The 72,089-nt window shown below is 35.8% G+C and overlaps 4 protein-coding genes and 1 long non-coding RNA gene across 10 annotated transcripts; 2 read left to right on the top strand and 3 right to left on the bottom strand.

The window, feature by feature from the left end:
• Positions 1-7,669: 7,669 nt before the first annotated feature.
• Positions 7,670-10,086, top strand: LOC111890713 (CBL-interacting protein kinase 18). Its single transcript, XM_023886794.3, has 2 exons — positions 7,670-7,854; positions 8,288-10,086. Exon 2 carries the CDS (start codon positions 8,484-8,486, stop codon positions 9,801-9,803), a length of 1,320 nt encoding a protein of 439 aa, XP_023742562.1. The 5' UTR covers positions 7,670-7,854; positions 8,288-8,483; the 3' UTR covers positions 9,804-10,086.
• A 15,665-nt stretch (positions 10,087-25,751) lies between these two features.
• Positions 25,752-27,983, top strand: LOC111890769 (CBL-interacting protein kinase 2). Of its 2 annotated transcripts, none has more exons than XM_023886855.3 (2): positions 25,752-25,985; positions 26,352-27,983. In XM_023886855.3, the coding sequence occupies exon 2, from the start codon at positions 26,551-26,553 to the stop codon at positions 27,868-27,870; it is 1,320 nt and encodes a 439-aa protein (XP_023742623.1). In that variant the 5' UTR covers positions 25,752-25,985; positions 26,352-26,550; the 3' UTR covers positions 27,871-27,983. The 2 variants fall into 2 exon arrangements, with proteins under 2 accessions (XP_023742623.1, XP_023742624.1); XM_023886856.3 differs by having other exon boundaries at positions 25,752-26,004.
• A 19,782-nt stretch (positions 27,984-47,765) lies between these two features.
• On the bottom strand, positions 47,766-49,905 carry LOC111890795 (CBL-interacting protein kinase 18). 2 transcript variants are annotated; one of them, XM_023886881.3, is made up of 2 exons: positions 49,750-49,905; positions 47,766-49,423 (listed from the first exon to the last, which is right to left on the bottom strand). In XM_023886881.3, exon 2 carries the CDS (start codon positions 49,123-49,125, stop codon positions 47,914-47,916), a length of 1,212 nt encoding a protein of 403 aa, XP_023742649.1. In that variant the 5' UTR covers positions 49,126-49,423; positions 49,750-49,905; the 3' UTR covers positions 47,766-47,913. The 2 variants fall into 2 exon arrangements, with proteins under 2 accessions (XP_023742649.1, XP_023742650.1); XM_023886882.3 differs by having other exon boundaries at positions 49,638-49,763.
• Positions 49,906-51,915: 2,010 nt separating this feature from the next.
• On the bottom strand, positions 51,916-54,646 carry LOC111890789 (uncharacterized). Of its 3 annotated transcripts, none has more exons than XR_006183309.2 (4): positions 54,139-54,646; positions 53,964-54,015; positions 53,600-53,644; positions 51,916-52,296 (listed from the first exon to the last, which is right to left on the bottom strand). It is a non-coding gene; the product is annotated as an uncharacterized LOC111890789 (long non-coding RNA). The 3 variants fall into 3 exon arrangements; XR_006183310.2 differs by lacking the exon at positions 51,916-52,296 and adding an exon at positions 52,305-53,166; XR_002849997.2 differs by lacking the exon at positions 51,916-52,296 and having other exon boundaries at positions 53,242-53,644; positions 54,139-54,643.
• Positions 54,647-61,358: 6,712 nt separating this feature from the next.
• Positions 61,359-63,729, bottom strand: LOC111890717 (WEB family protein At2g38370). Of its 2 annotated transcripts, none has more exons than XM_023886798.3 (2): positions 63,295-63,729; positions 61,359-62,955 (listed from the first exon to the last, which is right to left on the bottom strand). In XM_023886798.3, exons 1-2 carry the CDS (start codon positions 63,520-63,522, stop codon positions 61,537-61,539), a joined length of 1,647 nt encoding a protein of 548 aa, XP_023742566.1. In that variant the 5' UTR covers positions 63,523-63,729; the 3' UTR covers positions 61,359-61,536. The 2 variants fall into 2 exon arrangements, with proteins under 2 accessions (XP_023742566.1, XP_023742567.1); XM_023886799.3 differs by lacking the exon at positions 63,295-63,729 and adding an exon at positions 63,048-63,217.
• Between the last annotated feature and the right edge of the window lie 8,360 nt (positions 63,730-72,089).

Genomic DNA, 72,089 nt, shown 5'->3' with positions numbered 1-72,089 from the left:
GACTCGACGAGTTCCTTCAGTTCCTTTTGTGTTCAGCCCTTTTTAGTGGGATCTAAGGTCCCAAACTCCAGATCCACCCTTCCCTAGTGTAGTTACCACGTAAAGTTGCAAACTTTACATGCATTGAAGGCCTCGCAAGGCTAAAACGTCAAAACTAAGCTTCCTACAAGGTTTTTTGTGCATGGAAAGGGCCTAAGATGGATAAAGTGAGCAACTTTATGTCATTGGGCACCTAGAGACGTCTAGATCTGGAACTATATCCTTGTGATAAGTCCAGATCCGAGTATGACTCCATTTTGCACCAAAAAATGGTCATTTACTTCCAAGAAAAGGAATCTAAGCAACTAGAGCTCGAGGTAACGACTTTATACCTCAAGATGGTGGCCAATAAATACCGTGTAGATATTGGATATATTGTTTCTATCCTTGCTCCTTCTTCTTCAAGCTCTAAAATCCTTCATAAAGACACCAAAATTGCTCACAATAGCTCTTTGTCTCACTCAAGAAGGTGCAAGGTCCAACTAGGGTTTTCTATGGATAATAGGATGGTAAGGGAGGCCACAAGAGGCGGATCAAGCTCTTTAAATAAGGTGAAAACCCTAAAAATTAGGGTTTTTGTTTACAGCGCCTACTCTTCAAGTCGGGGCCTTCTGACTCATCGAGTAGGATTGAAAATTTGCGTCCTCATAATAACTTCTACTCGCCGAGTTGGAGCTCCCCAGCTCACTGAGTCCATGCACAAAACCCTAAGAAAATTAGATAAATTAAATAATACTCGGAACAGGTGTTACAAATCTCCCCCACTTGAACTAGACTTTGTCCCCGAAATTTGTTGGCCCAAATAAGTCTGGGTAGTGGTCCTACATCTCGTCCTCCAGTTTCCATGTCAATTCGGAGCCCCTTCGATGCTGCCATTGCATCTTTATTAACTTCACTTCATTGTTCTGAAGGACCTTGGTCTTCGTGTCTAAAATCGCAACAGGCCTCTGAATGTAGTTTAGGCTCTCGTCTACCTGAATGTCGTCCAAAGATACGTCTGTGGCCCCGTCAGTGACACACTTTCGAAGTTGTGAGACATGGAAGGTGTTGTGAATCTGGCTAAGCTCCTCCGGCAGATCCAAGCGATAGGCCACCTTGCCCACCCGGGCCATAATCCTGAACGGTCCAATATATAAGGGCCCTAGCTTGCCCCTCTTCCGAAATCAGATGACTCCCTTCCATGACGACACCTTTAGTAACACAAAGTCCCCCACCTGGAACTCGAGATCCGATCGCTACCGGTCAGCATAGCTTTTTTGACAGCTATGTGCGACCTGCAGCCAGTCGCGCACCTGCTGAATCAGCCCGGTAGTCTTGAGTACTACCTTAGTGCTCCCCATGACCCGGTGTCCAACCTCACCCCAACAAACTAGGGTCCTACATCTCCTACCATACAACATCTCAAACATGGGTCGTTCGATATTGGCATGGTAACTGTTGTTGCATGAAAATTCTGCCAAAGGGAGGTATGTGTCCCAACTCCCTCCAAAATCCAACACTCATGCCCAAAGCATATCCTCAAGTGTCTGGATCATCCTCTCAGTCTGGCCATTTGTCTAAGGGTGGTACGCCATGCTAAAATGCAATTGAGTGCCTAGTTCCTCGTGGAGCTTCTTCTAGAATCTAGATGTAAATTGAATATCTCTGTCAGAGACTATCGACACTGGCACCCTGTGTCTAGCCACCACCTCTCATATATAAATATCTACCAACTTCTCGACATATATACTCTCAAAGATCAAAATAAAGTGGGAACTCTTTGTCAATCTATCCACAATCACCCATATGGCGTCCACACCCCTCGTTGTCTTCGGTAACTTCATGATGAAGTCCATAGTGATCTCCTCCCATTTCCACATGGGATTGGGTAGCGGCTGAACCTTGTCATGAGGCCGCTGATACTCGTTGTAACGACCATAAAAATCTCAAATGATTTAAACTTTTCAAAAACAACCATATTCATTAAGTTATTACAAAAAGGTTTTCAATTCATTTATTATCAGAGTATCCCAGAACATCAACATAAACTGAGGAGCGGTACAATCACGCCTTCACCTTGTCACGATCTCCTGAAGTACCTGAAACAATACACTGAAACTGTAAGCCTGAAAGCTTAGTGAGTTACCCCCAAAATACTACATACAACACATACGCCCTTCCAGGCCATAACTCCATGGGATCCTCCGATCCGAATGTCTCAAGGGATTTCCATCCCATAACTCTGTTGACCTTCCGGTCCATACTCTATTGACCTTCCGGTCCATATCATCTTGACCTTCCGGTCCTTACCATACATAGCATACATAGCACATACATATCATATAACTGCACATAACATGATGACCTCCCGGTCCCTAACCTACTGCTCATACCGTAACATAACACATACATCTCTCATAACATCTCACGACATACATCTCATACTCTTCATAGCACATAAGACCTTCTATAACATGATGACCTTCCGGTCCATAACATACTGCTCATAACATAACATAACACATACAGCTCTCATAACATCTAACGACATATATCTCATACTCTTCATAGCACCTAAGACCTTCCGGTCACACATATACCATCCTAACTATCAGGATACCGACCTTAACCAGGTCCCTAACGTATACCATCCTAACTACCAGGATGCAAACAAAGCAAGGCAATATCATAACAACAATACCCGTATTTCCATCCGATAGAGGGCCGGCCTTGGTGTCGTAGACCCTGTCAGTATAGTGAGGATAACTCACCTGTAACTGCCGCCTTGAAGGATTAAGACCACGCTGCTCCAACCACCAGCATGAAATCTACCACTGATCATTACCAAATAACCAAACCAATAAATATCAAAATACCCCTGGAAGTCAACTGGTCAACCCTTGGTCAAAGTCCAAGTCCTCAGTCAAAGTCAACCTTCTTGGTTGATCCTACTCACCGAGTCAACCCGTTGACTCGTCGAGTTCCCATATCACGACTCAACTCGCCGAGTCGCCCCAAGACTCGCCGAGTCCAACAACTCTAAGTCCTTCCACACTCGACTCACCGAGTCATCCCTTGACTCACCGATTCACAGCTCAACTCAGAAAAGGTTAGGACTCCTCGACCAGACTCGCCGAGTCTAAGAACAGACTCGCCGAGTCCAAGGCTATCTTCAACAAGCTCGCCGAGTTGTTCTTCCAACTCGTCGAGTTCCTTCCTATCTTCATGCAACTCGCCGAGTACACCCATGTGACTCGCCGAGTACCACTAATTCTCAATCCATACAGAGGCTTTCCAAGCCATGCAGGGGCTCCAATCCATAGATCTACTCTTCTACAAGCCATCCATCACATAAAGTGGAAAACTTTACGCGAATCCAAAGAGATCTAAGCCATACACACTCTAGGCTAGGGTTTGGGACAAGAAGGCTTCACCAACAACTCAAGAAAAGGAACTTTATGATCTTCTGGACCATCTCAAGTCCAGATCTGAGGTAGCAACCTCAGATCCAACCTCCAAACCCGAAATAACTCTAGAAATGCCCCAAAAATCAAGCAACAAAGGATCAAGGAGCTTAAGCAATAGATTATTACCTCAAAAAGAAGCTCCAACTGAAGAATGAACCAAATCTCTGCAAAGCCCCTTGCTCTAACCTTCTTAATCTTCAAAGATCTCTTCACCAAGCATTTATCAAGGCTCCAAATACTCTCCAATGCTCTCACAAACGGATTTAGGGTTTCTGGACTTCAAAAGGGGCTAAGGGGACTGAGGGGAGGACATTAAGTCCTTTAAATAGGGTGAAATCCCGAAGATTAGGGTTTTTCTCTCTTCAGCACCAACTCGCCGAGTCCAGCTGCCGACTCGCCGAGTTGGCCACATAACACGCGACCAAAATCGCTAATCAACTCACCAAGTCTACCCATGGACTCGCTGAGTTGACCATCCTTATTTACACTTTGAACCCTGAACTTTCACTTCTGAACTTGGGATGTTACACTCGTCCTTGACCTTCCTGTAGGTCAAGTACCACTCAATGAACCAAGTGATCTCCGGCTTCATGTAGGGCCACCAGTAGCTCAGTCTCAGATCTCTATACATTTTTGTAGCTCCCGGATGTATAGAGAGCTTGGACTTGTGTGCCTCCTACAGTATCTTCTGTCTCACTCCTCCAGTTAACGGTACCCACGCCCGACCACACTGCATCGGGAGACCATGACTATCCTTAACAAACAAGGAAAACTGACCCCAAATACGCTCTATCTTCCAATCTCTTTCTTCACACCCTCGATCTGAGCCTCCTTGATCATATCCAATAATGGGGAGATCACCGTCGTCCTCAAACATACATTGCCGATCGAGGAACCGACCGCCTTGCGTCTCAAAGCATCGACCACGATGTTGGCCTTTCTTGGGTGGTACAAGATCTCACAATCATAGTCTTTCAGTACGTCCAACCACCTCCTCTACAACATGTTGAGGTTCTATTGATCCATCAAATACTTCAAACTCTTGTGATCAGTATAAATCGTGCAACGTACTCCACACAAGTAGTGCCTCCAAATCTTGAGGGCAAACACCACTACCCCCAATTCCAGATCGTGAGTGGGATAGTTCGCCTCATGAGGCTTCAACTGCCTCGAGGCGTAGGCTATCACATGCTCCCTTTGCATTAGTACCGCACCTAACCCTAAGATCGACGCATCACAGTATACCACCAAATCATCTAACCCCACAGGTAGTACTAGAATCGGAGCCTCGCATAACCTCCGTCTCAGGGTCTCAAAAGCCAACTGTTGATCCGTGTTCCATCGAAATGTCACATTCTTCTTGGTCAAGCGGGTCATTGGAACAACAATCTTGGAGAAATCCTAGATAAATCTTCGATAATAGCCCCCTAAACCCAAAAAGCTACAGATCTCGGATGCGGTCTTCGGTACTTCCCACCGCATCACTGCCTCCACCTTGGCTGGATCAATCGAAATACCCTCCTAATTGATGATGTGCCCCAAAAACTGTACCTATTGCAGCCAAACATCACATTTGGAGAACTTTGCATAAAGCTTCTCCGCCCTTAGAGTCTCCAATACCTCCCTCAGATGCTGCTCTTGCTGCTCCTTGGTCTTAAAATAGTCCAGGATATCATCAATAAAAACAATCATCGACTGATCTAGCATCGGTTTGCACACTCTGTTCATGAGATCCATGAATGTTGCTGGGGCACTGGTGAGCCCAAGTGGCATCACCACAAACTCATAGTGCCTATACTAAGTCCTGAAAGCTGTCTTCGGTATATCCTCCTCCTGAATCCTAATCTGGTGATACTCTGACCGAAGATCAATCTTGGAAAACCATGACGCACCCTGTAGTTGATCGAACAAATCATCAATCCTCGGTAACGGATAACGGTTTTTCACCATTAGCTTGTTCAACTCACGATACTCAATTCACATCCTGCATGATTCATCCTTCTTTTTCACGAATAGGATAGGAGCTCCCCACGGGGAGCTACTCGGACGAATAAACCCTCGGTTTAGCAGCTCCTGAAGTTGCGTAGATAGCTGCTGCATCTCGGGCGGTGCTAGCTGGTACGGTGCCTTCGCTATCGGAGCGGCACTCGACACCAAATCAATGTGAAACTCCACTTACCACTCTACTGCTTCTCTCCTTGCTTCTTCTTCTTCAAGCTCTAAAATAATTCACAAACACACCAAAATTGCTCACAAAAGCTCTTTCTCTCACTCAAGAAGGTGCAAGGTCCAACTAGGGTTTTCTCTGGCTAATAGGGTGGTAAGGGAGGCCACAAGAGGCGGCTTATGTTCTTTAAATAGGGTGCAAACCCTAAAAATTAGAGTTTTCCTTTACAACACCTACTCGTCGCGTCGAGTCAGGGCCTTCTGACTCGTCGAGTAGGATTGAAAATCTGCGTCCTCATAATAACTTCTACTCGCCAAGTTGGAGCTCCCCAACTCGCCGAGTCCATGCATAAAACCCTAAGAAAATTAGATAATTTAAATAATACCTGGACAAGGTGTTACAATGTTTTAGTTTCCTTTATTTAATTCTAAGTTCTTTTTATGTCGCTATATTTTTCCATTTCAGTTATAATGTTTAATCGTTTTATCACTTGATGACATGTACAATTCAAGCTTGTGAAGATTTGATAGATGTCATTTTATGCATTTTTTAGGGTATTTTTATTAACAGTTAGCATCATATTTTACACATTTGCATATCATTAGTTTAAATAATGTTCAACTGATGGTATTCGTTAGGATTCTCGTACTACTAGCGTTTTATGTCATTTTCAGATAATTCGAGTGGATATCTCAGAGACACACATAGAAACCCTTCTTAAAGTCATCACATGAGGATAAATACAAAACACACTAACAATGTTTTGTGCATCTCAAGATTTTTGAAACTTTTTATTTTTTTTTTACAAAATTTGCATCTCCGTCAATAGATTCTAGGACAAGAAAGTTACATATTATATATTATTTAGTCATCTAATACCATTGTTAAGGGGATGGAAATTGCTAACCAACGAAAGTCTAGGGACCAAATCTGCCAACATAAGAAAGTTTTGTGGCAAAAATGAGAAATAAGGAAGTTTTGTGGTTAAAATATTAAACAACAAAAGATACTATTCCTAAGGCAATTGGTTTTAATATAAACTAGATATGTTGCCCATGCTCCGCATGGGTTGTGTGCATCTGATTTAAATGTTGTTTTTGTTAAAAGATGCAGGTGGGATAATTCGACCCCTAATTTTCACAGACGGAGACGGATAGATAGAGGCAGGAAGAAAACAAAAAAATAAATATGCGGACCAATATATAAAAAATATACCAAAAGAAGTAAATGAGAGTCGGCAGAAAGTGCAACGGACAGGAAAAAACAATAAAAGTTAAATATGAGGACAAACCCGGATTTTGTCCCGGGCCGTTTTTTTGTGTTTTTTTATGAAAAAATATAAAAATTTAGACTGTAAGGACCAAAAATGTCAAAATGAATAAAAAATTAAAGGGTTGAAATTAGAAAGTTTTTAGAAAAGTGGTCAAAGTTATCAATTCCTTAAAGTTTTGTGGCAAAACTTTGAATGTTAAAAAGTTTTTAAAAAATGTAAAAATTTTGATTGGATGAACAAAAAGTGTTAAAATGACTAAAGAATAAGAGCAAAATTGACAAAAAAACATGTATATATAAAGGAATAACCATTTTTGCCAAATCTTTAGCAAAGTTAAAATGAAAGACAATTGAACATGTATATATAAAAAAAGAACCATTTTTGTCAAATCCTTAGCAAAGTTATAGTAGCTAAGGTAGGAGAATTTTAATATATATATATATATATATATATATATATATATATATATATATATATATATATATTATTAAATATATAAATGAAAGTTGAAAAACCTTAAGATCTGTGAAAAAAAAATAACGAAGAAATCATTACCTTTTTGTTTTGTTAAGGTGGCAGATAAAAAGGTTTACAAATGTAAATGCTCTAATATACTAATTTATTTAGTTTTCTATTTATATAACAGACAAGAGTCCAACACCCACCTAGAAACCTACCATTCCCCCAACACGTTTTAATGAAGGAATATAATTAAAGCAGTTGTAGAAAACGAGTGAAGGAAACATGCCATATCTCAACGACTCAGCCTATATATATTTTTATTATTTTAAATAAGTTTCCTGTTTAATTCAATCTCCTAGATTTTTTATATATGGCAATCAGGTTATTGTGTATGTATTAGTTTTAGCATCTTTTCCTCTCTTCCCTTCTGTGCACCATATACAGCTCCCAAGTTCGAATCGCAGAAGGTAATATATGATTCTTGGGTACTCATTGATTTCAATTCCTATTTATCTCTGTTGAGTAGTTGGTAATATATGTATCTTCAATGATGCATGTTTCCATGAATTTTTAAGCTTCTTGTATTCTTGTGCGAATTCATAGCTAGAGTTTCTTTTGCGGTAAATCTACTTTCAGTTGTACGATAATGTGATAATTGTCTGCCGTTTGAACTCTTCATTTTCTAGGACTCCTTAAAACATGATGTTGAATCTGCGCTAATTAACTAGATCTTTTGAATGTTGTATTATGAATATATGTTACTGTCGACTAGCGAGCTTTCTTGACTTTTAATGTATGACAGATTGACAGCTCATATCGAGTTGGAAGCAAGAATACCGTCTTCACTTTATATTTTGATGATTAAAAATATGTATCTGACAGTTCATTCTTCTATTTCAGGTCTACTCATAGATTTGCTGGTATATCTGTCTTTCCCATCCAACAGTTCATCTTCATTCTCTCCATCATCATATATAGTCCAGATCTAGTCCATTAAAATAAAACTGAGAATCCCAGTAAGAGCACGAAAACGTGTTTTGACCATATCTCTTCAATTCGTTGAAAGTGTTAGAGCTTTTTCGGTTAATTGTAGTAAATGGATAACAAAGAGGGTGTTTTGATGCAACGTTACGAGTTAGGGAAGATGATTGGACATGGGAATTTTGCAAAAGTCTACCATGGAAGGAACATTGAAACCGGGACAAGTGTTGCAATTAAGATCATAGACAAATCAAAGGTAATGAAAGCCGGAATGATGAAGCAAATAAAGAGAGAGATCTCGGTGATGAAATTAGTCAAACACCCGCATATAGTACAGCTCCACGAAGTCATGGCTAGCAAAACCAAGATTTACTTCGTTTTAGAATACGCTAAAGGAGGTGAGCTCTTCGATAAGCTGATTAAAGGGAAGCTGAAAGAAGATGCTGCAAGAAAATACTTTCAACAGCTCATCGGTGCCATCGGTTTCTGCCATAGCCGGGGAGTTTACCACCGGGATTTGAAACCTGAGAATTTGTTATTAGATGATGAAGGGAATTTGAAGGTTTCAGATTTTGGTTTGAGTGCTTTGGATGAAACAAGGAGGCAAGATGGTTTGCTTCATACAAGTTGTGGTACCCCTTCGTATGTTGCTCCTGAAGTGATTGACCAGAAAGGGTATGATGGGGAAAAATCGGATATTTGGTCTTGTGGGGTGGTTTTGTTTGTGCTTTTGGCTGGTTTTCTTCCATTTCATGATTCTAACCTCATGGAGATGTATAGAAAGATCACAATGGGAAAATTCAAGTTTCCAAATTCGTTCCCCAACGAAGCAAAAAGTTTAGTGTCAAAGATCTTGGATCCAAACCCTGAAACAAGGGTTTCAATTGCTGAAATAATGGAAACCCCGTGGTTTAAAATGGGTTTGGTGTCTGAACCACAAAGAACCGACAAAATGGTTTCTAACAGTTTAGAAAACCGTTCCGATTCACTTAAGGACTCTCATGTAGAGAAAACTAGTGACTCCATATATCTAACAAAAGCAACAACAGACAGTTTGGAAAAAGATGGTGAATTAAACGCATTTGATATCATTGCGTTGTCTCGAGGAGTCAACTTGTCGGGATTGTTCTACCACAATGCTGAAGATGAGAAAGAAGTGAGGTTCATGTCAAGACAGACGCGTGGGGTTATCATTTTGAAGCTGGAAGAAATAGCCAAAACTTGGAAGTTGAAAGTGATGAAAAACAATGGAGTGTTGCTAAAGATGGATGGTTTAGAAGAAGGCATAAATGGTGGTTTAGCCATTGATTGTGAAATACACGAGATTACGGCTAATCTTCACCTCATTGAGGTAAAGCGATCGGGAGACGATAGGTTCGGGTTTTGGGAGATTGTAAACCAGCATATAAAACCGGCCCTTTTTGGCGTTTTATAGCAACGGTAAAACTAATGGAGTTATAGTTGACGGTTGATAAAATGTAGAATTAACGAAGAGTACTTCATTTGTGTATCCATTTTTTCTGATTTATGGGCTACTAATGCAATGTCTAAGCCACACCATTTATTAAAAAGTTGTTCACATTGTAGAATGTAGATATATCATGTATGATATGATTATTTGAAAAACTAGCTCTCATTGTATAGAATCCATCACAAAAAGGTGTCGTTATGTATATTATTTCAATGGGCTTAAAAACCTCAATGTCACTTTACTATCTTTTTATTATTCTAATGTCTAACGTCTAATGTAAATGAAAAGTTGTTTGCATTGTTTTTATTTGAAGAAAGTTAGTTATTGATAGTTTATTTTTTTTATTGTTTTTATGTAGTTTATTTTACTATTTTTAGCCTTTTTGTTATTATTGCATTACATATTCTTTCCGTTCTTTATCTGGGATCGTATAGGGTGTTTTCTCTTTTGTGTAAGGTGTGTAGGTTTTTGGAGTCTCGTTGCGGTTGTGGATTAGTTTGGTGTCGCGTTGATGGGTTGTATTGGCTTTCGAGGAGTTACTGGGCTTTACTAGATCTATATAAGAGGTTTTGAGCTTGGTGTGTTGAAGACTTGGATGTACCACCACCAACACGAAAGACAACAAAGAACCTCAACACCAAAACAAAAAAAATTACCAAAATCAAAATCAACCAAATTACCAACTAGGGATGAGCAGAAGGACCGAACCGGCCGGAACCGGACCCGACCCGGGAACCGGCTTCGGCCAAAATCAAGAACCGAATTGGCCCGGCGGTTCTACCGGTTCCCGGTTCTTGTCGTGTCTTCAAATGTTGGAACCGTTCCTCAAAAAATAGCATCATACAGTTCCGGTTTTTTCCTGTTCTGGTTCCCGGTTCCAAAAATCCACAAAAATAACGTCCCGGTCCCGGCCCGACCAATTCCATCGGGTTCCGGTACCGGTTCCGGCTGGTTCCCCGGTCCACATGCTCATCCCTATTACCAATAACAAAACCAAAATCAAAGACAAACTCAACACCAAAATCAAAGAAAACCCGAACACCAAGAACCTCTCATAGATATGTCACCGCCTTAGAATTATGAGAATCCTAACTTACCCCCTCCTAAACAAAATCAACCAAATTACCAACAACCACAACCACAAAACCAAAACATCCACCAAAACAATCAACCTCAAAACAATGTTCTTCAAGTTCAACAACATCAAGTCCTTCAACCACAACAACATCCTATTTACCAACAACCTCAAACGTACCAATATCTTATGTACTCACAACAACAATCCATATACAACCAATACTCTAACTATCAACCTTATCCACCACAAATATACAATCACCAACAATATCCACACTCGCCATAAAAACAACCTCCCAATTACATGCAACAAAATCCTAATCAATCCAACCCTCCTCAAGAGTTGACACTTTTTGGTATGATATTACTCACACACCTTTTGGTATCCCAATCAATCCAACTCGCCGTAAATCCCAATTATAGAGTATGATGTTACCCACACACCTTTTGGTATCATTTATCTCGCAAACCATCGAATGATCGAATTGAAGTCGAGTTTCATACATCAACTCACCAAGTTCCATGGTTTAGATAGAGAGACCCTCAAAGGAACTTGAAGTCTTTTCATATGATTTGTATTAGTATGTTACCCGAACATGTGACATTAGATGATTTCAAGTTAACTACATTTTCACTTACCTTGGAAGATAACGCTAGAGAGTGGTTGTTCAACTTACCACCGAGATCTATCCATACATGAGAAGAGTTGCTCAAAGCTTTCAATAGCAAGTTCTATTCCATCCCTCGAATATCAAGTCAAATGAGTGACAAGTTCTCCAAGTGCGAGTTCTGGTTGCGCGAGGTGCAGTTTCTGGGGAACCTTGTCAACCAGAACGGTATTTTTGTCGACCCGGCCAAAGTGGAGGCCATGATGAGATGGGAGGTTCTGAAGTCTCCATTTGAGATTCAGATTTTCCTCAGTTTAGCAGGCTATTAACAGAGATTCATACAGGATTTCTCCAAGATAGCAGTACCCTTGACTCGGTTGATGAAGAAGGTCATTGTATTTCGTTGGGGGCCTGAGCAACAGGTGGCGTTCGAGACATTGAGGCAGAGGTTGTGTGAGGCGCCGATCTTAGCCCTGCCAAAGGGCGTAGAGGATTTTGTAGTGTACTGTAATGCATCCATCTTGGGTTTGGCTGTAATATTGATGCAAAGGGGGCACGTCATCGCTTGCGCCTCGAGGCAGCTGAAGCCTCACGAGACAAACTACCCGACGCACGATATGGAGTTGGTGGCGGTTGTTTTGCCCTCAAGACTTGGCAACATTACCTCTACGGGGTCTGTTGTACCATTTACACGGACCACAAGAGCTTGAGGTATCTCATGGATAAGCCAAATCAAAACATGAGGCAATGTCATTGGTTAGGCGCTCTGACTCGCCGAGTGGGATCGCGCATTTTTGGTCTGATTTAATGAAGGACTCGGCGAGTTCATGAGTGGATTCGGTGAGTCCACGCTGTTTAATGAAACCCTAAATTCTCAGGTTTGGGACCTATTTAAGGACCCTTATAGCCACCATTTGCGGCTACCAGACCCTTGAGAGAAACCCTAATAGTGCCTGAGCGTTTGTGAGAGAGAAGAAGCCATTATTGGACCTTTGTGGGTTTGTTTTGCAAGAAGAAGTTGATTCCAGCTTAGAGGAGGCCAAGGAGGTTGCATATTTGTGGATTTCAAGCAGAGGGCATCATCTTTGAGGTAGCATATCGACCCTTTTTCTGTTTTGCTAAAGAATCCATGGATCTAGGGTTTCCTATACCCTTTATTGGGTTGATTTGTTGAGAATAAGGTCCCTTATCATGTTAGACTTCAGATCTGGACCCATAGTGGTCCAGAGGATGTTATTCATCTTGCTTTATGTTGGGTTATGGAAGAAATGGACTTAAAGTGTTGTATTTGGGACTAAATCATCAAGTAGTGTCATTTGGACGTTGCATGAGTATCAAGTTCCAACCTTTACGTGTTTATTGAGCTTGGGGAGGTTAGATCTATGGATTAGAGGAACAGATCTGACCTCAGAAGGTCATTTGAGTTTGAGCATGGCGGCAACTCGCCGAGTCCATAAGTGGACTCGACGAGTCAAGTCGGGGTTGCCCCGCGATTCGTGTTAGGTGTAACCCGTCGAGTGGAAGGATGACTCGACGAGTCAAGAGAGGCTGAAAGGATTCAGAGAACCCGCATGGACTCGCGGAGTCACCCATGTGCACTCGACGAGTCGGGTCAAAGTTTGACCAATGACTTTTGTTGACTTTAGGGTTTTGGTCAAGACTGATTCAGGAGAGTTAAGGGTAGGGTAGAATGGCCTTCTACCCAGTTGTAGAGATGAGATCAAGAGAGAAAATTCTAATCAGGATGTTATTTAAATAATAGGAGGAGGCTAAGTCAGGACATCGAGCACAAGAGTTTATCCGACTTCATTGAGGTGAGTCTTCTCACTATACTGTACCTGGAAGGGTACCTGTGTGTGACCGGAAGGTCTTATATGCTATGAGATGTATGAGCTGTATGTTGTTATGTGATATGTATGTGTTATGAATGTTATGTATGTTATGGACCTGACGGTCAAGAGGTTATGGACCGGAAGGTCAAGAGGTTACAGACCGGAAGGTCGATACGGGTATGACCGAAAGGTCTACCAGGATTCGGGACGGAAGTCCCCTGGGACATATGGATCGAAAGATCCTGCAGAGTTATGGCCTGGAAAGGCGTATTTGTGGTATGTGGTATTTTGGGGAACAAGCTAAGCATTTATGCTTACAACTGTTGTGTTATGTGTTTCAGGTACTAGCGAGGAACGTGGGAAGGCACCGACATGATCTGTACACACTCATAGAGATTATGTTTGAGATTCTGGGAATTATTTTGTGATGATAACATTGGATACATTATATTTTGATATTGTTTTGATGATTAAAAGTGTGATTTAAAAATGAAAAATTGTTTGGAAAATTTAAGTTGTTACAAGTTGGTATCAGAGCCTTGGTTTGAGGGATTCGGGTGCATCTTTGGATGAATCTGAACTCAAACTGAGGATTTGAGAAAGTTTTTCATAAAATAAACAATTTTTCTAAGGGGGTAAAAGATTTTGAAAGACATAAGGAAGCAGTGTGTACGATTAGCTAGCACCCGAACGGCGATTTCCCAAAATACCCATACATTATGTGTTATGAGATATGTTATGATATGATATGATATGCATGCTAGAGATGGGTAGGTATTCATATTAGGACTATAGTGGCCTGATTTTGTGATGCCTTAGCCTAGGAAGGATTTTGCTTCTATGTGATGCTTGAGAGCGAGTATGTTGCAGTGAGGAGCTGATGAGAGTCCTACCGAAGGGTAGCCTATGCAGTGAGATATAGAGCACTTGTGATCTGGGATCCAAGGAGGAGGACTTAGGGGGAATACTGATGCGGTGTAGACGGTAGTATAAGGGCCCGTACTACTGAAGACACCGGAGCAGTGCGCACTCTAAGTAAGAATCCTTTAGGTACTAGGGAACAGGTAGGGTCGAGTTATCGAGTGCGAGCGTGCTCGAGCGAGTCTCTGATATTGTTATGTTGTATTTCAGAGACATCATGGTTGGGACACGCCACAGAACTGAGGCGAGCGGTGTGAGTGACGAGGAGCTTCGTCAGATGATCCTCGATAAGGTGGCAGCGGCGATCCGGGCCGAGATTCCGAAGATGTTTGGGGTTATCAAGACCACTTTGATTGAGACCTTTGACGAGCATTATGCAGCGGTGACTGAGGTTGCATCTGCTGTAGCTACTGCAGTTGTGGCTGCTGCCAGGCCTCAGGGAGGTGACTCGTTGTTGTTTCGGGAGTTCAGCAACACGAGGCCACCTGAGTTTGATGGGATGCAGGATCCTATTGTTGTGATGAGATGGATTACTGATATTGAGGAATGCTTCTACACGTGTTCATGTCCGGAGCATCTGAAGGTACGGTTCGCGTTGAACCAGCTTCGCTTGGGAGAGAAGGACTGGTGGAAGTTCGTGACGACAAGCTTCACTGTTGCAGAAATTTTAGAGGTGACTGGGAAAGGTTCACCATCATGTTCAGAGATGAGTATGTTCCCCCGGTGGAGAGGGAACGGTTGGTTCAGGATTTCTTGACCCTCAAGCATGGTACTGATTATGTTACTGTGGTTACCAGGAAGTTTCATGAGAGGGCGATGTTCTGCCCTGAGTAGGTGTCTTTTGAGCAGGCACGTATGAGTCGGTATTTGGGCGTTTTGAGGAGAGACATTCGGGAGTTCGTGTCGAACTCGACTTACCGGACATTTTCTGAGCTCCAGGAAAATGCCCGGAAGAGGGAGATTGAGTTGGAGACTCAGGACAGGGAAGAGGCCGAGTCTCAAAGGATGGAACGACGGCCGACACAGTCTCAGCCGGCAGCCAAGCGGACCAAGTCTGCTGATACAAGATCTGGACGCTAGAAGGGCCACACTTGTGGGAAGTGCGGCAAGGGACATGATGGGGTCTGTCGATCGGGTGCTTGCTACAAATATGGCAAAGAGGGGCACATCGCCAAGGATTGCCCCAAGGGATTTATGGTTTGCTTCCATTGCAACCAGACTGGCCATTAGAAGGCCGAGTGCCCGCAGTTACATCAGGGTTCAAAGTGAAAATGTGAATGGGCAACTCGGCGAGTCCATGGGTGGACTTGGCGAGTAGGGTCGCGATTCTGGTCGTGTGTTAAGTGGCCAACTCGGCGAGTCGGCGGCTGGACTCGGCGAGTTGGTGCTGTGTGGAGAAAACCCTAATTTCAGAGGATGAGCCCTTTATAAAGGACATTATACCCTCTCCCCAACCTTTTTACCCTCTCTTGAAGTCCAGAAAACCCTAAGGCACGTTTGTGAGTGTTTTGAGAGCATTTGAACCTTGGAGAAGAGATTTTGGAAGAGATCTTGGAGAGTTAGAGGCTTGGAGCAAGGGGCTTTGCAAGGATTTGGATTTCTCTTCTATTGGAGCTCTCTTTTGAGGTATTATTTCGTTGCTTGGGCTGATATTCATCTAGATTCATCATTTTGGAGTATTTGGAAAGAATAGCTTATGATATTTTGAGTTTGGAGGTTAGATCTGAGGTTGCTACCTCAGATCTGGAATGGAGAAGGTCTAGAGTGCATTAAAGTCCCTGTTCTTGAGTGGTTGGTGAAGCCATCTTGTCCCAAACCCTAACCCTAGAGTGTTATATGCTTAGATCTCTTTGGATTCACATAAACTTTGCCACTTTACGTGATGGATGGGTTGTAGAAGGGTAGATCTATGGTTTAGATCATCTGCATGGCCTGGAAAGCTTTTGTATGGATTAAGATCTAGGGGTACTCGGCGAGTCACAAGGGTGTACTCGGCGAGTTGCTTGAAGATGGGCAGGAACTCGACGAGTTGGAAGAACAACTCTGCGAGTTGGTTGAAGATAGCCTTGGACTCGGCGAGTCTGGTCGTGAGGTCCTAACCTTATTCTGGTTGAGTCGTGAATCGTTGAGTCAAGGGAGGACTCGGTGAGTTGAGTGCGAGTGGACTCAGAGTTGTTGGACTCGGCGAGTCTCGGGACTCGGGGTGACTCGGCAAGTTGAGTCGTGGATTGGGGAAGTTCTGAGCATGGGGACTCGACGAGTCATCGGGATGACTCGGCGAGTAGAGTCAGTCAGGAGGTTGACTTTGACTTTAACTTTGACCAAGGATTGACCAGTTGACTTCCAGGGGCATTGTGGTAATTGTTGGCTTTTGGTTTGAGTTCAGTGTTGGTGTTGGCTAGTGGTGGAGATCGTGTCAGTGGTCGGAGCATCTCGGTGTTATCTTTTCAGTCGACAGTTGCGAGTTGAGTTATCCTCACTATATCGACAGGGCCTACGGCACCAAGGTCGGCCCTTTATCGGATTGTGATCCGGGTATTGTTGTTATGTTATTGCTTTGCTATGATTGCATCCTGGTAGTTAGGATGGTATATGCTAGTGACCGGTTAGGTCGGTATCGTGGTTAGGATGATGTTATGCTATGTGATCTGCTAGATCGGTTTGATTGGATGTGAATTGTTATATGATTGAATGTTTATGTGCACATGGTTGTTGGATTGGGGTTGGGTTGAGGCGGGTCCTGCTTTGTGCTATAGGCCAACATACCCAGGGCGGACCGGTTATCCCAAAGGCCCAGCGAGTGGTCCGGATAGGCTATAGGCCCCAAGAGGGCGGACCAGACGTGCCAAGGCTCGAAGAGTGGACCAGGCCGACTGAAGGCCCAGTGCGGGCGGACCAGTCATACTGTAGACTCAGAGAGTGGACCAGGTGGATTGAAGGCCCGGTGCGGGCAGACCAATCACACTGTAGACTCGATGTATATGGCTAGACTCGGAGGGTGGACCAGGTGGACTGAAGGCCGGTGCGGCGGACCAGTCACATAGTAGACCCGAAGTGCATGGTTGTTTTGTGTTCTATTATGATATGGCATGTTGTGCATGTATGGTATATGTGGTTGGTATTTTGGGGGTATCTCACTAAGCTTTTGGACTTACAGTTGTGGTTTAATGTTTTTCAGGTTCTTCAGGAGACCGTGGCAAGGAAAAGGTGTGATCGTACCGCTCCTCATGATTATGTTTTATGATGTGGTTCTGGGAAGACTCTGATAATAATTATATTGAAAACCTTTTTGTAATAACTTTATGAAACCAGGTTGTTTTTGAAAAGTTTAAATTGTTTGAAATTTTTAGAGTGTTACATTTTTTGTCAAGAAAAAGGATGGTTCACACCGGATGTGTATTGATTACCGGGAGTTGAACAAGTTGACGGTCAAGAACCGTTATCCGTTACCAAGGAACGACGATTTGTTGGATCAGTTGCAGGGAGCGTCTTGGTTTTCCAAGATTGATCTGAGGTCTGTATATCACCAGATGAGAGTGCGTGATGAGGATATCCAGAAGACAGAGTTCAGGACTCGTTATGGGCATTACGAGTTCATGGTGATGCCTTTCGGGCTCACCAATGCACCAACAGCATTCATGGATCTCATGAACAGGGTGTGCAGACCGATGTTGGATCGTTCGGTGATTGTGTTCATTGACGATATACTGGTGTATTCGAGATCTAGAGAGCAGCATGAGGAGCATTTGAGGGAGATCCTCGGAGTTCTGAGATCGGAGAGGCTTTATGCCAAATTCTCCAAGTGCGAGTTCTGGTTACGGGAGGTCCAGTTCTTGAGGCATCTCGTCAACCAGAATGGGATTTTGGTCGATCCGGCCAAGATTGAGGCAGTCATGAGGTAGGAGGTGCCAAGATGGCCCACCGAGATCAGGAGCTTTTTAGGATTGGTCGGCTATTATCGGAGATTTATCAGGGATTTCTCCAAGATCGTCGTGCCACTCACCAGGTTGACTCGGAAGGGTGTTGCTTTTTCATGGGGTCTGGAGCAACAGACCTCGTTTTAGACACTTCGCCAGAGATTATGCAAAGCCCCAGTGTTAACTCTCCCAGAAGGGATGGAGGATTTTGTGGTGTATTGTGACGCATCGATATCGGGGTTGGGTGCGATGCTTATGCAGAGGGGGCATGTGATAGCGTATGCATCGAGGCAGTTGAAGCCTCATGAGACGAGGTATCCTACCCACGACCTGGAATTGAGGGCGGTGGTGTTTGCCCTCAAGATTTGGCGTCATTATCTATATGGGGTTCGGTGTACCATATACACAGACCACAAGAGCCTGAAGTATTTGATGGATCAGCCCAACCTAAATAAGCATCAGAGGAGATGGTTGGATGTGGTGAAGGATTACGATTGTGAGATCCTGTACCACCGGGACAAAGCCAATGTTGTAGCTGATGCGCTGAGCCGAAGGGCGGAAAGTGCCCCGATTCGAGGCACTTGTATGAGATTGTCAGTGATGACTCTGGTGTTGGACACCATTCGGGAGTCCCAAGCTGAGGCCGTGAGACCGGAGAACCGCAAGAGGGAGCGGGTGATTGGTCAAGTACTTGAGTTTGTTACCGATAGTTGAGGGCTGATGACCTTTCAAGGTCGGATTTGGGTGCCATATGCAGGCGGGGCATGTACCATTCTGATGGAGGAGGCGCATAGATCGAGATTCTCGATCCATCTCGGGGCCACAAAGATGTATTTGGACCTGAAGAAAGATTATTGGTGGCCTATATGAATAGGGATGTCGCATGGTTTGTTGAGAGGTGCTTGACCTATCGCAAGTTTAAGGCCGAGCACCAGCGTCCGCATGGCAAGTTGCAGTCGCTTGAGGTTCCACAATGGAAGTGGGAACAGATTTCCATGGATTTCATCACCAAATTGCTGAGAACCGCAAGGGGTGTCGATGCAATTTGGGTGATCGTCGACCGACTGACAAAGAGCGCACATTTTCTTGCTATCAGTGAGAGCTCTTCTGCCGAGAGGTTGGCAGAATTGTATGCGAGGGAGGTGGTATCGCGCCATGGGGTACCAATATCGATCGTGTCTGATCGAGATGTGTGTTTCACTTCCAGGTTCTGGAAGAAGTTCCACGAGGAGTTGGGTACGAGGTTGCATTTCAGTACCGCCTACCACCCACAAATGGACGGGCAGAGTGAGCGGACGATTCAGACGCTAGAGGACATGCTCTGAGCATGTGTGTTGGACTTTGGAGGAAGTTGGGACACGTATCTGCCATTGGCTGAGGTTTCGTACAACAATAACCACCATTCTAGTATTGGTATGCCTCCTTTTGAGCTGTTGTATGGGAGAAAGTGTCGGACTCCCATTTGTTGGGGAGAGGTACGGCAGCGTGTGATGGGTAGCACTGAGATAGTGCTTCAGAAGACAGAGCCGATACAGCAGGTTAGACAGAGGTTACTAACGGCTCCAAGTCTTCAGAAGAGTTATGCGGATTGACGGCGATCCGAGCTGGAGTTCCAAGTGGGGGACCTTGTACTCATGAAAGTATGTCCTTGGAAAGGAGTGATCCGATTTAGGAAGAGGGGCAAGCTGGGGCCCCGGTACATCGGTCCATTCAGGGTGACCGCAAGGGTGGGCAGGGAAGCATATCGGTTAGAGCTACCTACGGAGTTGAGCCAGATTCATGATACCTTCCACGTGCCGCAGTTGAGGAAATGTATAGCTAACGAGTCGGCGGTGGTATCTTCGGAGGATATTCAGTTGGATGCAAGTCTGAATTATGCGGAAAGGCCAATCGCGATCCGGGATTGAAAGATCAAAGTTCTGAGGAACAAGGAGGTGTCACTGGTGCAGGTCCGGTGGCAACATCGGAAAGGGTCCGAGCTGACCTGGGAGCCGGAGCTAGAGATGTGAGAGCAGCATCCAGAGTTGTTTGTTGAGCAGGACTTCGAGGGCGAAGTCTGATTCTAGTGGGGGAGAATTGTAACATCCGGATTCCCAGGTATCTTATGCTAAGTTTTTATATTGAATTTATAAGGGGAACTCGGCGAGTAGGCGCTCTGACTCGCCGAGTGGGATCGCGCATTTTTGGTCTGATTTAATGAAGGACTCGGCGAGTTCATGAGTGGATTCGGTGAGTCCACGTTGTTTAATGAAACCCTAAATTCTCGGGTTTGGGACCTATTTAAGGACCCATATGGCCACCATTTGCGGCTACTAGACCCTTAAGAGAAGCCCTAATAGTGCCTGAGCGTTTGTGAGAGAGAAGAAGCCATTATTGGACCTTTGTGGGTTTGTTTTGCAAGAAGAAGTTGATTCCAGCTTAGAAGAGGCCAAGGAGGTTGCATATTTGTCGATTTCAAGGAGAGGGCATCATCTTTGAGGTAGCATATCGACCCTCTTTCAATTTTGCTAAAGAATCCATGGATCTAGGGTTTCCTATACCCTTTATTGGGTTGATTTGTTGAGAATAAGGTCCCTTATCATGTTAGACTTCATCTCTGGACCCATAGTGGTCCAGAGGATGTTATTCATCTTGCTTTATGTTGGGTTATGGAAGAAATGGAGTTAGAGTGTTGTATTTGGGACTAAATCATCAAGTAGTGTCATTTGGATGTTGCATGAGTATCAAGTTCAAACCTTTACGTGTTTATTGAGCTTGGGGAGGTTAGATCTATGGAATAGAGGAACAGATCTGACCTCAGAAGGTCATTTGAGTTTGAGCATGGCGGCAACTCGCCGAGTCCATAAATGGACTCGACGAGTCGAGTCGGGGTTGCCCTACGATTCGTGTCAGGGGTAACCCGTCGAGTGGAAGGATGACTCGACGAGTCAAGAGAGGCTGAAAGGATTCAGAGATCCTGCATGGACTCGCCGAGTCACCCATGTGCACTCGATGAGTCGGGTCAAAGTTTCACCATTGACTTTCGTTGACTTTAGGGTTTTGGTCAAGACTGATTCAGGAGAGATCAGGGTAGGGTAGAATGGCCTTCTACCCAGTTGTAGAGATGAGATCAAGAGAGAGAGTTCTGATCAGGATGTTATTTGAATAATAGGAGGAGGCTAAGTCGGGACGTCGAGCACGAGAGTTTATCCGACTTCATTGAGGTGAGTCTTCTCACTATACTGTACCTGGAAGGGTACCTGTGTGTGACTGGAAGGTCTTATATGCTATGAGATGTATGAGCTGTATGTTGTTATGTGATATGCATGTGTTATGAATGTTATGTATGTTATGGACCTGACGGTCAAGAGGTTATGGACCGGAAGGTCAAGAGGTTACAGACCGGAAGGTCGATACGGGTATGACCGAAAGGTCTACCAGGATTCGGGACGGAAGTCCCCTGGGACATATGGATCGAAAGCTCCTGTAGAGTTATGGCCTGGAAAGGCGTATTTGTGGTATGTGGTATTTTGGGGAACAAGCTAAGCATTTATGCTTACAACTGTTGTGTTATGTGTTTCAGGTACTAGCGAGGACCGTGGGAAGGCACCGACATGATCCGTACACACTCATAGAGATTATGTTTGAGATTTTGGGAATTATTTTGTTATGATAACATTGGATACATTATATTTTGATATTGTTTTGATGATTAAAAGTGTGATTTAAAAATGAAAAATTGTTTGGAAAATTTACGTTGTTACAACCTGAGGAAAAAAAGGGTCGAGTTAGAGAAGGTGCAATGGCAGCACCGCAAGGGCTCAGAATGGACTTGGGAGCCGGAGGACGCGATGAAGGAACACTACCCCGAGCTAGTCCCAGACGCAAAAGTCTTCGAGGACGAAGTCTAAAATAAGTGGGGAGATTTGTAACGCCTGGATCCTGGTATGTAATTTAAATTAAATTATTCATTTTTGCAAGGGGACTCGATGAGTTGTAGGCCCAAACTCGTTGAGTAGGAATGGAATTTGGACGCGGGACTTGAAGTCTACTCGACGAGTTGAGAGCCTCAACTCGACGAGTAGGGCTACTAGAGTGAAACCCTGATTTTCAGGGTTTTACACCCTATTTAAGGACCTTAACACTTTATTGTGGCCTCCCTCATCGCCTCCCTCAGTCCTGCAAAACCCTAATTCGTGATCTTGAGCCTTTTGAGTGTGCATGAGTGATAAGAAGGTGATTCTTTGGTATTTCCTTGAATAAGTGGATGTTAGAAGTGCTTGGTTGATGGAAGAAGATTTGGATCCAGAGATTTCTTTGTCAAAGCAGCCTTATTAAGGTATAAAGTATATACCTTGACTATTAATTTACTAGATATCTTCATGGAGTAGTTTAGGCCTTAAGAAACCTATTTTGGAACCATTCGTGGATGTAAGCAAGTTTTAGAGTTATGACTTTAGATCTAGATGTCCATGGCCTTATGAGACTTAAAGTTGCCAGCTTTATTAAGTCGTGGCCCTTCTCCATGCCTTAAATCTCTTTAGGAGTTTAGTTTTGGTGTTATTAGCTTCATGAAACCATGCATGAACGTAAAGTTAGCAACTTTACGTGGTAACTTATTCCTAGGGGACCAGATCTATAGTTTGGAAGCATTGAACCCGACCAGGATTGACTGAATGGGTTTAAACTATGGGGGGACTCGACGGGTTGTTCATACAACTCGGCAAATTGGGTCGTGGTCCCCCAACCTTTTATGTTACCGAGCAAACTCGTTGAGTCTAGGAGATGACTTAGCGAGTTGGCCATGGTTTTGGGTTATCAAGATTGAGGAACAAGACGAGTTCAAGGAGGGACTCGACGAGTTGTGAGCGAATTGTCCCAACTCTGTATGAGGAGGAGCTCGACGAGTTCATGAAAGAACTCGATGAGTAGGATCAGGATTCCAAGGTTTTATGGATCATGGAACTCTACAAGTTGACGGACCAACTCGACGAGTTGAGTCAACCAGGATGTTGACTTTGACGAGGTTGTTGACTTTGACTTTGACCGTTGACCAAAGTTGACCCTTAAAGTAGTTATGGGTGTGAAAGGGGAATTAAAGGAGATAATTATGTGTAGGAGTTTGAGAGGAGTTGATCCAGGAGCCGAGGACGATTCATCTACTACACGACACTCGAGGTGAGTTACCTTCCAGTAGGAGTGAGTCGAAGGCACCAATGTCGGCCCACTAGTATTGATTATAGTTGAGATGATTGTCATTGTGATAATTGTCTGGTATGTCACTATCTGTTGTGCTTTATGTGCTAGTATGCTATGTTATTATGTAGTAGTGGTAGGGGTGAAATTGTCTGCGTTTATCGGTTGAAAGAGAGCGAAGGACAGGTCGGCACCTAGATATGCTAGGCTGTATATGATTTATATGTTTATGCTAGGGTATTATGTGGTAGTGTTAGGGGTGAAATAGTCCCCAGTTACCGGTTGAAGGAGACCGAAGGGGAGACCAGCACCCAGATATGCTACGTAGTTACCGGTTGAAAGAGACCGAAGGGAGACCAACACCCATATATGCTAGGTAGTTACCGGTTGAAAGAGACCGAAGGGGAGGCCAGCACCCAGATATGTTAGGCGTTATGTGACTATATGGTATGCGGTATGATGGGGGAACTCACTAAGCTTTGTCCTTACGATTTTCAGTTTTTGTTTCAGATCCTTCTTCTTCGAAGGGAAAGGAGCCGACACGGTAGCAGCGCATCACACACACACATGATTTTCTGCATATGAGATTCTTGGGATTTGTACTCTGACATTGTTACTATCTTATGACATGCTTTTGAGACATATGATATATGGTTTTTATGAAATGAGATAACTTGATGATTTTTTCTATAATTTTTTTATGAATCTTGAACTCAAAAATAAAATTTTTGGTCTTAAATTTTGGGATGTTATAATTGGTGAAGTTAGCAACACCCAACATTTGTAATCAAAACTCTTGGATTTGACTAATATGTTGAGTCAAATGGTAGTGGGAAGTGGTCAACAATTTATGGCTTATGGTCTTTGTGCAATGACGGGGCATTATATGGATAAGTATCCCATGCTTGGAGGTGAACCAGAAGATGTTAATGCAATGGATGGATATCAAGGTCAACCAAGACCCACGAGATTTCAAAACACATACAGTTCAAATTGGAGGAATAACTCAAACAAGGTGGTATCGGGTGGCAGATTTAAGCATTGCTTGTATTTACTTAATATTTAGATTGCCCTTGAGGGCAATGGCCTTGTGAGGCGGTGTCAGGATGAGGTGGAGTTATCACCCTATGAAGTTAACTACGGTGGCTTAATCCCAGAAGAGGGTATGTAGGCAACCATGGTCAAATGGCGTAGCCAGATTGAGTTATTTACATATCAAGGTCTGCAATGTCCACTTTGTGTATCGTCCAAAATTTGAGGTCTATCAAATGATGTTCGAGGTGGAGAACTGTAAGTAGTCAACTCAAGTGGTCAGCCCAATAAGCTTGAATCGGCTTGAGTCAGTCCAATAACTTAAGTTAATTGACCCACAACCGTTTGGCCCAAGTTAAAAGGTCCATGTTCCTTTGTTATGTAATACTCGGTAAAGAGAGGTAGGGTTAAGAGAACATCACGTATTGTAGAGGGAATATAGAGGTCAATTTCTCAACCTAATACAAAAGGCTCTCTCTTCTAGTGTGGATGTAGGCAAGAATTGTTGAACCTCGTAAATCTCTTGTTTCTTTCTCTATTTACTTTCATTATTTGGTTGTTGTCATTGTTTGATTTTTGGGTCCAAGGGTAAAAGGGGGAATATTAAAAGCACAAGGTTAGTTGTTTTTTCTTTGATTTCTGCATTGAAGCAACAATATTTTATGCATATAAAGGTTCGAAATTTTATCTTTTTAATAAAAAATAGCATCTCAATCAATAGACTTGGGACAAGAAAATTGCTATATTGTTTAGTTATCCAAATTTATTGGTAATTATATTGATTTGTATCTTCCTATTCTAATAAAAGAATAGTTTTAATCTCCTTTTAACATGTGTCATCCTATTAGGCCTCCTAATTAATGCATATTTTATTCTTCTTTTGTCATATGTCACCCTATTAGGCCTCCTAATTAATGCATGTCACTGATCAACCTATTAATTCTGCATTTCAAAATTCAAAATTCAAAATTCAAATTTTAAATTTCTCACTCTACTTACATTAAATTAATAACTTTAGAATAAAATTAAAACAAAATTAATACAAATTATAATGTGATATAATTTCACGTATTTATTTAAATTAACGATTATACTTTTATATAATTGAAAAAAATATCTCTTAATTAATAATTTATTTAAAATAATTGATTAATAATTTTGAGTTCTTACCATAAAAATTTAATCAATTTTATAATTATGGTTTCCGGTAAAAAAAAAAATTAACGTAGAAATCATTACCTTTTTTGTTTTGTCAATGTGTCAGATGAAAAGGTTTACGATTGTAAATGCTCTAATATACTAATTAATTAGTTTCTATTTATATAATACACAAGAGTCCAACACCCACTTAGAAACCTATCATTCCACCAACACCTTTTAAAGAAGGAAGCAGTGAGGAAACACCAGCATATCTCAAGGACTCGGCCTATTTTTGTTATTTTAAAAACTTTCCATGTTTAATTCAATCTCCTAGATTTTTTTATATATGGCAATCAGGTTTTTGTGTATCATGTATTAGTTTTCGAATCTTTTCATATCTCTCCCTTCTGCACCATATGCAGCTCCCAGTTCGAATCGCAGAAGGTAATATTTGATTCTTGAGGTACTCAATGATTTCAATTCATATATATATCTCTGTTGATTAGTTAGTATAATATATTTGTATTCGATGATTCATGTTTCCATGAATTTAAGCTTCTTGTATTTTAACTTTGTGCAAATTCATCTAGAGTTTAAATTTCTTGGATTCCTTAAAATATGATGTTTAATCTGGGCTAATTGACTAGAACTTTTGAATATTATATTATGAATATATGTTATTGTGGAGTAGCTTGACTTTCAATGTATGACAGATTGACAGCTCAAATTGAGTTGGAAACAAGAATATGTCTTCACTTTTTATTTTCATGATTAAAAATATGTATCTGACAGTTCATCTTTCCATTTCAGGTCTACTCATAGATTTGCTCGAGTATCTGTCAACACTTCACCTTCATTCTCTCCATTATCATATATAGTCCATTAAAATAAAACTGGGAATCCCAGTAAGAGAACGAAAAACGTGTTTTGACCATATCTCTTCAAATCCTTGAAATTCACCTTAGGCTATATCGATTCGTGTTAGAACTTTTTAAGTTGATTTTAATAAATGGATACCAAAGAGGGTGTTTTGATGCAACGTTACGAGTTAGGGAAGATGATTGGACATGGGAATTTTGCAAAAGTCTACCATGGAAGGAACCTTGAAACCGGAATGAGTGTTGCAATTAAGATCATAGATAAATCAAAGGTAATGAAAGCCGGAATGATGACACAAATAAAGAGAGAGATCTCTGCGATGAAATTAGTCAAACACCCGCATATAGTACAGCTCCACGAAGTCATGGCTAGCAAAACCAAGATTTACTTCGTTTTAGAATACGCTAAAGGAGGTGAGCTCTTTGATAAGCTGATTAAAAGGAAGCTGAAAGAAGACGCTGCAAGAAAATACTTTCAGCAGCTCATCAGTGCCATTGGTTTCTGCCATAGCCGGGGAGTTTACCATCGGGATTTGAAACCTGAGAATTTGTTATTAGATGATGAAGGGAATTTGAAGGTTTCAGATTTCGGTTTGAGTGCTTTGGATGAAACAAGGAGGCAAGATGGTTTGCTTCATACAAGTTGTGGTACCCCTTCGTATGTTGCTCCTGAAGTGATTGACCAGAAAGGGTATGATGGGGAAAAATCGGATATTTGGTCTTGTGGGGTGGTCTTGTTTGTGCTTTTGGCTGGTTTTCTTCCATTTCATGATTCTAACCTCATGGAGATGTATAGAAAGATCACAATGGGAAAATTCAAGTTTCCAAATTCGTTCCCTAATGAAGCAAAAAGTTTAGTGACAAAGATCTTGGATCCAAACCCTGAAACCAGGGTTTCCATTGCCGAAATATTGGAAACCCCGTGGTTTAAAACTGGTTTGGTTTCTGAACCACAAAAAACCGACAAAATGGTTTCTGACAGTTTAGAAAACCGGTCTAGTTCATTTAAGGGCTCTCCTGTAGAGAAACCCAACGATTCCACATATCTAACAGAAGGAACATCAGACAGTTTGGAAAAAGATGATAACTTAAACGCGTTTGATATCATTTCATTGTCAAGAGGAGTCAACTTGTCGGGATTGTTCTACCGCAATGCTAAAGATGAGAAAGAAGTGAGGTTCATGTCAGGACAGACACGTGGGACTATAATTTTGAAGTTGGAAGACATAGCCAAGAGTTGGAAGTTAAAAGTGATGAAAAACAAGGGAGTGTTGTTAAAAATGGAAGCATTAGAAGAAGGCATAAATGGTGGTTTAGCCTTTGATTGTGAAATACACGAGATTACAGCTAATCTTCACATCATTGAGGTAAATCGATTGGGAGATGATAGGTTCGGGTTTTGGGAGATTGTAAACCGGCATATAAAACCGGCCCTTAATGGTGTTTTATAGCAAAGATAAAATTTATGGAGTTATAGTTGTTGGTTGATAAAAGGTTGAATTAACAAAGAGTACTTCATTTTTGTATCCATTTTTTCTGATTTATGGGATACTAATTAATTCAATTCACGCAATTTACTAAAAAGTTGTTCACATTGTAGAATGTAGATATATAATGTGACATGTATGATATGATTATTTGATTGTGTAATTGAAAATCTAGCCCTCTTGGTATAGAACTTTCAACGGGTTTAAAAACCTCGATGTCACTTTACTATTTTTTTTTATCATTCTAATAATGTCCAATGTAAAGGAAAAGTTATTTACAATATGTTTTTATTTGCTTAAGAAATTTAGCTATAGTCGTTTCCTTTCTAACTTTTATTCATATATTATTATCGATTTACGTATTGATTTAATTTATTGAAATATATAAAAATAAGAATGTTTTTAACAATTTCAATCACTAAAACATACTGTTAGTATCTTGAAAATTGAAATATTAATATATTTGTTTTTTTTTTTGTAACAACGGGTCACCCCGTTTGAATTCCTGAAACATATAAAATTCAAACTTGTGTCATGGTGCTTGATTTCCCACTGATTGTCGAATTAAGTTTGTATAAATCGTTACATTTTAGATACAAACTAAAAATTTGGACCTTAAAACACTAAAATCACTAATAGTTATATTTTATAAAAATACTAAAATCACAAACATTGATATTTAAGGTATTGTGTTAATAAATTAAAAATATATGTATATGACAATGTTAATCAATTTATAGAAATATATATTTAGAACAATAACAACAATATTAGTACTATCACATAAATTATAAATAATAATTATAGTATCAACATCACAAACTTTAAATATTAATAAATAACCTTTAGATAACAATTATAATATCAAATATCATATTACTAAACTATCTTTCCAAATTAAAGATTAGAATGAAACCAATTTAAGTAGGATGAAACCTAATTAAATATTTAGACGGTCGTATATGTAATTTTCTGCTAATAAACTATTGATAAATAACCAAACTTTTGCATGAAAAGGACAACTCACAATAAAAATAAGACCCAAACGTCCAAAACTAAAAGCATCGTTGCCACAAATAAAAAAACAAAACTAAAAAAAGTAACAGACCGAGTCTTCAGTGGCTCTTAAGAATGTCAACATTTTATGTCACCAGAAAAAGTTTAAACGTGCTTCACAACTTGAGCTTTAAATAAGTTTTTCAATATTAAATTGATTTAATCATCATTATCTAAATAAAGGTTTGGATATAGATTTCAATTTTATAGTTTTAAATAGATGTAGTTATAAAATTTACAAGGATATAAAAATAATATTTTAAAGTTTATAAGAATATATAAAATTTCTATTTTAGAACGTTACTATTAAGTTGCTTTCGCATTGTATTAGGCATGTTAGAATATTATTATTAGATTTATTATTAACATTACTATTATTAGGTAGATAACCTTTGATATGTTTTGGTATTCAAGCAACTCAAATATAAAACATTTTTACAATCTAATAAGAAAGACAAGCAACGAGTTTAATCTTGCTTATTAAATAAGTTTTTCAATATTAAATTGGTTTAATTTACTCTAATAAATAAAAGTTTTTTTTCGCTACATGTCACATTCTCATTTAATTTGTCAAATGCTATTTTTTAGTTATTTGAATTAAATTTTTTTCCACATATCATTTTATAAGTTTTATCTATTTTATTAAAATTGTATATAATATTTTAATGTAATAATTGCAATAAATGAATATCAATTTCATTAATGAACTTACATTTTAATTATTAGTTTTTTTTGCTTATTTATTAAAATTATTTGATTAAATTTAAAAGATAAAAACATTTCAATTATAATAATTCATTATTTTTTTTATTTTCTTATAAATTCAAAGTTCTCAAATATTTTGATCTTTATATTTAATTTTTTTTTATAAAATTAACTCATGTAATACATTGGTCTCACAACTAGTCATAACTAAAATAAGGATTTTGATATAGATGTTAATTTTATAGTTTTAAATAAATGTATATGTAGTTTTAAAATTTATAAGGATATAGAAGTAGCATTTAAAGTTTGTAAGGATATATATGAAATTCTATTTTAGAATGTTACTATTAGAATCTTACTATTAAGTTGCTTTCACATTGTATTAGGCATATTAGAATATCTGTAACATCCTATTTTGAGAAGTTTCTTATTTCAGGATTGTGGACAATAAATGGATCAAGTAAAGGCATTGTACTTCATGGAAATAGGGTTTAGACCCTATTGAATGTTGATAATATTGGTTATAGGATCAAATTCGTTGGTTTGTGTTTCAGAGTCGAATGGTAGAAAGGGAAAAGTTATAGATCGAACTTCTTACATAGATTATAGCTTTAGTTCAATCTACGTTAAGCCAAAAGTAATTGCATAGGATTGTGGGGCTCTTCGATACCTTTCCATGCATTTAAAGAACGTTGAAATGAAGTAGTTATAACGCTTAAAGTTGAAATGGGATTTTGGAGATTTTGATCTACGTTGGGCGTACATATTGTGTACGTAGGGTGTAAATATTGTGTACGCAAGGCATAGATAATTAAAGGTGGCCAGGGCCCCTACTAAGTACACTGAGCGTACATAAGGATTACACAGGGCATACTCATGCTGACCTAAAACCCTAAATTTTAGGGTTGAGACTCTATTTAAACTCCTTAAGTCTCTTGGGGCCTCTTCATGTTCAGTCTCCACTCTCCCCAAAGCATTCATTTCAAAACCCTAGCCCATTTTGAGAGTTTAAGGCCTTAATGTGGTTTTTGTGTGTTCTTGTGAAGAAGGAATTTGTTGGAGAAGCCTTGGTGAGCTTGAAGTTTGAAGATCAAGAACCTTCATCATCTTTATTAGCTTCAGGAGGTATAAATCTTGAACCTTTATGATTCTCTTACTTAGATCTTAGTTAGCTTAGAAAGTTTCATACTTTTGGTCCCATGACTTGGTTCTTGTGAGTAGAAGATACTCCAGGGCTTAGGTTTAGCATTTCTTGGTGTTTTTGAGGTTCTTATGGCATAAAAATTGGATATTAATGGTTACATTTCACCCATCCTGAATTGTTGGTTATTTTGTGATGTTATGAAACTAGGGTTTGGTTTTAGGCTCTACCTAGCCATGCAAAGTCATAAAGTCAGGAACTTTGTGACATTAGACGTCCTTTAGAGTCAGATCTGTAAGTTGGATATGAGATCATAAGGTATTAAGAACTTAAAAAGTCGATTTGGCACCAGTTGGATTACGTAGGTGTAACCCAGTCGTACGCCTGGCGTACTCCCAAGTTTAGAAATATGTCATTTTAGGTTTTAAGCCAAGTTGGGTGGGTTTAGCCTTGGAATGGTAAAATGGTCTTTTACCCTTAGTGAAAGAGAATAAGAAATGGACTTTGATGATGGGCTATTACTATAAATATTTAGTAGGGTTGGTTTTGATTGGTTCAGTGTGAGAGGCTTTCATAGAAGCAGCATGTGAATGAGTTTTGGCTATCTTCGGATTGGGGTGGTTCTCTTCACTCTACTTGTGTGTCGAAGGCACCAATGTCGACCCACTGGATTATGTTTGTAGGATGATAGTTGTCCTTGTGACACTTACTGACATGCATGCATGTATGTGATTGTTGTCTTTGTGACTCTTGCTAATATGGTTGTATGCTTAGATGTAGGGGTGAAATAGACTCCTACCGGTTGAAAAATACCAAGGGAGTCGAAAGGGACTCAGTGAATTAGAAGGGACTTAGGGAGTCAGAATGGACTAAAGGGTGAAATATACCCGTTACAGATTTAGGCTGATATGTATGTATGGTATGTGGTATTTTGGGGAACTCACTAAGCTTTGTGTTTATGGTTTATGTTTAAAATGTTTTAGGTACTTTTGGTCTCAAAAGGAAGGGCCCGACTTGATCGTACCGCATCCCCTGCAGATTTATTCTACATTGAATGTTTACGTATTACTTTGATATTTTGAGAATATTTATATTCTTATTGTCTTTCGGTTAATGGATGAATGGTTTGACTTATCTAAAAATGAAAATTTTACTAGGTATTTTTTGTATGTTACAAGTTGGTATCAGAGTCTTGGTTTGAGGGATTCAGGCACACCCTCAGGTGTGTCTGAACTCAAACTGAAGATTTCAAAAATCTTTTTAAAAGAAAATGATTTTCTAGAAAGGTGTTCTAAGAAAAGGGGTGCAATGTGTGCAATCAGCCGAGGTCAAGTAAGTATTTCCAAAAATAGTCATACATGTGTTATGTTTATTATTTTGGTAGGAGTATATGAGAATTGCATGCTATATTAGGGCTAAGGATTTGCTTAGGATTGAATGATAGAATGCTAGAGATGCCTTTATATGCCTATTGATGAAGTTTTTGGAACTGCATGTTAGTATGGATTTCATATGTTGGATAGAATGGCCTGTTTAGGCGATCTACCGGTTTAGATTACTCGATGCTCGAATATTGCTTGCTTTGTGCTTGTAGAGACCTCCAATAATATTAGCTATCTATAAAGAGAATACATTAAGTTACATGTTGCGTGGATTAGATAATTTTATAAGGTTAGGTTTAAATCTATCGTGCAGCTCTTGTTTGAGTCCAACCGTTGTATTGTTAGACCTTGCAGTCGAAAAATTATTTAGTGCATGTGGCATGTACCTGTATTCATGAGGTAGTTAGAAGGTATTAGAGGGAGTCTCTTTTACAGCTGATAGTGGAGAGTGGTGTGAAGGGAACCCTAGGGCGGCCTAGGAAGAATGTTAGAATGTGCTTGTGAGAGCATCTTCGGAAGAGGGATATGAGAATGAGAATCTACGAATTTAGCAGTGTGTGCTCATTTGAGAGCGGGTATATGTTGTTGGATCGGGTGATAGTGGACATGAGAAGATACTTAGAGGATCCGAAATGGTTCTTGAAGAAAGTACGTATAGGTGTGGAAGGTAGTATTGGGCACATATTACTAAAAGCACATGATCCATACTCGAATCAAGGAAATTTCAGGGATTTTAAGGATCTGGTTTGGGTAGATGGCATGGTTTGTCACCATGATTCACTACAGTATGTTTCTGTCCTTATTGGATTATTGGTAATGATTGTTTAGATTGGCGATGGGTCTGGTGATTGCTTAGGCCTTAGTGGCCATATCAGTATGGATTTTGAATGGTGCAGACCTAGGTGAGTTAGTTGATTTTGAGGTCACAAGGTCCTTGCTCGAGTTAGTGCCAATTGAGTCGCGGTACTCAAGAAGGTAGCGATTATGATGATCAGCTCGAGGATTGCAGACAGAAGCTGAGTGATTGGTAGATAGATTGGGATGTCACTATCTTATTTGGGGGTTATGCACTTCCAACTTTCCACGTTCGGTGGAAAGAGAAAGCAGACATGTAATTTTCAGAGTTGGGAGGTTGACCCAACATGGGGCTAGATAATTGCGGTTCTTGGCGACAAGTATGGCAATGTAGGAATACACAAGAGGATTCTTGTGGTATGATTGCCTATAGATGAGATCAAGGGTCTCTTTTCTTTGTATTTATTTAGGTTAGATGTTGATTGATTGTTTCAGGTGAGCATGGAAACTAAAGATTTTGTTGTCCTAAATGTATTTTGACTACGAGAATGATGCCTCTGGAATTTGAGAATGATTCTCGTAATGAATTGATGGATGGGGATTTATAGGCAAGGTGTGTGGTGGTCTTTTTGTTCTTGATAAAGAGTTGGTGTTATGAATAGACTGTCAGAGGTATTGCTTGTGTATCTGCATAGGATTCTTGATGTTAAGAGCAGTCATGATTGGGGATATTTCGAGGTCTCCATCATTGATTCCAAAATCTCTTCGAGTTTATTTGGTTTTTATCTGGAAGAGTATCTTGTGTTGTGATATACAATCCAAGGGTCGGGGATGTTGTGTATCTGGTTGAGTCGATTTGAGTTTGATCTGTTTACAATGCTAGTTAGTGGTAGTTCGAACCCTAAGTGGGAGAGAACTGGGCATTCTGCTTAGTGGATTATCAATATGTTTGAGTTTATGGTTTCATAAGAAGGGGTTAGGTATCTACAGGTTCAGGGCAAGTTTCCATTAGATGTACGTGTTTAACTTGTTTTGTTGTCACCCAACAATTTTTTATTTCCAAAGTAAAGAATTCATTTATAGTGCCAATCAACTTTATGAGTCATATAGTTATCAAGAGGTCATTACTCTTCCTTAATATAGAGATACTATCAATAAAGAGTTTGAAGCAACCATGGTTAATAATATGTGGATTGCCTTTAGAAAATCCTAATATTTTGTTATTGGTTAAAAATATGGTAATATTTAGAAAATTCATAAAATTTTGACCAAATTAATATAAAAAGACATGATACCAGCTAAGGTGTTGTTTGATTTTTATGATGAAAAAATTTTACGGACCACATTTGCAGACTTTTGCAGTAGAAGAGATAGATCAAACGTCTGCAATTTGAAAAAAGAAGATTGTTTGGTTTTTTAACATCTACAAACTGCTGGAATTAATTAAAATCTAATTAAACTTGTTTTTCTAGAAAGAAAATTAAAAAAAAAAAATTAAAAGAGTTTTTCAATAATTTTATGACTTTATTATAGATAATTAACAAATATAGATAAACTTTTATGTATTATTGTATAAAAAGTGAAAATAAAATGGTACAGTTAACATATATATTTGATAAAATCAACAAACTTTGGCCATAAACTTATACTCAAACATTGTAATTAGGGATAGAAGAATTTAACATATAAAATAGATGAAGATAAACTTTGATTATAAATGAAAATTTTCATGTTACTTTTTCAATTAAATCAATTAAAAACTAGGTATAAATATTTTTCCCAAGAAATGAATGATACTGCATTAAATATTGTTTTATAAATATTAGCACAAAAAATATAAGATAATATTAAGATTTTTTTCATATCTATATAAACAGCTCCAATGATCATTATTTATTTATAAATTTGTCACAAAAGTCATGATTGCCGAACCTTTTTTCTTCAAGTATTGTAATTGTTTTATTAAAATTATTTATCATAGATAAAGTTGGAATAAATGTAAGTTTAAAAAAAATACATATGTTTTTTTAAGTTAAAAGATGTTTGAAGGCTTTGGTCCACATCTGCGCAAAGAAGATGACATGCAAACTTGTTTAAGTCTGCAGTCTTAAAAAAAACAAACAATATGCAAAGTCTAATGCAGGGCCGGCTCAACGAGTTTGGGGGCTCTAAGCGAACCAAAAATTTGGGGCCCTTTGGCATTTACTATACTTAATGTTATAAACTCTCCTCCTTTATCCGGGCTTGGGACCGGCAATAATAAACTAAAAAGTTTACAAATGGCAGAGTTAAAAAAAATTTATGTATATGTTTTTTGTAAATATATTTTATGACGTAAAGTTAATTTTTCTAGCTTTTTTAGATGCAAATTCTTTAATCAAATTTTCATAATCAATTTCTTTTACTAAATGTTTTTCAATTGATAAAATTGCTAATCCATTTAATCTTTCTTGTGACATTGTAGATCTTAAATAATTTTTTAATAGTTTTAATTTAGAAAAACTTCTTTCGGCAGAGGCAACGGTTACAGGAATAGTTAACATAATCCTATAGGCAACATATGCATTTGGAAAAGAACTAAACTTTTTAATGTAATTAAGTATATTAATAATCGTATCACGTTCTAAATGTACAATATGTCTTAATAGTGTTAGTTCATGAAATAAATCTAAACCATTAATATCTAAGCTATCATCATGCTTTAAAGTTTTTTCAAGATTTAAACAATGTTTTTTTAAAGTATTTTCATCAAATGATTTTAATTTTTCTATACTAAATAGAAAACCAAAAATATTTTTGAACTCATTAAATTGCTCAAATCTACTTTTAAGTGAAGTAATGACTTTATCTATTATATATAAAAAGTAATCAGTTTTAAATAACTGAATAGGAGTTTTAATAGTTTCATTAGCAACATTTTCATCATATCGTCTATTTCTTTGAATGATACGTTTTTCATGAAATTCTGGGTTTACATTCATTTCTAAAGCCAATTCTTTTGCATAATCTAAAGCCTTTTCAAATCCGTTTTCTCTATATTCTTCAAAGAAACACAAAAGTCCATTTAGTTAATCTATAGCATCATCGATACACATATCATTTGATTGCAAGCTTTTACTAACAGTGTTAATAGCAAACAAAACATCATACCAAATAATCATTCCTAATAAAAATTCATAGTTTTCAAGTTCATATGTAGCTAAACATTTAGCCTCACTTTTAATTTTTGGATCTCCACAATTTTTAGATAATTGTAAAAGTGCTTTTCTTAATTGTGGTGCTTGAAATCTAATTGCTTTTACACTTTCTACCCTACTTTCCCAACGAGTTTGCGATAATGATTTAAGTGTTAGGTTTGATATATTATCTTGTAATATTTTCCACCTTTGAGTTGATGAAGCAAATATCGAATATATACGTTGTATAACTCCAAAAAATTCACTAGCTTTTTCACACGAATTAGCCATATCACAAATTACTAAATTTAAACTATGACAACCACAAGGAGTGTAGAATGCTCTAGGGTTAATATCTAACAATCGTTTCTGTACACCTTGATGTTTTCCTTTCATATTTGAATCATTGTCGTAACCTTGACCCCTAACATCATTTATATCTAGTCCTATATTTTTAATTTCATCAACTATAGCATCATATAAGCCTTTACCGGTTGTATTATCTACAACTAAAAATCCTAGAAAGTACTCCTTAACTTCTATTGGAGTGGTTGAAAGATCTAAACATCGTAAGATAATTGACATTTGTTCCTTATGACTTGTATCATGAGTACAATCAAGTATTATTGAAAAATATTTAGCCTCTTTTACTTTTTAATAATTTTAGTTTTAACTTCTTCTCCTAATAAACTAATAAGTTCGTTTTGCATATTATGTCCAAGATAATGATTATGAATTTCTTTGTCATTAATTCTCCTAATATGTTCTTGCATAATAAGATCAAATTCAGCAATCATTTCAATTATAGTTAAAAAATTACCATTATTTTCCTCATAAATTTTTTCATTTATTCCACGAAATGCTAAATTACATTTTCCTAAAGTTTTAACTACAGCAATGATTCTTATTAACACGTTTTTCCAATGATCTTTTTCTTTATTTATTTGTTCTTGGATTTGCTTGTCAATTGTTTTATTATTTGTTAATCTAGTTTGTAAGTCAATCCATGACCTCATATTAAGAATGTGTCCGTTACTTGCTTCATGTCTTTTTAGTATACTAGAAATATTATTCCAATCATTGTTACATTTATGTGCTAATGAACATGTAGATGTATTCACATTAAATAATTTACAACAAAAACAAAAAACTCTATCTACATCTATGGAATAAACCAACCATGTTCGTTCGTATTTTTCTCCATTTGGTATTTTTTGCATATAAAAAGATGTACTAAAGCTTCTTAAGTGTTGATCTTTGGGAAATTTAAAATCATAAATTTTAATAGGACCTTTTTCTACAATTAAATCTCTTAAATTAGTACTAATATTATTCCATCTACTTGGATCATATATGTTTAAAGGTGTGTTATTATTTTCACTATTAGTTTGTTCGTTATCAATTTCAATATTGGTTTGTTCGTTATCATTTTCACTATTAGTTTGTTCATTATTAATTTCAATATTAGTTTGTTCATTATTATTTTCACTATTAGTTTGTTCGTTATCAATTTCAATATTAGTTTGTTCAATATTATTATCAACATTAGCTTGTTCTGGTTCATTATCAACATTAATTTCTTCTTGTTCATTATCAACATTTTTGTTTGTAGTTAAATATTTTAAAAATGAACCTTTTTGTTTATCTATAAAAGCTTCTTCTTGCATTTTTCGTTTCCTTTTTGAAGCACCTGATTCGTATTTTCTCTTTGACATGTTTATTAATTATTTGATTAATAATAACTATAGTATAGAAGATATAGATTAGGATTATACCGCCCTTAAGATAATGGAAAGCTCAAAAATAACGGAATCTGCCAATCTGAAATCAGTGAACAATGGAATCTGCTAATCTGAAATAAAAATTCAGAAAATTGAAAAGATTAACAAATTTGATCATTCATGCCATTTGGAAAAAGCCAAAAACAATTAGAATACAAATTACATAACTTAATAATAAAACATTGTTTTTAATTATAAGACATTACATAACTTAATAATAAAACATTGGAGTTTGGGGCCAATCAATCAAACTAAAAGCCAAAAAGCATCAACCTTTTTGAGTAATGAATATATATTATGACTAATAATAAAGAATCTTTTTTTGCATTAATTCATATAACTAGATCAGATATTCATGTCAAACAGCAAGATAAATACTAAGGTCCCTACTTCGTTTAACTAAAGATGAACATGTGTAAGCAAATCAAAACCAACTAGTCCATTAATCAACAATATAGATTGACATTTTTAGACCAATAACAAATTTTTGGAGAGTAGCGTCTGTAATTTGTCCTTGACAAATTTTTTTGTCACATATTCTAATCTCCTGTTTTGAATCCAAGGTTGGAAGATCTACATGTGAATACTACATTTTATTATGATTATATGATGTAAGAACCCAACTCATTTCATATATAAAAATGACAAGTTTTTTGAGATTTTCTATCGTTTAAAATATTAAAGCCTAACCTGATACATAATGTAAGCCGGCCCTGATCATCGACTATTAACAATAAACAATTTAACATTTAACCACATAACACATTACCCCAAATCCCCAATTATATAATCTTATAATCAGACAATAGGAAATCAAAAATCAAAAGGGAAAATACAAGCAAATTACCGTTTCAATTCAATGCCAACAGTCACAGAAGAATCGATTTTTGAGCGATCAGTAATGGAGAATCCTGAATCCGATAAGCAGAATCCTGAATCCGATAAGCAGGTCGATTGGAGAATCGATTGACGATTGGAATCGATAGGCTGTGGATTGTGGAATGGAAGAATCGTCACAGAGAAGAATCGATTGAATGATAGAATCGTCGAATCGAGTCCGAGAGAAAAGAAGGGAAGTTGATTAGTCGTCACAGCGTCCGTTACTTGTTCGGTGATTGTTTGGATCTTTAGTCAGCCGTCGTTTTTTTTTGTTGAGGAATGGATAGTATAGTTGGACTCAATAGTCAATAAATTGGACTTGAAAATGGGGCCCCTTACAATTTGGGGCCCTAAGCCCCCCCTTTACAAACAATAGCGTAAGGCCGGCCCTAGTCTAATGTCTATGCATGGTATGCACGACACAAACAGAATAGACCAAAAAGATCTGCAAACAAAAACAAACAACATGTAAATTTGCGAAACCAGCCAAAAAGATTTGCAAACAAAAACAAATGATACCTAAATCTGCGAAACATGTCAAAATGAGTGTTTCTGAAATTTTAGCATGTATTCTATGCTTGTTCTATAAATGAAATTTAGTTTGAAATTTTTCATAAAATTTCCTAAAATATGAATCTTAAAGGGTTCCTTCTTAGGTGTTTGCATTATAGGGCTTGTGTTTAACCTTTCAAAGAGGTCTATGAAGTCGGATTTATCTTGCACGATTTAAAGATCAAAACAAGATAATTTGTTGGAATTTCTTTCTTGATCCCCATAGAGATCCATTCTTTCCGTTTTGTTTTTTCGGACCAAAAAATCAACTAATCATTACCTTTTTTCTGGACTAAAAAGTTGTTTACAACTTACCATTTTTTCTAAATTAAAAAATTTATTACTCATTTCCATTTTTGGACAAAACAATCAATTCATCCTCATAAATTGATTTTTTTCCGACCTTTATAAATCAACTAGGCGAATGTCCGTGCGTTGCGCAGAAACACCTATACAATTGAAGTCTTTACAAATATATGTTTTTTTTAATATAACAATAACGTTGTTGTTAAATTTGATATAATAATTTGTATATTAAATTGATATAATATATTGATTATTTTGATTTATATGATAATATATACATCTATTATAACTTTATAATCTCAATCGTTTGAATGATTTCTATCCGCGAGTTACAAATGAATAAAATTAAATATAATATATGGTTTAATGTTATTTATAGTTTTTGTTATTGTTAATTAATTTTTTAAAATTTATTTACTTAATGTTTTAATTTCAATCATTAAAATTATTTAAAACATCAAACATTATTTTTTGATTTTAAAGGTAACAATATAATCATTTATATAGAGTTATTTTTAACTATTTTTTAAAGCTACTTATTTGGAAATTTTCAGCGATTACAAAAATATCTTTAGAAAATATTTTAGTTAAATTGAGATTATAATTTAGCTTTTGCATTTATCACTACAACTTATCACTTTTAATTATTTACAAAATATTCTTTGGTTTTTTAAGTGGATTGAAATTTATATTTAAGTTGACATTGTAATACGCAGAAAGACCTATATAGTTATAGTCTTTACAAATATATGTTTTTTTTAAATATAACAATAACGTTGTTGTTAAATTATTATAATAATTCTTATACTAAATTGATATAATATATTGATTATTTGAATTATATGATAATATATACATCTATTATAACTTCATGATCTCAATCGTTTGAATGAAATCTATCCGCGAGTTACACACGAATAAAATTAAATATAATATATGGTTTAATGTTATTTATAGTTGTTGTTATTGTTAATTATTATTTTTTCAATTTATATGCTTATTATTTTAATTTCTATCATTATAATTATTTAATACATCAAACATTATTTTTTGAATTTAAAGGTAACAATATAATCATTTATATAAAGTTATTTTTAACTATTGTTATTGTAAATTATTTTAAGCTACTTATTTGAAAACTTTTAACGATTATAAAAGTATCTTTAGGAAATATTTTAGTTAAATTGAGATTACAATTTAGTTATCACTACAATCTATCACTTTTAACTATTTACAAAATATTCTTTGGTTATTTAGTTGGAACTGAAATTTATATTTAAGTTGACATTTTGTTAACAATTTAAGTATGTTGTCAAAACTGTTCAAAAGTTGTAGCTTTAAACTGATAATGGTTTACATATAACAACATATTAAATCTAATAAATTAAGTATAATATATTAAAACTTAAAGACATAACTTTATAAGTAGAAGTAAAGATATTATTTTAAAATTGAAATTTAGTTTATTTATTATTACACTTTAGGTTTGATATTTATTTAACTTTTTTAACTTAATTATAATCATTATTAGAAACACACTACAATTTACTACTTTTAATTATTTACAAAATATTTTTTGGTTGTTTAAGTTAAACTAAAACTTATCTTTAAGTTGGCCATGTAATGTTATCTTTAGATTAATAATTTAAGTATTTTATACAAATTGTTCCAAAATTGTATCTTTAAAATGATAATGGTTTACATCCAACAATATATTAAAACTAATAAATTAAGTATAATATGTTAAAAGTTAAAGACCATAACTTTATAAGTAGAAGTAAAGATATTATTTTAATATTGAAATTTAGTTTATATATGATTACACTTTAGGTTTGATATTTATTTAACCTAATTAACCAAATTATAATTATTATTAGAAAGAAATTGAAAAGTCATGGGAGTTTAAAATGAATGTGGTGAAAGGAAAAATGCATGAGAGTTTCAAATGAATGACCTCTACATGCGGGTTATTCATGAAACTAAATATAATATTTGGTTTAATATTATTTATAGTTGTTGTTATTGTTAATTCATTTTTAAAATTTATTTTCTTAACGTTTTAATTTATATCAGTGTAATTATTTAAAACATCAAACAATTTTTTTTATTTAAAATGTGACAACATAATCATTTACATAAAATTATTTTTAACTATTGTTATTGTAAGTTATTTTAAGCTACTTATTTCAAACTTTTAACTATTCTAAAAATATCTTTAGGAAATATTTTAGTGAATTGATATTACAATTTAGTTTTTGTATTTAGCACTACAATTTATCATTTTTCACTATTCACAAAATATTCTTTGGGTTTTTTTAATTGAAATTGAAATTTATATTGAAGTTGATCGTGTAATGTTATATTTAAATTAACAATTTAAGTATTTTGTCCATACAATTCAAAAGTTGTAGCTTTAAATTGATAATGGTTTACATACAATAACATACTAAATCTAATAAATTAAGTATAATATGTTAAAAGTTAAAGACATAACTTTATAAGTATGATGAAAAATATTATTTTAATATTGAAATTTACTTTACTTTTTATTACACTTTAGGTTTGATACTTATTTAACCTTATTAACCAATTTATAATCATTATTAGAAAGACACTATAATTTATCACTTTTAACTATTTACAAAATATTCTTTGGGTTGTTTAAGTTTAACCAAAATTTTATACTTAAGTTGATCCTATAAGGTTATATTTAAATTAACAATTTAAGTATTTTATACAAATTGCGTTGCGCAGAAGCATCTATATAGTTGAAATCTTTACAAATATATGTTTTTTTAAATATAACAATAATGTCGTTGTTAAATTTGATATAATAATTCTTATACTAAGTTGATATAGTATATTGATTATTTCGAATTGCATGATAATATATACATGTATTAAAACTGCATAATCTCAATCTTATGAATGACCTCTACCAGCGGGTTACTCATGAAATTAAATATAATATATGGTTTAATATTATTTGTAGTTGTTGTTATTGCTAATTAATTTTTAAAATTTATTTGCTTAACGTTTTAATTTCTAATAGTGTAATTATTTAAAACATCAAACAATTTTTTTTTAATTTTAAAGGTAATAATATTATCATTTATATAGAGTTATTTTTAACTATTGTTATTGTAAGTTATTTTAAGTTACTTATTTCAAAACTTTTAACGATTATAATAATATCTTTAGGAAATATTTTAGTTAAATTGATATTACAATTTAGTTTTTGCATTTAGCACTACAATTTATCACTTTTCACTATTCACAAAATATTCTTTGGGTTTTTTTTAAGTGGAACTGAAATTTATATTGAAGTTGATCGTGTAATGTTATATTTAAATTAACAATTTAAGTATTTTGTCCATACAGTTTAAAAGTTGTAGCTTTAAACTGATAATGGTTTACATACAATAACATATTAAATCTAATAAATTAAGTATAATATGTTAAAAGTTAAAGACATAAATTTATAAGTAGAAGTAAAAATATTATTTTAATATTGAAATTTAGTTTATTTTTATTACACTTTAGGTTTGATAATTATTTAACCTTATTAACCAATTTATAATCATTATTAGAAAGACACTACAATTTATCACTTTTAAATATTTGCAAAATATTCTTTTGGTTGTTTAAGTTTAACTAAATTTTATATTTAAGTTGATCCTGTAATGTTATATTTAAATTAACAATTTAAGTATTTTATACAAATTGATCAAAAATTGTAGGTTTAAAATGATAACGGTTTACATACAACATATTAGACCTATTAAATTAAGTATAATATGTTCAAAGTTAAAAACAAACTTTATAAGTAGAAGAAAATATATTTTTTTAATATTGAAATTTAGTTTATATATGATTACACTCTAGATTTTATATTTATTTAACCTTATTAACCAACTTATAATAATTATTAGAAAGAAATTGAAAAGTCATGGGGGTTTCAAATGAATGTGGTGAAAGGAAAAAATGCATGGAAGTTTCAAATGAATGTGGTTCAAGAAAAAATGCAAGCTTTATAAGTATATAATGATTTCTCCACCTCCTATAATTGATTTTTTTTCAACCCTCATAAATCAATTTTTCTAACTCCTAGAGATTGATTTTTTTCCAACCCTTATAAATTGATTTCCGCTTAGCCTTTTTTAAACATTATATAAATTCAAGTTTTTTTTATGGAAACGATCAATTTTGAACTTCCGCTTTTGGACCGTGGCACAAAGTCTTTCCTTTAGCAGTACGAAAATAAATCAAGTTGATTATGATGATGTATTGGATTCTTTTGGAGGAAAGTGATGTTTGGAATTAATCAAAATCGATAATATTTCATTTTGGATTGAAATTTAATGGAGTTGAGATGTCATCCTTTCTATTTTTGACTTTTAGAGGCTTTAGAATTTGGGAGTGTTTGGATCAAAGATCCTATCGCTCGTTTGTTGAAGAAAAATCATTATAAATATCGAAGGGTATTCTTCAAGCATTATGGTAGCGAAAGATATTTGGTCTAAAGAAGAAACAACATTTAGTTTGAAGTTTTTACTTCTGTAATATTGCATTTTGTAATTTGAATAGACCCTTACTTGAATACGATACAAGTTTTAGTTCGCGAGTACATTCAGGAGCATGTTATATGATATAGCAGAAAGTCCATTTTGGCATGAGCAAATTAGCATCATTACAATTGTTTGATGCATTTATAATTTTGAGGTACTTCCCTTGAGGTTAAAGGTCCGTATCCAACGACATTTGAATGGTTCAATCTATCACCATCATTTCCCCCTCTATGTTGTTTATTAGAGTTTAGTCCTTAGAAAGTTTTTGGCACTACTTATTTTTTTGCATGGAAGGTTGAAGTTTGAAGCTTTATTTTTGTTAAAAAGAATTTGTTTTGTATCAAGATGGATTTCGTTAAAGATGATTTAAAGCCATTTTCTTGTATAAGCAATGTGTTGTTGTCAGCATAACTTTTTATAAAGTGATTGTGTTTGACTATGTTGCATTAATGTAGTACTTTCATTATATGCAACCTTTTTCCCATTGTTGCCTCGTAGTTTATGTGGAATCCAAAAATACCATTAAGTGTGTGGTTATTAGAGGGTTATCATGACTCCCAACTTATAAGGAATGTTTCCTTTTCTCGTAGGATTTTTTAGTAGACAAAATTGCAAAAATGGTCCCTGTGGTATGTCCAAAAATGCTACTTTGGGCCAAACAGGTTTGGACTAGCACCAATAGTCCAAAAAATTTCATTTTCCTGCGATTTTGGTCCAAAACAGTTTAAAAAATCTAAAAATGACGGATTTGCCATTTTCCATTTATTTTTTGCTTTTCTTTTTGTTATTTAATTATTTTCTAACTAAAAAAATATAAAAAATAAAAGAAAATATTTCTCTCTATATCTATACTCTTTCTTTCTCTCTCTCTCTCTCTCTCTCTCTCTCTCTCTCTCTCTAACGTGATTGTGTTCTTCCCCAAAATACACACATACACACACTGATGGAACTTCAGTACTCGAGCAACCATCTTGATGAAGCACAAGATGTTACCTAAGAAGACAAGTTCATTGTTGCCGGTCACTGCCCCCAGCCACCGAATTGCCACCCACAACCACCAATGAGGTAGCGTATCTATAAACCACCCAAAGCTCCTCCCTTTTGTTCTTGATTTCTTGTTGATCACCCTCTTTCACGTCACTGTAAACCACCCTCCCGCCACCTCCCCATCTCCTTCCTTCATCCTTATCTCTCTTCCCCAATCTAACCTAAATTTCTATTTTGACCTATATTTCTTCACATTTATCTATAAAATCAAGCCCTACTTTCTTCATAATCTGAAATGGGCAAATCAGAGAAGGTGTAAACAGGTATTTCGTGTGTAACCAAGTCGAATCCGACGATTGTTCTCTACAAGAATCATGAAGGTTTGGTAAATTTTGGAGGTAAATGTTTGCATTAAATCGTCATCGGAGATACGGTAACATGTAACCTGGATCGCAGAAGCTATTCCAAGTACTGATTCGATTAGACGAGTTTCGAATTTGCTTGAATGAGATTTCGATTTGGTTGAACAGGATGTGCTCATCAAAGGAGTGAAGGTTGATCGAAATGGTTTCGCTGATGATTCGATTTGGATAGCTGAGATGAACTGGGTCTTGACCGAATACATGGATTTTCTATGACTGGTTTTGATAGAAGATAATTTTGAAGAACATGATCTAATTTTCGGAGAGAGTGATAGAGATTTTCTTTTATTTTTTATATTTTTTTAGTTAGAAAATAGTTAAGTAACAATAAAAAAAAAGCAAAAAATAAATGGAAATGGGCAAATCCGTCATTTTAGATTTTTAAAATGTTTTGGACCAAAATCACAGCAAAATGAAAATTTTTGGACTATTGTTGCTAGTCCAAACCTATTTGGACCAAAGTACCATTTTGGACATACCATAGGGACTATTTTTGCAATTTTGTCTTTTTAGTATGATTAGGATTCTTATTTTTTTTAGTATGATTAGGATTCTTATGATATATAAAGCCCTTTAGATCATTTATTAATTATTATCATTCATTCAATTACATCTTCTTTCTCTCTTTTCTTATTAGAGATTTATCAACCATTAACCTTTTAATGTCGATTCCATTATGGGTGAACGCAATGTGGTTCGGTGCGGTTATTGGTCAAAACCTCACCACTAACCGCAAATGCGGTTAATCCATTTTCAAAACCGTTTTGTGCGATTATTTTTATCATGTGGTTAGGCGGTTATTTTGTGGTGCAGTTTTTTTTTTTTTTTTTTTTTTTTTTTTTTTTTTTTTTGTTTTGTTTCGGTTAGTAACTCCATGGATTTTGTGCGATTATTTTGTGGGGTTTTTAACCGCAGTTCAGAGTTCAAACATATTACTTGTAATGATAAAAAACCATAAGGTATAAAACAATTAACTTAAATCACAAACAACTAATATCTTAAAAACATCAAATCACTGATAATTAACAATAAATATCTTAAAATTTGTCAAATTTCATTATTTTCCAAAGTTAAACATAATAAAAAATCAACACTTTTGTCTTCTAGAATTTTATCTTTCTTTCATCCATGAAACTTGTCTTATTTTTAATATTTAGTATATTAATAATTAATAAAAAAATTTGTATATAATATATGCGGTGTGGTGCGGTTTTTAAAAACTAATAATCACACCGCACCACAAATTTGCGATTTTTGGAAAACATAAAACCTCACCATCGGTTTTTATTACGGTTGCGGTTTATGCGATTAATTTTATTTGCGGTGCGGTTTTTGTTCAACTCTAGATTTCATAGTGTTTTTTTTTTTCGTTTTTTGGGTTTCCACTTCATATCATAGTATTCGATTGTGGTTGTTTAGTGCTACTCTTTTTATAACACACATCGCAACATGAAAGAATAATACCCTCTTCTATCATAAGAAAATACAGATATCTTTCTCCTTTTTATCTCGTCAGATTATATATATCTCATGCTCCTTCTTCATTCTGTCAGAATATACATTTCTCTATTAATTTCTGTACCCGGCACCTTTTGCCCCATAAAACATCACACCATTACTATCCAAAGTAGGATACTAAAATATACAAAGAAATGTAAGATTTTCCTTATTCTTTCTTTTGCTTTTTCATACATTTGTGCATTGTAACATCTTGCTTTATGGGTTTTTTCGATTTACAACATTATACTTTTGATTTTTTTTAATTAAAGTATAGTACTTTGAAAAAACCACCCTATTATATCACACTACTTTCACTTTTCTTTATTGTTAGGATATTATATTTTGAAAAAATTACTCCCTTACAACATTTTTTAATATATAAGACCGGCTAATGTTTTTCTGTTCTTTTTATACACAAATTGTGGCTAAGCTTTTGGTCGGAAATACACTACAAATCACTTGTGAACGATGGGGCAACAAAGTGATATAAAAATGTAACGCTGGTTTTCTGTTTTCGATTTGTATTTATTTTGAATATGCCTTTTTGAAACACCATATAATAATATACAATTCTTTAATTTGAAATTTTGAAATATTTTAGCGTGACGAGTTTTGGATCTATATTTAATTTGATTTGGTTTTTTTTCTTAAACGATAAATTTTAGCAGAATTAATATAACATCAAAAAAGATGGAACACAGACTCGTTCTCGATATTTTGTTAGTATAAAAGACGTAAATACTCTTTTCATATATTGTCAGATATCCACAAGGGCCGGCTTTATATGCTCATTCACAATCTCCCAAAACTCAAACTTATTACCTCCCAATCTTTTCGCCACAATGATATGAACATCATGTGCGATCTCGAATATTTCAAAATTAATGTCTAAAACACCATTTTTGCCATCTTTTAACCCTTCCATTTTTAGTAACCCACCATCATTTTTCATCACTTTCAACATTGAAATCTTGGCTATTTCTTCCAATTTCAAAACTATGGTAACAAACGATATTTTCGACATGAATTTCACTTCCTTCTCATCTATGGCATCATCATTGAACAATCCTGACAAGTCAAATCCCGGTGACAAGGAAATGATATCAAATGCATTCAAGTTATCTGGTTTTCCCAGATATCTTAAGTCCTTGATTGTCTCTCCAAAAGAGCCCTCAGAAACAAAACCCTTTTTAAACCACGAATTTTCCATGATCTTTGCAATGGAAATCCTGGTTTTAGGGTTTGGATCCAAGATTTTTGACACTAACTTTCGCGCTTCAGAAGGGAACCAATTTGGGAACTTGAATTCCGCCCTTGTAATCTTTCTATACATCACCATGAGATTTGAATCTTGAAACGGAAGAAAACCAGACAAAAGCACAAACAAGATCACCCCACAAGACCAAATATCGGCTTTTTCCCCATCATACCCTTTTTGGTAAATTACTTCAGGTGCCACGTAGGCGGGTGTGCCACAACTTGTGTGAAGCAAACCATCTTCTTCCCATTTGGTATCAACCAAAGCACTTAATCCAAAATCTGAAACTTTCAGATTCCCATCTTCATCTAATAATAAATTCTCAGGCTTCAAATCCCTGTGGTAAACTCCTTGGTTATGGCAGAAATTGATGGCTGTGATGAGTTGTTGAAAGTATTTTCTTGCAGTGGCCTCTTTTAGCCTCCCTGTAGCCACCTTATCATAGAGTTCACCTCCTTTTAGGTATTCTAGAATGAAGTAAATCTTGGTTTTTGTAGCCATGACTTCATAGAGTTGGACTACGTTCGGGTGTTTGACTAATTTCATCACTGAGATCTCTCTCTTGATTTGATCAATCAACCCTACTTTCATAACCTTATCTTTGTTTATAACCTTAACTGCAACACTCATCCCTGTTTCAAGGTTTCTTCCATGGTAGACTTTTGCAAAATTCCCTTGCCCTAATAATTTCCCTAACTCATAACGTTCCATTTGGACCACAACAGATGTAACTTGAAATGGTAAACTATGTTTTGACCTTGAAAGTACTTTGAGAAACTGTAGAGAATAATATTACCAGGTAGCTGAGTGTGCTTATCTCCAATCTCATCAAGGAGAAATGAGGATGGCTTAAATGGAACTCCATATTCAAAAGATATCCGGGTTTGAAAACGCATTTCTCTGCATTCCCTGTTCTTCTTTTATGAAATCGACTAGAATGAAGGTTTTGAGCTAGACCTTTTGTCGAACAGTTGGAAGGCACTTGCAGAAACTCCAGCAACTTTATGAACTGAAACGAAGAAAAAAAGTATGTTAGTGCTAAACCGATCCATCAAATGTTCTTGTTTCATTTCCAAATTTGAGGAGTTAATTAAACATCATAACTCAAGATGCATACGTTTCAAGTGCAAGTAAATATCAAATCATAACTAAATGGGTTAATCAAATATACAAATATGATGAACAAATCAGCAGCAAAACTATATAATCAACGAACAACTCACCGAAGATGCATATAACTTTCAATCATTGACCACATAGCAATCATAGATCTAGTGCGAGAACTTGTAAATAAAATCGAAAATAAATAAAGAAAGAAAACTTGGGAGGATTTACCTTTTTTGATTCAAATTTAGGAGGCGTGTAGCGTATGAAAGGAATACATGCATAAACACGCACCTGTGTGGCTTTATAAATGTAACAGAGAAATTTGTATTATAAATTATTTTGGAATTTCTTATGTCACTAATGACTATCTTTAAAATGGTAACATTACTAATCAAAATGGAAGTTGTTATGTCACTAATGACTATCCTTTAAATATCATAAAACAAATATTTGTTATATAAAGATAAACTTATCAAATTGCATTTTGCCGAGTTTTACAACACGATAATTTGGGGTGATGATATTAGTTAAATATAAAATAATTTATATTGTTACAACGTAACACATTGCTTACGTATATGAACGAACTACGAAACAAATTCGAAAGTCGCAACAGGCAACTCGCAACCATAATTATTTAATTGAATCGATACATAATATTCATATTATATTTTTATTCATGTAATAAAAAGAAGTTTGAGTTTTTCCAGCTCCTTTCACTCTATTCCTAGACTTGCTTTTGTATTAGTTTATGGAAAAAGTTTTAGTGGGTGGGTCTTGCTCAAAGATATGCTACTAGTGGATCTTATCTAAAATAAACAAAATCATTTCCCTAGATGTTATTATCATCCATTACATATTCAAACTCTAAAAATAGATATATAAAAATAATATAATTTTATCATTTTCATCGATTTAGTAATAACCTTTTTGTAAAAGTACATTATTTTCACATATTAAAAGGTAAGCAATTGGTTTTTTGGGTTATTGCAAAGTAACCAATCTCGTATTTTACCCCTCGAAAATAGATTAACTTGGGTTATAACTTTATTGAAAACATTTTACTTTTTGAACAATCTTTGAAGTGATATATGATAACCAGTTGGATATATATTAATAGTTTTAGAAAAATATTATGATCATAGTTATTAACGTTTGATAAGTAATTATAAGATATATGTAAAGTTCAAAATTATTTTTTCTAGGAATACAAGCACTTAAAAGATCGCATCGCCTGATGTACGTACACTAACACCCCTAGAGACGAAGGCTATATAACTATAAGGTAGGCATGAATGTGTTAAGCCATAGGGTGCGTGACATCGACTATATTCTATGAACAAATACATCTTAAATGGTTGAAAATGTTAAAAATGTATTTTGATTATCAAACCGATTGTGTCTTGGTTAATTTATTTTTTTTAATACAATTACCTGGTGTGTTTTTTTTTTCATTTATTTTGATTTTATATATAAGTCACCTCATCGTATCAAAAGTTAATGTAGGAGCGTTCTTTTCACACTAATCATAAAACTGTTATCTTTTTAGTTTTTATGATCAATACTCGATAATTATAGATCTAAGATTTAGTAGCGCCTTCCTTAAAACGAGCCAAAAGGCAAATAAGACCCCCCACAAGTTCTGTTTCAAAATAGTGGTTTAATATGATGTTTTCCCGTGTTTATGGTACACTTTAAGTGTTTGTTTTTGTCCTTTTTTTTCATGTGTTTGGTACATCGAATCCATTCTGGACTCCAATCATAATATACTTTAATAAAATGTTTTACAATTAACTATAGGGACCAATTCGTAGCTACGCGGTGACATGTGTGACTTTTTTCTTTCATAAGTTTGTATCAAAGTGAGTTTTTCCATGAAGATATAAGGACATGACACCTTATGTTATAACCTAAATATACAACAAGTTGAAGTTAATAAACATAATTGATGATGAAAAAATATCTATATATCCAAATACGTCTTATTTTTAAATTAATTAATCATAAAGTTTAATTTGAAAAGAAAAAGTTATAAGCATATAAATTCTAAAAAGATATCCTTTCAAAAGTTTTCACGAAGACCGTCAAAAACCTCAGAAACTCAACATGCACAACAACGATTTCTATATCATTTAAGGATAAAAAAACAAAAGGTTTTTAGTTACTTACAAACAGAAACCTCACTACAAAACCTATATCTACTCTCACAATATCACTCAACCTATATCTACAACAATTACACAAGAATCGTAGAAAAAATACAGAAAACAATAACAGAATAGAGTAAACCCTAACCATAACTCTATACAAACGAGTTGATAGAGAAACGAGAGAGCTCGGTATGTGTGTGAAGAACAATATGAATGAAACTAGGTTATATCCCGTGTAATACACGGTTGACAAAATAAAAATAAAGACTAAAAATCATAATAATTAATCATAACTTTGCAAAAAGTTTCTTTTATACAACATTGTTGGAAATCAAGCCCTCACTCACTCTTTTGAACACCGATCAAAACAACATGTTTGTATATATATTACTTTCACAAAATCTGATTACCTCCTACTGAATACATTTACTATTGCTACCTATTTATAACAAACAAAACACTAAAAACACATTCTCATAAACATCCCAGGTTTTCCTTCTAAGAAGCAACAAAGTCCACCGTTCACTTTGAAGTCCAACAAATTTGGTCAACTCTAGACCAAGTCATTAACACGCAGAATATTGATGACCCATGTAAATGACCCGTACCCGACTTGACCTGTATTCTATCCAAACCATCAAGATTAACCCAACAATCTGTAGCTATATCATGGTTATTTTTAATTCATTTTTACTTTATATTAAAATACCTTTTCTATTAGAAGTACATTGTTATAAAATGCTTTGAAAATGCAATTTTTGCAAAATTTTCACCTTACTAAAACAATCCCATTTTGACCAAAATATGTTCGGTTTACACAATTTTTACCAAATGCCAACACAAGCCATATTTTTACCAATTTCACTTTGTCAAATTGTCCCATTTTGACAAGAATGTGCTCATTTTAGTCAATTGTACTTGATATAAAAATGTTGGTTTAAAATGCAATAATTTGCTTTAAAATGCTCTTTTTGCATGTAAACTCAACTTTTTTTTAAACCATTGTCACCTTATGCCAAAACAGCCATTTTTTACCATAAAAAAATAGAATGCCATAATAATTTGGAGAAAAAAATAAAGTACAATGCAATAATAATACTTTGCCGTTTATTACAATGTAGGATGCCATAATAATAATAAAAAAAAGAACACCATAATAACTTGGAAAACAGAATAAAGTAAAATTGTGCAATTAGGTAGGTTTCAAGCCTGTAAATCCGTAATAACAATAAAAAAAATAAAATATAACAATCAAATTTATCAAAAAAAAACATCAAAATGACTAAATTGACAAAAAAAAAGTGTCATAACTGTCATTTTTTGGAAAAAATCTCATCCATTCATTCCCTGATATACAAATTACTGGAATGCTCCCTCTCATAAATAAAAATATTTGAAGGATGGTCCCTGTTTAAATTTAAAAAAAAAAAAAAAAAAAAAAAAAAAAAAAAAAAACACTTGCAACATCCTCTTTAAAAATTACACTTCAATCATCCTGTAACATATGCAAAATGGATTAAAAGGAGGGGTAACAATGTAGCTGTAACGTATGCAAAAATGGAGTAACAGGAGGGGTAATAGCGTAATTGTAATTCCTCCAAAAACACTTGAGTACATACACAAATATTAGCTCATTCAATAAGCAACAATATATTGTTATTATGGGATCATGTTTATTGTATCATCCTACTATGATACTTATCATGAGGATTATAACATTCTACTTTCAAAATAATATCATTGTACTTTGAATCTAAGATGCTATAATTGAAAATCACCTACACATATACAACAAAATACATGCACGAATAAGCAATCGATTCTATAAACATAAACATGTTATAATTTCATTAACGGTAAAGAAAAAAGGAAAAATGAATTATGCAAGAACATGTAAAGATATAATAAAATTGAACAAAATTACTAACCTTATATGGACCACCAATGATTATGTGTTTAACCTTATATGGGCCCTGCATATTAGAAAGAGATGTGTGACGCCAAATTTAGCAAACTTAAGCAGAAAATGATTAATTAAAGGCTACTTTAGAGTGCATATCATAAGAACAACAAACATGTCAATATTTCAACACCGAGATATACCCAAATAAATATACCATTCTGATTTTGAATGGATGTAAGAGCTCATGTATAAGGGTCACACCAATAAACTAAATATCTAAAACAATTTTATAAGCATAAGAGACTAACAGTAAGTGATTGTGATTGTGCGTCAAAACGAAAAAAAACAGCAAAACCTACACATATGGATCTTTGAAGAATTTATTTTACCTTTTGACTGAGAGAGTGAATTCTCGGATTGATCATAGCAAGATCATTGTACCTGAAATAATTAAACCCAATGACTAATAACTTCAATCTCGTCTTCAAGAAACCAAAAGAAGCAAAAGATGGTACGAATGCCAAAAGCAAATCAAGTATTTCAGTCAAAGAAGAGCAAATATACCTACAGTGTGGGTTTATGATTTATTTTTCATGGTGAAGCCCGGGTGACAGCGACGGTTGGGGATCTATGGTTTTCAAAGAGAGTAGCGGAGACGATGTCTAGGGTTTTTGTTGACGGTACATTGCTTATTAGAAAAAACTAAGATGAAAACTTTGATGACAAGGTTATGTTTTCTATCATGTTGAAGGATGAGTGACGACGAATATAGATGAAAATCAAATTGGATTTCCTTCAAGATTAATATATGTGTCAAAATTGAGAACCACGTCCTGAGATTGATGAGATTTTTAAAGAGGGTGGAGAGAATAGGGTTTATGGTGAGGGAGGATGGTGGTCTCAAATTCCAGTGATCAGTAGCTGATATCTCGGCCACAAATTGGAAAGTCTTATCAGTTACCAGACGAATTTGATTTCAAAATTAGGAGTGGCAATTTCGGAAATTCAGTTACGATGATAGGAGCGGGAAAAATTCGATGGGGTGAGGCTTAGAGAATGCTACATGGCAAAAAAACTACTTATTTATTATATTAGGGGATATAACGAATTCAACTGCGTCTAACAAAATATATACTACGGGTCATGGATCATGGATCGGACATTGGATCAAATAAGATCTGCACGTTTATTCCTACAAATTAGTTAAAAGCGATCCGCAACCCAATAGAATTCCATAACAACATAATCAACCCCTTGAACACAATATATAACAAACCAAACCCTGATCAAGAAGTTCATATTGTACACAACACACCCTTATGTCAAATCTATTTACAAAATAAATAAAGAGATTGAATAAGAAAATATATACAATTTTCAACATCTCACCTCAATCGAATTATTTTTTTTTTCATTTTTATTAAACACACCAACCAAGCCCATTTTATTTGTCAAAAAATCATGTTGTTTAAAACTTACAGACTTGGTTAAAATGTCAGCATTTTGATCAAAATAAGAAATTTTAACCAACTTCAAAACACCATTTGAAAAAAAAACAAATAAAATGCAAGTCGGTTTCAAAATGTTTGGTTTGTTCATGAAATACAGGATTCATAGCTAACTTAATAATTGAATCATTGTCACAATATACAGACATTGGAGATAACCCTTTAATTCCCAACTCAAATAAAATTTTGAGAATCTTTATTTCACAAGTTATTGAACCAAGTGCCCTATATTCAGACTTAGTAGAACACCTAGAAACAGTAGATTGTTTCTTACTCTTCCATAACACCAAGAAATTATTAAAATAAATCATATAACTAGTAACAAACCTACGAGTGGATAAACACTTTGCCCAATCAGCATCAACATACCTTTTTAACTCAAAGACATCAGACTTTGTAATAGCAATACCCTTTCCAGGACTATTTTTCAAATATTGTAACAACCTAAAAGCAATTTTCCAATGCACTTTTGTAGGTTTATGCATAAATTGACGGAGAAGTTGAACACCATACGAAATATCTAGTCTCATAATGGTAAGATAGATCAATTTACCTATTAACTTTTGGAATTCAGTTATGTTGGACAACAACTTATAGTTTTTACTCATTTCACCAGAACTGACAATTAAATTTGTTTTAAGAGGAATGGTAACTAGTTTGAATCCAAGCATACCATACTCATGCAACAATTCAAGACAATACTTTTTTTATTTAAACAAAGACCATTAACAATGTTAACAACTTCAATTTCTAAAAAAATATTTCAAAACACCAACATCCTTAATTAAAATTTGAATTTTCAAAAAATCTTTTACCTATTTTAGTTCAACTTCATTATTTCCAGTTAATATAATGTCATAAACATAAACTAACAAGATAGTAATTGAATCTGCTACATTTCTAGTAAACAAAGTGTAATCACTAACACTTTGCTTAAACCTAAATTTAAACAAAGCAGAACATAATTTTTCGTTCCACGTCTTAGGAGCCTGTTTTAAGCCATATAATGACTTAACCAACTTACAAACTCTTGTATCATTTTTAGAAAAATATCCAGGAGGAAGAGACATGTAAACATCTTCAGAAAGATCTTCATATAAAAATCATTATTTATATCCAATTGATATAAAGACCATGAATTATGAACATATAATGATTTGTACAGTAACAATCTTTGCAACATGTGAAAATGTTTCTTCAAAATCAATTTAAAACCTTTAGCAACTAACCTGTCTTTATAATGTTCGACTTCCCCATTGGGCTTATACTTAATTTTGTTGACCCATATGCAACCAATAGGTCTCCTATTCTTAGGAAGAGAAGTTATATCCCAAGTATGATTGCGATAAAGGACTTATATTTCTTTATTCATGGCTCTAATCCAATTAGGATCAGAGGAAGCTCATCAAAATTTTAGGTTTTACAGTTTCTTTTAAATTTAACACAAAACACCTAGTATCAATAACTACAAAAGAGTAAATAACTGATCTTTTTATTTCATACTTATGTTTAACCTCTACAATATAGTCGGTAAATTTAGCAGGCATATGTGACTCCTTCCTAGAGCAAGAAGACCCAATAAACTGATCAAGTAAGGGTAAAGTAAAATATTGAATACTTTCCTCAGAATTAACAGATTGAATTGGAACAAAGTCGTCAGTGGTAGGCACAACTCCCTTGTCACTCTGGTTGTTGACCTCATTAGGTCCAAATTCGTCACACGAAAAGGGATCACAAGGGCCACTATTATCAAGAGAGAAATCAATAAAAGTTGACCTTGACTTGTAAGGAAAGACTGGATTGTAAAATTTTACATCCCTAAAAGAAGAATTTTATCAGCAGAATAACTAGGTAAAATACACTTCTCAGAACGTTCAGAGATTTATCAGTAACATTAAGTTTAACTGTAAAGCAAAGACAACCAAAAACTCTCAAATGTTCAAGAGTAGGAGTCTGTTTAAAAACAAGTTCATATGGTGATTTTCCATTTAAAATAGAAGTCGGCATTTGATTTATTAAAAAACAGACGTAAGAATAGTATCACCCTAAACTCTAATAGGAACTCCATATTGAAAAAGAAGAGAACGAGCAACACTTAGAATATGTTTGTGCTTTATCTCAACAACTCTATTTTGTTGTGGAGTATAAGCACAAGATATATGACGTACAACTCCACTATTAAAGCAATAAGATTTCATAAGACTATTAATAAACTCAGTACCTGAGGTTAAATAGTCAAGATAATATAGACACCTAGATTCTTTACCACTCTCCACCATCTCCTTTGACAGTAAATCCTGAATTTTACAATTATGCTCAGAAAAATATCTTCACAATTACTGTCCTTACAAAGCTTATGGACACACATAAGGTTAACATTAAAGTTAGGAACAACAAATACATCAAATAAGTTATGATTGGATGATTACTGACAATTTCCAATTTTATTTATCCTAGTAGAAGACCCATCTGGATACTTAACAAGAAGATGAGTCTGGACACATCTACAATGTTAGTAAGTTGGGATTCAGAGGCAATCATATGTTGATTGGCTCCTGAATCAACAATCCAATTTTGTGAAGGGATAGGGAAGAAAATAGAATTAGAACATGGAAACAAAGGAATACTTGTCATATTAGCAGCGGCAATAACATCTTCAATAGTAGAACTTTCATTTATAAGATGAAGAAATTTATTGTATTGTTTACTAGTAAGATAGTGAGAATCACCTCCAGCAAAAGAATCAAAAGAATTAGAAGGAGAATTGTTAGAAGCTATAGAAGATGAATTAATAGAAGCCGATCTATTCTGCTTATTCTGACTATTACCATAATTTTTAGGTTTAAAGTCTTTGGGATATCCTATTAGCTTGTAACACCTTTCAATAAGATGACCCTTAAGACCACAATGTTACATTGTAATCCCTGATTCCTAGACATACCTTGATTCTAATTTCTTTTAAAATCATTAGCCCTGCTATTAAACACAGAAGCTTGAGTTTTGGAAGTACTAATAGAAGATAACGACCCATTAATAGAAGATAACGACCCATTTTCCTGAAGAGACTTTTCCCTAGATAAATAGAGAAAGAAGTTTTGACACATGGAAGAGGTTCCATTAACAAAATGTGAATTTTGACCTGATTGTAAGGAATTGCATTAATTCCATACGTTTAGAATGATCATTAAGTTTTGTAGCAGCTTCGCAAACACACTCACTTAAGCTAGTTAGGCCATCAAATTCTTTCCAAAGAGACTCAAGTTTATTAAAATAATCAGACAAAGAAGATCCATTTTGTTTAAAAGAGTTTATCTGGTGATGAACATTAAAAATCACAGAGCCATCAGATTTATTATAAGTTTCAAACAATTCAGTCTAAATATCCTCACCATTTTTGGAATAGGCATGACCAGCAGACTCATATATAGGCCCTAGAATCTAATAACAAACAAAAACATTAGCACGTTCCCATTAAGATGCCTTAGATGCCTCAACTTTATCTAGTTTAAGAGTTTCGTCAACAAACCCTAATTTGTTACAAACCCTAAGACCTCTCATCATAACACTACGCCATAATTGATAATTCTCGTTTCTAGTTAATTTTATAGTTATAATAGAAGTTATAGAATTATCATACTGATGTATAAACAAAGGATCATCAAAGTCAATAGGAATATCCTTACCACTACCACCAGGAGTTTCACCAGTCATGATGAGAAAAGAGAACAATCAAACACGAAACAAGTAAAGATCAAACAAGAAAGTAACTTGTGTACTCAAGACAACCAGGATCTCCTAGAGTGATAACTATAAAAAAGATAAAAGAACAGGAAGCCCTCATAGAGCAGATAAACAGAGACGATGAGTAATCGACTCTCTAGATCCATTCTCTACTAGAGTTTATCGGTGATGAACTCTAGGCTCTAGAGAGTTATTTCAGATGTAGAGATTAATCAACCAAAGACGAAGCCACAAGCAGCGAGACACCACCACAAACCGCAAGCCAGAAGATCTACAAGATCAAACAAACAACTCGTAGTGCTAGAATCTTAACAAGAATCAAAACAATGTTTTGACTTAGGAGTGGAAACCCTAGATCAAAACAGAAACCCAAGATTTTCACTTAAAATGTTACAATCGAAAGGACTTTAACAAAAAAAACCTCCGATCAAACATATTCAGTGAAGATCTACAAGGAAAAAGCAGAAACAAAGGTAGAAACAAAGTTACCTTTCGGAACGACGTCCTTCGGAACACCGTTAGACACACAAAATCAAGTCGTGAAGCTCTGATACCATGTCAAAAACATTAGAAACTCAACATGCACAACATCAACGATTTGTATATCATTTAAGGACAAAGAACCAGAAGGTTTTCTTCAATTACTTACAAACAGAAACCTCACTACAAAAACCTATATTTAATCTTTCAATGTCACTCAACCTATATCTACAATGATTACACAAGAATCGTAGAACAAATACAGAAAACAAGAACTCAAGGGAGTAAACCCTAACCATAACTCTATACAAACAAGTTGAGAGAGAAAAGAGAGAGCTCTATATGTGTGTGAAGAACAAAATGAATCAAATATGACGAATTCAGCTCCTTCCAACAAAATATATACTTCGGGTCATGGATCATGGATCAGACATCGGATCGAATAAGATCCGCGCGTTTATTCCTGCAAATTAGTCTAAAGGAAGTCGTAACCCAACAGAATTCCATAACAACATAATGAACCCCTTGAGCACAATATATAACAAACCAATCCCTGATCAAGGAATTCATATTTTACACAACACCCTTATGTCAAATCTATTTACAAAATAAATGAACAAAATAAATAAAGAGATTGAATGAGAAAATATATACAAAGAAAACATAGTTTTCTTATGAAGATTTGTCAATATTTAATAATTCTTCCTTACAATACTAGACCATAATCCTCTTTTAACTCCTATAATTCAAACAACAGACATGACCTGTCTCTGCACTGCACAGGTGCAGGGTGTGCGACTGCATAGGCCTTCATAAAATAAGTTCTAAGTTTTAAACAAATTATCTAGTTAATATGTTAATATGTATCATTTTATTCAAGATTCATAAAAGTATTCTGGTTCTGCTAGCCTAAGCATCATTCCTCTTGGCAGATTCCTAACTGGTTCAACTAGCTTAAGCATCATTCCTTTTGTAAGATTCCTAACAAACAGGCATATAATTTCTTCAAATATCATGTTTTACTCCAAGTTACATTTTCATCTACTTAGGCTGTGTTTGGCGCGCCGTAGCTAGCTGATAAGCTAGCTTATTTTTCGAGCTTTTTTATGTTGTCGTGTTTGGTAAGCCAAAAAGTAGTTTATAAGCTAGCTTTTTGAAAAGCTACTTAGACTAGCTTTTTAGGAGCTTTTTTAAAATTTTCCAAATACACCCCTTAATTAATTATAGAAACACATATTCTTACATGTCGTTTTATGTAATTTTATATATTTCAGCTAGTTTTACCAAACGTTATTTTTTATCAGCTAGCTTTTCAGCTATCAGCTAGCTTTTCAGCTAGTCCGCCAAACATAGCCTTATTTATACTCCAAATCTACACCACCTCTCAATTTCTTTTTATCAAATTAGTTTTCAGAAATTAAATATTTATCCCCTCAACTTTTTATATATATAAGGGGCTCATTTTTACTTTTCACGTAGAGCCTTAAAAATTAACATTTTAACATTATCAAACAATCGTTAGAAGGTCTTCACGAGCACATAGTCCTCTGCTCCGCCTCCAAAATTTTATTGGTACAAATGCACTTTCTTCATGCATGCATACCGTCAGTTCCATATGTCTAAATACACAAATTTGCTTTGCCTCTCTTTCCTCTCAAAGTAAATAATTCATTCATATTGTCAATCAACTACATGAGTCATCTAGTTATGAAGAAGCCATTGCTTTTCCCCTATGGAAAGAAGCTGTGGACAAAGAGGTTGAAGCATTGACGACTTATAAAATCAAATACAAAGAAAATGAAGGCTTATTATAAATCTCAAGTATTTTATTTTGAACTTTTTGTCAAGAGATTATTTTTAACTAATCAATCTCGCTTTTGTCATTTTAACAGCGGGTGAATATGCTTTTGTAATATATTTCCTCCGCCCAATATTTATGGTTTATTTTTTATTTTTAAAGTATTTATTTTTCAACTTTAACCTTAAAAACACAATCCATTCATATATTTTGCCTCAATGATTATTTATAAAAAAAATAAATAAATAAATAAAAACTTCAAAAATCAAAAGTAGTGGATAAATATAAAACAGAGATAGTACATTATTTGTTCATCATCATTACAGATGATGAATCATGTCCTCATATTTCGGTAAATATTACTAGACTAAGAACCGTGTTTAAACACACTAAATCTAATTATAGAACACATAACATAACCGAATCCACAAACTTTTAATCCACAACACATGAAAGTCTCGAACTTAATACACTATGTTTCTTCTTCTTCTTGCTCGGTTTCGCCACCAAGAACGAAATCCGACCAAACCCAAACTTCTTTCTCTTTCCCGAGCGCCGTTTCCCACCACCATCACCACCACCACCACCACCACTACCACTGCCGCCACCACCATCACCACTGCTGCCACCATCACTAGTAGCCTTCCTCAGCATTTGTGCCAATGAAACCTTCCTTCTCATAGAACTTTTCTCCGAATTCTCTTCTGTCAAAAGCAACTTCCTGCTCAAAATTTGCCCAATCGACATCGTTGGCCTCAAAACCGGACTCGACCCGTTACTTACCAAATGGGCCCCGTTTACATCAAACAAACGGGTGTTATTCATCCTACAAGAAGAATTCTTGAATTTGGTCGCGTTTTGAACCGTTGACTTTCTTCGTTGACCATGATCCGATCGCCATTTTCGAAGAGCTTCTTCTGCTTTTAACTTGTCACCATTAGCAGCTTCAACTTTACTCAAAGCTTCTTCAAGAACCCTCTTACTGTTCTTCACTTCTTCTGTTGCTTCCTCTACCTTTTTCAAGATCTCAGATTTCGATACCTCTGATTGGTCGATTTCAATATTTGATGAAGCTTCATCAGCCTCTCGAGCTTTCATCTTTAAAGAAGAGTATTCCTCGATTGAAAGAGTTATGCCTTCGCCTTCTGATAAATTTTCACTTTTTAATAAACAATTTATCTCAGATCTTGCAAGTGCTTCACTAGCTCTTGCAGCTTCTTTCAATTTTCTAGCAGCAATTAGACGAATCTTGGCTGTTTTTATCTTTGATTTAGTCTGTTCAATCTGATTCATTGCTCTTAAAACTTCTGATTTGGCTAACTCACCAACTTTTTTGAACTGCTCAGTTTCAGAAGTCAATCGTTGGAGCTCCCTTGGTATGTAATCATCAAGATTCTCTTCATGATTTTCTTTAAAAGATGAGATTTTTGAGGAATGTGAAGATAATCGTTGACGGGTTTTCTCAAGTTCGAATCTTTCTTTCTCAATCTTTTTGTTGTACATTTCCACAGTTGCTCTGATGTCTGCAAGATCGTTTGTTGTTCTTGTTAAGTTCAGTTTAGCTTGCTTTAATTCCATCAAGATGAATCCTGGAGCTGAAGAAGGACACATGAAGTTATCATCATTTGATTGTGGGTTTTTGTGATTTTGGTCGTTGGGTTCTTCAAGTTGATTATGAACGGGTTCAGATTCTTTCTGTAGTTTTGCTTTCAATTCTTCAAGAGTAGTTTTTGTTGCTTCGAGTTCTTTCAAGACTTGAAGGGTTTCCCTTTCTTTAACTATGAGATCGTTAGCTAATTGCACAGCCTGCTCCTCAGCTTTTGCTGCATCAAATTCTTCTTCAATGATGCCATTCTGCAATCACATAAACAAAATAATGAATACAAAATCAAAATTCAAAATGTAATCTGCAACTTAAACTATGTAAGTATCAAGATTTTCTTCACGATAACACTCATTGATTTTGAAGCCGAAAAGTTGTTGCTTGAGCTCAAAAGTCTAAAATCAGATCCAATGGTTCAGAACCACTTTACAAAAAGTGTAATTTCTTTATCTATGAACACAGCATATAGAGGATAACGTTTGTGTGTCATACAACAAAACCACATTGTTAATCATTTTGCTTATAAATATAAAATTAAACTTGAACCACAGAAAATATGAAGATATACAGAGAGTGTAAAAGAGTAGGACCTCAGAAGAATGTGGGTGCTTATAATGGGGTTTCCAGAACCCGACTCCACCGAATCGGGACACAGCCTCCCTCACCGACTCAAAGGGCGCCGACGTGTCTACTTCCCCCCTCACGAGACCACCATTGCTTTGTTCCTGCTCCGAACCCGTTTCACCAAATCCGGGTTTGACATTGTGAACCGAGTCAAATGCTTCAACTCTCCCATCATCAGTTTCATCCATGGACATATCAAACAAAAAACCTCGATTTTGATGGGGGTAGTTTTGGGGTTTCCGTTGTTTGGATCTGAAAGTCGATTGAATGAAACAAAACCCTAAATAGCGTTCGGAAAATGAGAGTGGAAGTGAAGAAGAGACAAAAAGGTAAGGTGAGGTGAGAAGTTAACGTTACGTGAGATGGCGTGTTTTTGTCTAGGCAAAAGTGCAAGTAACGGCTCAATTTCCCCCACAAAGAAAACCAAAAACAGCTTTAGTCTTCCGATCCCCACTCTCACTATTAAAAAAATCGAATATATTTTTTATAATCTTAATAACCATGATGAAATATAATATAATATAATCAGTATATTATATAAATATATTAATGCCTAACACACTTATGAGCGGTGTCTTTTCTGCACTTCACATTTTGACCACAACAATTTTAGAGTTAGTTTGACCCAATTTTGGAGTTTCTCAACTTTGGTCTCTCTCGCTTCTTCTCTGTAAATACAAAACACACGTCTTAAAGTCAATGTCTGTGTCAGCATTGAACCGATTATGATTTGTCTTTGTCTTTTCGTTGATTTCTGATTTCATCGTTGTTTTTTCTTTGCTTCCAACAACTTGTGGTGGTTTCCTGTTTTGGCTCTTGATGGTTGGGTTTGGATGGTTTCTTGTTTCGTCTTCGGTTTCTCTTCAATTTTATGTTACTATGTGGAAATTGATTCACCAAAACACTTCCTTGCTCCAACTTCTAACACCACCGATTCATCTTGCCAAAATCGGAGACATTGATCCTTTTCTACACCGCTTCCTCCATCGGTGCAGCTACAATTGTGCTTTGAGTGGCAATGTAGCTTGTTTCGCTCTGATGTAGCAAGATGTTGATCAATTTGTCGATATGAGCCTTAATTTCTTTTCTATTTTGGGCTTTGGAAAGCATAATGTTTGCTACGGAGTGATGGTTGTTGATATACTAATCTATGGTTTTTTGTTTCTTTTTCAAGGACCCACATTTATGTTTTACCTTTTCTTGGTATGTTTTGAAAACTAATAAGATATAGAACGATTAAGGTTTCATATTAATATCAAATGAGAAGTACAAAGATACCATGAAAGGAAAAGATAGAATATATAGATTAGCTAATTTGGGTTTTCTAGCTAATGGGTCAACATAATACAAAATAAAACTCATAATCTTATTAAGCTAACATCCCCCCCCCCCCCCCCCTTCAAACTCACAATGCAACAGAAATAAGCATTAAGAGTTTGTCGGACAGAAAATAAAATCGATGAGCATTCAATGGCTTCGTAAGAATATCAGTTATCTACAGAGTGGAGGAAACATAAGGAAGAGAGATAATGCCCTTCTGGAGATGATGTCTTGTGAAATTACAATCAATCTCAATGTGTTTTGTGCGCTCATGAATCATTGAATTCTTGGCAATCATTATCGCACTCTCGTTGTCACAATACAAAGGGGTAGGCTAAGAGATGTGAACGCCCACATCTGCAAGAAGTCATCTCAACCAAACAATCTCACAAGTAGTGATAGCCATGGCTCGATGCTTAGATTTTTTAGAAGATCGAGAGACAACATCTTGTTTCTTACTTTTCTATGATATCAATGAATCTCCAAGAAAGACACAATACCTAGTAGTGGACTTACGATCATAAATATCACTATCCCAATTTGCATCACTCTAGGCACGCAACTCAAGAGAGGATGTAGATGGAAACACAAGAGTATGGAACTGAGTGTCATACTCAGGTAAATCAAACTCTCTACAATGGTACGATAAAGGCTTGGATCTTATAACGGGATACCGTCAGTTGGAGAGTACTTTGCATTACTCTCTATAGGCATATCAATTGTCCGACTATACGTGAGTTGTGTACATTCAGATAAATCTGAAATATACTTCATTTGAGATAAAAGATAACCCTCTAGAGACCGAGCAACTTCAATCCCCAAGAAATAACGTAGCAAGCAAAACGGTAAGCTAAATCACGCTTTAAAGACTCTATACCATCATGATCATCACCAGTAATAATCATGTCATCGACATATAAGGAAAGAGTAATCTGACTTGCATTCGTACATCGAAAAATAGAGTCGAGTCATGGTTACTTGGTTAAAAACCAAGCGAAGTAATCACCGTAGAAAATTTCTCAAACTAAACACGAGGGGCTTGTTTGAGGCCATATAGTGCCTTCCGAAGTCGACAAACTTCACCTGGTTGGTGAGCAATACCAGGGGGAGGAGACATGTATACTTCCTCATGAAGATCACCATTCAAGAACGCATTCTTGACATCCATCTGTTAAATTTTCCATTGGCAAAAGGAAGAAACTGCAATCAAGGTGCGAACAATCGTCTTTTTTGCAATAGGAGTGAACGTCTCCTCATAATCCATACCATACTTTTGTGCGTACCCTTTCGCAACAAGTCTGACTTTATAACGCTCAACAAATGTACCAAACTTTGTTTTTATTTTATATACCCAACGATAACCAATCGTGTTCTTTTCGGGCAGAAGCGGATCAAAATCCCATGTATAAGTCTGATAAAGAGTGCAAGTTCCTCAGCCATAGCGGTTTGCCAAAGGGGAACAAAAACAGCCTCTGTATAGGATGATGGCTCAGAGATACGATGTAAATTAGCAATAAAAGGAGGCAAATACTGGTGAATAAGAGAAATAGACAAAGTCAAGAAGCTTTGTAGACTTCTTATTACGATAAGGCCTCGATGGAGGGGGTCTTGATGATCTACAGGAAAATGATCAACGAAAGGTGGTGGATCAACAACAGGTGGTGGATCATCAATGTCAATACTAAATTGATCAACAGTATGAAATTCCTCTCGTGTTGCATCATGTGACTGAACAGGAATGCTATATAATGGAATATGCTCTAAAAATGTGACATTGCGAGAGAAATACAGTTTCTAATTTGATGGATCATAGCACCGATAACCTTTCTGACCAATACCATATCCCAGAAAAACACAAATAGCTAATTTTTAAGACAACCTATATCTCTCTACATGAGGCTTCAAGACAAAACTGTTACACCCAAATACTCGTAATGAAGAATAATTTGGAAGTTGTCCAAATAACATTTCATAAGGAGGCTTCCCCGAAGTGTACACAGTAGGAAATGCGATTAATAATATAAGTGACGATATAAACAGCTTCTCCCCAAAACATATTGAGAACTTGAGCAGAAAGTAGTAAGGATCTTGTAGTTTCTAAGATATATCGATGTTTTCTTTCTACAACACCATTCTACTGAGGAGTGTCTGTACAAGATGACTGATCCACAATGCCATCAGATGCCAATAATTGTTTAAAAGCACTAGAGGTAAATTCTCCTCCCAAATCACACAAATAGCTAATTTTTAAGACAACCTATATCTCTCTAAATGAGGCTTCAAGACAAAATTGTTACACCCAAATACTCGTAATGAAGAATAATTTGGAAGTTGTCCAAATAACATTTCATAAGGAGGCTTCCCCGAAGTGTACACAGTAGGAAATGCGATTAATAATATAAGTGACGATATAAACAGCTTCTCCCCAAAACATATTGAGAACTTGAGCAGAAAGTAGTAAGGATCTTGTAGTTTCTAGGATATATCGATGTTTTCTTTCTACAACACCATTCTACTGAAGAGTGTATGTACAAGATGACTGATCCACAATGCCATCAGATGCCAATAATTGTTTAAAAGCACTAGAGGTAAATTCTCCTCCCAAATCACACCGAAGACATTTTATGACAACAGAGTGTTGAGTCTTGATAAGAGCTATAAATTCACTATATACGGTATGTACTTGACCAGGTTGTAGCATGGTCCTTTTGGGTTGCCTTCACCGAAGCAACTTGACTGGATGATTAGTGGAGAAAGAGGATATTATGGTTTGTTAATATATTATATGAATAATATATTAAAAGAGAAATCATATTGATTAATTAATATTGGTCAAGAATTAATTAAGAAACTAATTTTGTGATCAAAAGATATTAATTAAACTTAGAGGACTGGAATTGCAATTATAAGATAAGTGGATTTTGGGTTGTGGGTCATATGGATAAAGGGGTGGACAAAATTAGGGTAGAAGCCCACCTTGAAATCGTCCAAGGCCTTATTCCAGAAGGTTCCATTGGACTGCTTAAGGCCTAAGCTACCCAATTAAGGTTTTGACTGAAACCCTAGCAGCTCCACTATATAAGGACCCCTAGGGCTTCCGAAACCCTAAGAAGTCTTAGAGCCGATTTTGAGCCTCTCATCCTCTCTCTTCAAGATCATCCAACTTGCTTTGGTGTTTGTGATCCATTAGAGGCATCACATTGGAAGTGTTAGGTTCTCACAAGCTAAAGATCTTCAAGCAACAATCAAGGTAATCATCTAAACTTGTTTTATTTGTTATTTTTCGGATTTTGTATGTTAGATCCAGGGTTTGTAAGCTTTGGATAATTTGCATGTACAATAGAGAAACCTAGATCCAAAGCTTTAAGGTTTGCATGTACACCATATGATTGATGTATTGTTTATAACTCATCAGTGGTATCAAAGACTTGATTGGTTTCTATTGTATTTGATGCATTGTATGATTATTCATTACTTAAAATCAAAATTTTTGCTTTCTGCCTGACTAACTCGTCGAGTCACCTGATGAACTCGACGAGCCCAGATGGTGACTCGGCAAGTTGGAGAGTCAGACAGAGGATATTTCGGTATTTTGGCCTATTTTGACTTGGGATAATTACCAAAAATGTTTTTGATTGATAAAATCTAAATTTTTTTTTAATATGATGTGATTATCCTTATCAAAATAGAAGATAAGTTTTAAATTTATTAGATAATTATTGCCTTATGTGATAAACTTTAATTATTTGAATTATATGAAAGAATTATCTTGCCATGGAATTGGATTATGTCAAAATTAGATAATCACCAATTAATTGTTTAATTAAATTATTTGAATTTTGATCTAGAAAGCTTTGAAAAGTTTCAAAACTTGCCCTCAAGTTTTGGAATTTAAATTTTGATTAAAAGGTTTAATTTTGAAATATTTAATTTCTAAACCCTAGAATTTTACAAGTTTAAAAATCAACTCTTATACTATTATAATATTATAAGAATAATGATTTTATATATATATATATATATATATATATATATGTGTATATATATATATATATATATATATATATATATAAGATTAATGCTAGTCTTACCGTTAGTAGGCCTCATTCACGAAGCCGATCTATAAGCGGGGGTATAAGGTTGCTGCCTATAAAATGGCAGTTTAATGGGTGTCCACTCTCACCCACTGCTTCCTTGATTGGTGGAGGGTCGTTAGTCGAACGGGTAGGATAGGGCAACCAATTCCTCATTAAAAGTATAATGGTTAATAAAGTAACTAAATGTCTTTATAAAACTCTCAATCTTAGTTACTTTAGGAAAAATGTGAAAATGATGTTATTCCATGAAATTACACTTTGTACCCTTGCCAAGACTTTAGTGGAGCGTGTGTGGTTAACCGGAACACTGTTTTGGGTCTAGCAAAGGTGGCAAAGGGTGACTCGATGTTTGTCATAGATCAATGGAGCGTGTGTGGCTAACCGGCACATTGATTAAGTGACTGTAACATTGAGGGCACCAAGTACATTTGCATGGTTATTCATACTTTGTTTGTGATCCTCGGTATCACAGTCACAAACTTGAAGGGCATATCGAGATTTAAACATGCAATTGAAAAGTTCAATGAATCTCAAAAGATCTAGGAGTTCCAATAAATTTAAAACTTAATCTTTTTCGTTTTTCATGGTGGAAATTAGTGAATCGTCATTCACTTACCGTCAAATTATTTGCGATTTAGATTACGACATCCCTCTTCTAAATTGTAAATAATGTTGTTTGATCCTAGCCCTAATTTCTCATTTGGGTGTTTAATTGAGGATTCTTATCTAATCAAACTTTGTCTCACTTCTTTTTCAGATGTCTGCCTCAAACAACAACAACGCTTCTGTTTCAAACTCTTCTGGCTCATTCTCACTCATGAATTTGTGTGGGAGGGTGATTTTCGATGGGTCCAATTTCAATGATTAGATCTGCAACATTCGAATGGTTACTTGCTACGAGGATAAGGATTATGTCCTCGACAAGGAGCTGAAAGAAGTGAATGTCAACACTGCTACTCCTGAGGAGATCGCTGCCTTTGAGGCTCATGAGTGCGATGCTACGAAAGTGCATTGCATCATGCTCGCGACTATGACTGTCGAACTCCAAAAGTCCTACGAGGACTACTACCCCTATAAGGTGCATCAGGATTTACTAGACAGGTACCACCAAAGTGCCAGGCAGGAGAGGTACGAGATCATCACTTCGATGATCACTACCAAGATGAGGGATGAATAGTCTGTCACAGCCCATCTACAGAAAATGCAGAGATATCATTTTCTAAAGTTAAATGTTAACTTTGATGAAGAGTTGGCGATTGATATCATTCTTCGCTCCTTACCTCTTTGTTACAACCAGTTCCGCATGACCTACCACATGAACAAGGAGGAGGTAACTTTGAGCAAGCTTCAAGGCCTGCTGAGGACTGCTGAGAGTAACCTCAAGGACAAATATGTTGCATCAACTCCTACTGTTGCCCCCATCTTGGCTATTGGGCAGGGTAAGGGTAAGAAGAGGAAAACTCCTTCCAAGAGCCACCACAAAGGAAAGTCCCAAGATGACACCTCTTCTAGTGGAACCAAGGTTGGTCCCGCTGCACCCTCCTCCAACCCGAATGATGCAGAGTGCTACTACTTCCATGAGAAAGGGCATCGGAAACGAAGCTACCCGAAGTATCTGCAGGACATCAAGTATGGAAAGATAAAACCATCCTTCGTAGGTACTTATACTATTCAATATAATAACTCGCCACATGCTATTTCTTGGGTTCTCGATACAGGATGTGGTTTTCACATTTGTTCTGATTTGCGGGGCCTAAGAAGAAGTAGGGATGTGGAGCATGGGAATATAAACTTGATCATGGGGAACAGAAGAGCGCCACCTATCACCAAGATTGGATTTTACTCTTTAGTGCTTAGTAGTGGGTTAGGACTAGATTTGAATAATTATTGCTATTCGCCAGAAATGGCAATAAATATCATTTCTTTTCATGGTTTATATAAACAAGGTTTTAGATTTTCGTTTGATAATGAAAAAGGGTTCTATTAATGCTTTCTTTAATGGTGTTTTCTATTTTGAAGCATTGCCTTGTAATGGAATATATGAAACTGTGATGGTTGTAGACAACTTAGAAAATGATGTGTTGTATGTCGATTCTTCCAATGACTTGGATAAAGCATGCTTGTGGCATTGTCGTCTTAGACATGTCAACAAGAAACGCATAGCCCAACTCCAAAAGGATGGAGTTTCGGAGTCATTCAACCTTAGGGGCGATGACGTGTACGAGTCTTGTTTACTTAGAAAGATGACCAAGTCACCCTTCACTGGTACTTGTGATAGGGGTGAGGGTTTATTGGATCTCATACACACCGATGTGTGTGGGCCCTTTAGATCCACCATAAGGGATGTAAGCCGCTTTTATGTGACTTTCACCAATGATTATTGCAGATATGGGTATATCTAGTTAATCAAGCACAAGTCAGAAACCTTTGAAAAGTTCAAAGAATTTAAACAAGAAGTGAAGAATCAGTTTGGCAGGAAAATTAAGATGCTCCGATCCGATCGAGGTGGTGAGTACCTTAGTCGTGAATTCTACGACTATCTCAAGGAATACAGAATCATTTTGCAATTGACACCACCTAGGACACCGCAGTTGAATGGTGTGGCTGAGAGGCATAATTGAACCTTATTGGAAATGGTTCGTTCCATGATGAGTCGTGCTTCGTTACTTATCTCATTCTGGGGGTATGCCTTAGAGACTGCCGCCCATATCCTTAAACTAGTCCCTACAAAGAAGGTTGCCAAAACACCTCACGAGATGTGGACAGGGAAAGCTCCCTCGTTGGCACACATCAAGGTTTGGGGTTGCGAGGCTTTCGTAAGACGAGAGACTCACAACAAGCTCGAACCTCATAGTGAGCGGTGTATTTTCATCGGCTACCCGAAGAAGTCCTTTGGATATCTCTTCTATAGACCGAGTGACAATGTTGTCTTCATTATGAGGAGAGGGGTTTTCCGAGAGCGAGAAATCATAAGCCAAGGGGACAGTGGGAGGCAAATCGATCTTGAAGAGCTTCAAAAATCGAATGATGAAGGAACCTTTAACATTGGCGTTTAACTTGAGGAGGAAACTCCTGTTGAACCTGTTGATGAGTCCCTGCCTCTTAGATGTTCCATTAGAGTTAGCGTTCCACCAGAGTTTTATGGTTTTCATATTACTACTAAAGGTGATACGTTTATTAGTGATAGTACACTAGTAAGTTTTGATGAAACTAACAGCTACAAGGAAGTTGTGGCAGGCCTGGAGTCTGCAAAATGGAAAGAGGCTATGGATAGCGAGATTCACTCCATGTATGACAACCAAGTTTGGAATTTGGTTGACAATGTGCCAGGTCGTAAGACGGTC

This window comes from Lactuca sativa, chromosome 5, assembly GCF_002870075.4.
Source record: "Lactuca sativa cultivar Salinas chromosome 5, Lsat_Salinas_v11, whole genome shotgun sequence".
NCBI classification, from domain to species: Eukaryota; Viridiplantae; Streptophyta; class Magnoliopsida; order Asterales; family Asteraceae; genus Lactuca; species Lactuca sativa.
Note: the sequence above shows the minus strand (reverse complement) of the source record. Positions and strands in the feature narration are given on the sequence as shown.

Excerpts from the sequence above, each read along its gene's own strand:
- LOC111890795 (XM_023886881.3), bottom strand. The coding sequence starts at position 49,125 with ATGGAACGTTATGAGTTAGGGAAATTATTAGGGCAAGGGAATTTTGCA.
- LOC111890717 (XM_023886798.3), bottom strand. The coding sequence starts at position 63,522 with ATGTCCATGGATGAAACTGATGATGGGAGAGTTGAAGCATTTGACTCG. Across the intron at positions 62,956-63,294 it reads AGCACCCACATTCTTCTGAG|AATGGCATCATTGAAGAAGA; the intron begins GTCCTACTCTTT and ends ATGTGATTGCAG.
- LOC111890769 (XM_023886855.3), top strand. The coding sequence starts at position 26,551 with ATGGATACCAAAGAGGGTGTTTTGATGCAACGTTACGAGTTAGGGAAG.
- LOC111890713 (XM_023886794.3), top strand. The coding sequence starts at position 8,484 with ATGGATAACAAAGAGGGTGTTTTGATGCAACGTTACGAGTTAGGGAAG.